At 45.6% G+C, this 72,089-nt stretch overlaps 1 protein-coding gene across 1 annotated transcript; it reads left to right on the forward strand.

Annotated features, from left to right (window-relative positions):
- The first annotated feature begins 17,726 nt into the window (after positions 1 to 17,726).
- LMNB1 (lamin B1) lies at positions 17,727 to 46,541 on the forward strand. The gene is made up of 11 exons (XM_082243514.1): positions 17,727 to 18,484; positions 33,211 to 33,367; positions 33,474 to 33,599; positions 34,670 to 34,840; positions 35,256 to 35,381; positions 35,472 to 35,692; positions 35,840 to 36,065; positions 36,161 to 36,265; positions 41,675 to 41,794; positions 41,900 to 42,019; positions 46,019 to 46,541. Exons 1-11 carry the CDS (start codon positions 18,126 to 18,128, stop codon positions 46,049 to 46,051), a joined length of 1,764 nt encoding a protein of 587 aa, XP_082099640.1. The 5' UTR covers positions 17,727 to 18,125; the 3' UTR covers positions 46,052 to 46,541.
- Positions 46,542 to 72,089: the final 25,548 nt, after the last annotated feature.

Below are 72,089 nucleotides of genomic sequence, written 5' to 3' on the forward strand. Positions count from 1 at the left end.
GTAGCCTCATGTGAGGCTTTTCCTTTGGCCTGGTTTCACCCCAGGCATTTACAGGCTTCTATTCTTCGAGGGGCAAGTTGACTCAGCCTTTGGTCAGGTGATTTCCCTTTAGCTGAGGCTCAGGGGTCTGGCTCTCGTGCAAGGAAGTGTTCTCTTCCTTTTTTAAGGAATCCCCATGGAAAGACATCTCAGATAGGGGATCATTGTAGGGAAGAGACCTAGGCACCCTTGATATCAAGGGGCTTGGTTGTCTTTGGCATCTTGTTTTCCAAGGTAACATCCAGAAGTTCTGGGCTGTTTTATATAATCTAATCTAGACCCATGCTGATTGGTTGCTGGGAGCAGAGCGGAAGTATTCTCACACTGGTGAAGTTGGAAGCAGGAGTTCCGGTGTTCCCTAGAGCAGGTCCTGTGCTGGGAGGAGTTTGCAGTGTTTACTTGTCAGATCTGCATTTCATTAGTGATCATATCTTATTGCCAAAGACAGGACAATAGTGAAAGGGGAGGCAAAGAATATTCTGATGAACTAGCTCTTCATTGGCTGTGAAAATGGTGAATGTAATGAAAGGAGTCCTGGTGGAGTGGTGATCCGTTTAATGATCTTTGGACTCATGTGAGTGTGAGTACTTTAGATATACACAGCTATTATCCGGATCCAGCTACACACAGGAATCCTGCTTTTATTGACCTCTCTATAACTTGAGGGTCAATATTGTCTGGTAAGAGTCCACCATATACTCACGTGGGGTGGTGTTGCTAACTCTTCATCCTTTTCACTGGTGGCTGGAGAAGCTCTTTTACTACTGGACTTTTATTATCCCTGTGTTGTTATCTGCACAACTGCATTGGAGTTGTCTTTGATCTTTCAAGAATGTATTGATTGTTATAAAACTAGCTATTGGCGCTACCTTTGCTTTTGTATGTAATACCATAAAGGTGGCACACTTCAATTTGCAGGTAGATCCAGAGTTTTGCAGTAGCAAAAGGTTAGATTGGTATCCTTGGCAAAACGACAAGCACCACCCTTGTCCGGCATGAGCATTCCAGGTATACATCTTGGCAGGCAGACTGCAAATGACAGCAGTGCCTAAACCTGTGAGACTGATTTCTACCCCTGGAGCTATTCCTGGAGGTGTGTTCCAAGTAGGCAACTTCAAAAGTTGACTACCGGCCCCCTGAGGTCAAACTAAAGACTAGGCAGTTTTGGCTCAGGTGCAGGGGTCCTTTGGTAGGATGCTCCGGTGACTTTCAGTACTTTCTTCCCTCGTTTATCTCATATGTTTGGAATGGAAAGCAGTCCGGTGTTCCAGGCTAATCCAGGCAGATGTAGTATGCCAACCTAAAAGGGGTGCCAGACAGTTGCTCTAAGAGATCTACTGTATCAGGATCATCTGTTCCTAAGGAATGTGTTTTGCCATCCAGCTTCAACTTGCCTTTGACAGCTTGATAATTTGAAGCTCAAATTTTGAGATCGGGCATCATGGAGTCTAGGAATCCATTAATGCAAAGCAGGGAGGTCTACTTCTTCATGTTTAATCTATTGCTTGACATGTGGTGATTTTTTATCTTGATGTAAGCCTTTAGGACTTTCTCCTGTAAAGTTTCTTTGCTGGACAAGTCCTCTCCTGCAGCTGGGCCTAGGTCAGCATTCGGCTCTTAATATTGCTGCCCATGTTACTTTGTGGGATATTTAAGTAGTTCACTCGTAGCCTTCACTTGGAGAGGTGACTGTTCAAGACTGGTGACCTTGTCTGGTATGGAACTTTTCACAGGTTTAACATAAGACAAGGTTGTTTGAACCCAGTTCTCCATCTTTCTCCAGTTAGTTTCTATTTGTCTCCTCAAACAGGACATCCTTAATAAATTCTTTGATCTGCATCCAGTTCATCCAAAGGAAGTTTCCGTCTCATGGTTGGATCTGGTCATGTTGGAAAGTTTATCTCTCAGCCTTTACTTTCCTCTTGTATTTCAAGATGGATCCTGTACTGATGCTCACTTTTCTAGCTCCATCATGTCAAGTTACCCAGCAGACCATCAACCAACTCCATTGTCTAGGGTTCAGGTTCCATCCTGTCCTGACAAGATGCACTCTACTAAATCTATGAGTGCATCCTGAGCTTTTGGCTGCTGGCTACAGTTTCTCAGATTGGCAAGGCTACCACCTAGGCTTCTATCCTCACTTTCCTGTACTCTACCAGGGGCTTGGGGGGATTATAGCCAGATTAACGCCCTTGCTGTGGGAGCATTTGGGTGTTGTCCCTTGTCCTTTTTCCATCTACGCTGTAATTTTTGGGGCAGACCATGGGGGCATGTCCTCTTGAGGGGGTGCTCTCCGGGGGACTGTCCTGAGGACTTGCATGTTGATGCAGATGAGGAGGGCATCACCGATGGTGCTTAATTGTTTTTCTACCAGGCAGACATTCGTCATTATCCGAAGCTTCTGGTATAAAAAATATTAAGGAAGCTCTTCAAACTGCAGGAAGTTCACAGCCTTGCTTTTGTCATGGCATCAAGAGCCTGTGGGCATTTCTTTGGCCATCCCATAGTGAGATTGCTTTGTCCAACTTGGGTGAAGTTCTTTCAATACATCCAGATCAATGATGGCGCACTTGCAAATAGTCATTAGCTAGCCAAAGTAGCTATACCTAGCTCCATAGAAACCAAGAATGGTAGAAGGCTCCAGCGCACAATCACCTTGCGGTTCCTAAAGTTAATTCTGAAGTCCTGCTATATGGCGGCTATATGTATGTTCCTCCAGCAGCATCTGAACATCATGGGCACATTATACAGAGATGTCAGCCAACGTGACAGGCAGGGGAGCCAATCTGGTTCCATTTTGGCATATTTATTCAACACTACTGACGGGCTAATTAGTCCTCACTACACCTGTCTTTGGCAGGAAGCCAGTAGCTTACTCACTTTCTTATGATGGAATTTGCTGAAGCTTCCCACCATGATAGCTAGTTATGGATTATTCACATGTATGCTGCCATGGAGGCACCAGGAAAACAGAAAATCGTATCATACTTAGCGTAATTTTCTTTTCCTGGTGTCCATCCATGGCAGTATACTGAGCTCACCCAGTTCGTTCCCAGCAATGTACAGGGAATGGGCTGTTGTGTGGGTGTTAACTTTTTATAGCTATGCACTGGTCCTGTGGGTGGAAGTATGCGGGGCTACTATAACACGTATAATGCTATGGATAGACACCAGGAAAAGAAAATTAAGGTATAATACAATTTTCTGTTTTTATTCATTTTGGATAGAACAAGGGAGGGTTATAACAACATCTTTCAGACTTTTTTTTGCCATTTGTTTTTTTAATGCCGAGATCTTCCTTCACTTGCTGTCCCATATCCAAACAGGAAGTGAGGCAAAATCCTTGCAAATTTAAGGAAGTCCTTGAAGGGAATTCAGGAAGTTGTAGAAAGAGATGCCTGCAAACAGGCAACACTTACAACATGAAAGGAGATCTTTCAAGTAAACTTATATTGGATTGTGAATAATAAATATTGCTTGTACTGGTATTACAATGCTGATGTTATAAAATTAAAGTGTATGCTGTGATCATAGATTCCCTTTAATCACTGACTTGGAATGTATGCAGATCAAGAATCTCGGAAATCTTTATCTGCATACTTTTACAAGGTTATTGACTCAGTACATTAATCAGCATGACAGCTAAGCAACCAGCATTTTTAGAAATAAGAGAGGTCGGCAATGGCAACCTGCATGTTTTTCATGATGTTTGCTAAGCTCACCAGCAATATGTTTTCAATAGTACAAGGATTATAAATGTATAAAACAAGAGCAACAAGTCTTTTTAATAACAAAAGAGTCATGAGGCTGATGGGAAAAAAAAGCACAAACAATCCTATACAATAATTTAGATATGCGGGACACCAAGTTATAAAGTTTGACTTGAAAATTTGTTTATGCTACTCCTATTTCAGGATGAAAGAATGATTAGGAGGAACATATAATTTTACTGCACTTTTGGGATTCTTTTCAAATTGGACAATTTAAACACTACAAGACTCCAGCATTCATTCTTGAAAGACCAGTTTACGTCTTTTACATTTTTGTAAAGTTAGGTTTAGACTGGTTGTCTAACCATCAGTCAAGTAGCTGACTCTTTTTAGGTCAGCTAACATAATATTCTTTGCTGATGAAAGCAGTTAACGCATGCAATGCCAAATGTTCACTACTGCAAAGAGGACCGGCATCAGTAAAGGAAGGATTTCTTCAGGAATCATTAGCCTGCTGAACATGGGATACACTTCAGTACAGTTAAGTTATACACCTAGTGCTTTTTCCCCAAAAATATTTTTTCACTAAACTTCTGCTTTACCAATGACAGTGGTGCACTAATGAGAAGGTGAATAAGAAAGGTGCACTAATGAGAAGGCGTACAGGATTCTTGGCATGACAGTTGGGAGCGAAGGGAAGGCCTCACTGTAAGAATCAGGCTCAGAATATATACCTGTAGAAAGCATCAAAACCCTGACAGCTAGCTTGGATGATGGTGAAAAGGTCCTTGCTAAAATCAGGCGTACCTATTGTTGCTGGAGTGCTAGAAACATATAATTATGCTCAGATGCAGCAGGGCTCAAGTACTAGCGCTACTCTACATTTTGGTGATCTGGCACACACTAGTAGCATAGTAAGACCTGGCCTTTTAGACACCAGTACTGCAGTATTTCATGGCGAAGTGGCGACCACCAGCATTGCAGTACAAGCTGGTGAGGTGGCTAGTATTAGTAATGTAATGCAACCGCAGCCACCAAGAATATGAGCACAGGCTGTAGAGCCCATAGTGTCCTTCCAGAGGGGCTGTAAACCCTAATTGGCTGACCCAGATTGAGCAGCACCAGTTATTCTCTTGTTTTTTGCATTTGTGACTATAACATCTGTCGTCCTCATGGTAATCCTGATCGGCTCCACACAATTCAACCCTCATAAATGACCTGTCCAAGATATGTTTAGATGTGTATACACCCCAACAAAGCATCTGCATAGACGAGTCCCTTGTACATTTTACTAGCAGGCTTGCAATCCAGCAAAATCTCCGCAGCAAGCGTGCCAGATATTGGGGGACAAAATGTATAAGCTCTGTGAGAGGGGCTTTAGAGTTTATGAGGGAAAAGACAGTCATGTGGAGCCCCCAGGATGCCTAGACTACATGTAAAGCAGTGGTAAGATAGTGTGGGACTTGTTGTCACCCTTGTTTCATATGGGGTACCATTTGTACAGGGACAACTTTTATGCAAGGTGCCACTTTTTAGACATGTGTTCCTTAAAAAACTGGCTGCTGTGGCGCCAGGCGTCGCCCAATGGCTCATTAACACCCCACACAGAAAGGGGGAGAAAGTCTGCCTGTGGAATAAAGAACTACTAGCAGTAAAATGGAACAAGTGTGATGTATTCATCCTGTGGGAGGCATAGACTTCAACGATCAAATGATGAAGCCATATTTAGCTTCCTGCAGAGCTAGACACTGGTACAAAAATTGTCTATATACAGTATATTTCAATTGGCTCTTTACACATTTTTTGTTATTTACAAAGCTATTTGAAGAAATAGATCCTTCCCAAAATTTTTATAAGTGATCGTCTCAGTCCTATTGTTTCCAGAAGGCGCAAATCCCAAATCCAGATGAAGTTAGCCAGCTGAATGAGAGGCATTTTCCAGATGTCCTCCAACCTACTCAAAGGTCACCCCAGAACAGAGTTGTATAAAGTACTCGAAACCCATACTTGAGTAAAAGTACAAGTGCTCGATCAAAAAGTGACTTGAGTAGAAGTGGAAGTGCTCAATCAAAAAGTGACTTGAGTAGAAGTACTAAAGTATTCAACATTTTTTGTACTTCAGGAATGCAAGTAGTTTTTTTTTAAATTTTGCTACTCAAGTACTGAAAGTAAAAGTACCAGTAGTTTTGAAAAAAAAATTGCTACTCAAGTACTGAAAGTAAAAGTACAAGTACTGTGTTATGTAGTTATTAAAGAAAGAAGTCAAAAGTTTGAACATCATATTGTTTTTTATTATTTAAAATGCAGCTCTTATTTATACATACAGTAGCATTTATTTTTGTATGCGCTGATAATACACATGTTTTGAGCTTCATGAAACCTGCCATCTACTGTTCTGGCAGTGGTGATTTTTATAATAGTAACGAGTAACTATGCAGCACAAAAAAAAATATCGGAGTAGAAGTATTGAAATCATCGAAAAAATGTAGTGAAGTAAAAGTGGAAGTAGGAGAAAAAAATTCTACTCTAGGAAAGTACAGATACCACCTTTCGGTACTTAAGTACAGTAGTGAAGTAGTTCTACTTAGTTACTATACATCTCTGCCCCAGAAATGATGCTGTGTAAAGACATGACATCCATTTTTTTTGTCCCTCCTGTCCTGACCAACCTGGCCTCTGCATCACGGACTGATTTAATTGCTATTACACTGTAGTAAGCTATTAGTCTGGGGTACAACCTGGCACATTATAGTGGTCCACAAAATTCTACACAAGATGTTATGTAGTCAGGAATCTGTCAATCGCATTTTGAGACCCTAAAATCAAAGCCTGGAAAGGTTATTGTTCTGAAAAGTTAAGTTACAGATAAAAAATTAAAAATAGTTGTTTTATCGAGTTAATGGTAGATTGTAACTATAGGTTATTGTTAACTATTGTTGAACAGGAACACCAGTCAGGTGCAGCACTGATCTGTGTATTCTGACAGCAGCAGGATGCTGATCTCAGAACACATACGTCAGTGCCTGTAGCGCTGTAGGGGAATATTTCTCCATCCGCACTTAAAAAAAAAAATTGTGGCAGTAACTCCTATGCTCAGCATATAATTTTTAAAAAAAAAATTCTGGCACAGAAAATGTTTTCATCCACATACTGAATGAAAAAAAAGAACATTACATACTGTATATGCCCAACATTAGAAGCATGGGGTGGATGTGTTGCTGAAGCTTCTAATGCTGGGCATTCACTTTTTCTGGCAGAAATTTCTTCATCCACGTTGATTGATGTGAATGAAGAAATCTGTTCTTTTTTCATTCAACCCACAGGCTGAACAACAAAAAAAAACCATTACATGTTCTGACCATAGACGTAATGTTTTTAGAGGCCCCTAAAATGCCAGGACAGTTCAAACACCCCCAAATGACCCCTTTTTTGGAAAAGTAGACACCCCAAGGTGTTTGCTGAGAGGCATATTGAGTCTTTGGAAGATCTTATATTTTGCCACAAGTGTTTGTAAAATATCATAGGCGTGCACAGGGGGTGTGCCAGGTTGCCTGGGCACACCCTAATCACTGCATGCTGTGCCGATTCCCCCTATTGCCTGGGCCTCCCTCATGTTGCTCTCCCAAAATGGAGAGTAAGGTAAGGGGCTCGTAAATATAGAATTTATCAGCCTCTTCTTTTTCTAAATAAACGCAGTAAACACACTCACTCACTGTGTAAAATCATAACTGAAGCATGGTAAACTGTGTTAGAGCGGTGTTCCAGCTTGAGAAAAAATAAATAAAAGTCAGCAGCTACAAATACTGTAGCTGCTGATTGTTAATATATAGACAATGTCAGCACCCCAGCTGATTTTCGGATCGCTGCCGCCACCATTCATTGTAAGGGAAAAAGGCAGTGAAGCCTTTGGGCTTCATAGCAGGTCTCCTACTGTGCATGAGCGAAGCATGCTGTGCTTTCTTATTGGCCTGGCGGCAGGTGAAGGAGTAGGGGGGGTGGGCGAAATGCCGAGGGACGGCGCCACAGCACCATCTTCCAGAAATGGGGAAGAGTACCTGTCAAAAACAGGTACCTGTTCCACCCTCCCCCTGAAAAGTGCCAAATGTGGCATCAGAGGGGAAGGGGGGAGGAATTAGATCAGTTTTGGGTGGAACTCCACTTTAACTATGCTTCATTTTTTGAGTGAACAGGAAGCCACTCAACACAGAGCACTTCCCATTCATTCACTGTCCCATGCAGCTGGGGCTGCAGAGAAAGGCATGTGTGTTTGAGCTTTGGGGTGCACACCCTAATGCAATAGACTGCGCACACCTATGGAAAATATATATATATATATATATATATATATATATATATTTTTTTTTACACAAAGTTGTTATTTTACTGAGATATTTCTCACACACATTATGGATATACGTAACATTACACCCCCAAACACATTCTGCTATGGGGATACCACATGTGTGAGGCTTTTGCCAGCCTGGCCACATACAGGGGCCAAAATCCAATCAGCACCTTCAGGGGTTCAAAGAGCATAACTTGCGCATTTAATTTCCTGACTAACACAGTCAGTCAGAGCCCTAAATTTCCAGGATAGTCCAAACAGCCCCCAAATTACCTATTTTTGGAAAGTAGACACTTCGAGGTATTTGCTAAGAGGCATTATGAGTATTTTGCAGAACTAATTTTTTGCCAAAAGTTTTTGGAAAATGAAGAAAGAAAGTGAAAATGTATTTTTTATTTTCTTTTTTTCCCTAACCTTGTGACAAAAAAATGAGATCTGCAAAACACGTGGAAGCACTCCCATTAAATTCTTTAGCTGACCCATAGAAGCTAATGTATTTTTTTTTTTTTTTTTTACAGGTGACACAGTACTCAGGTGGGGACAGGCCCATGGAGCTGTGGGGACAGGCCCATGGGATTCTTCACCTCAATCTCAATAGTTCATCTCATTATTTGCTGTATAGCAGTGTGCAGAGGGCTCATCCAGAAATTGTAGTCTTCACCTTAGCTGTCCCCACTCTTCAGGAATCGTATAACACTACTGCTTAAAGAGGTTGTAAACCCGTTTAAAATTTTTTTTTTTTTTTTTTTACATCCTGCAAGAGAAACACATAATGAGCTAGTATGCATCGCATACTAGCTCATTATGAAATACTTACCTTAGAACGAGCCCCCGCCGTGCCGCTCACTCACCTGTATGACGAGCGACATGTTCAGTCGCCCGTCTTCCGGGATCGCGGCATCCGGCCATCTGATTGGCCGGAGCCGCGGTGACGTCACTCCCGCGCACGCGCGCGGGAGCCGACGGTCACGGCACGGGGCTCTGAAGGAACGGCACGATCAGCCGTTCCTTCAGAGCGCATGCGCCAGTGACGTCACTGGCTGCATTAAAGGTAAATATCTCCTAAACGGTACATGTTTAGGAGATATTTACAGTACCTATAGGTAAGCCTTATCATAGGCTTACCTATAGGTACAACTTCCCGAGGAGGGTTTACTTCCTCTTTAAGAGTGTATGAGGGCTAAGGTCCCTATCTCATATGCATAGTGTACATATTTGAGCTAATTTGGAAGCAGTCAATTAACATATCAACAGATCTTTGGAGTGGGAATTAAGCAGGAGTACCTGGAGAAAACACGCAAACACCATGCAGATAGTGTCCTGGCTGGATTCATACCACTAAGCCATTGCATTGTCCATTGTTTTTGTTAGCATTTAGAATGAACATAGAATGCAATTGATCACTGATTATCAACAGCAGATTATTTTGTTTTACCTTTTATTTTAATTTTAAAAAGTTTTACTGCCGGTTCACACTAGCGCGATATGGGAACCAGCTTGATTCCAGTGCGAGTTTGCGCATCGCATAGGACTCGCATGCAGTTCACACTGCCCTATGCAAACTGCTGTGGGTGTAAATAGAACGTTAATGACAACCCAAGATCAGTTCGCATATCGCAGTGCAAACTGTCAAATGCTGCAGGAATCGGATCGCATGGGTGTGAACACCTATGCGATCTGATTCCAGTGCTGACCAAAAAAAGGGTTCTGCACCATTTTGGTCCAAATGCGATGCAAATTCATCCATACAATCTGTATGGTTGAATTTGCATCGCACAGACATCGCATGTGATATGCACAGCATTGGGGTGCGAACCACATGCGATGTTTGTCATTGCACTAGTGTGAACCGGGACTTAGGCCCCTTTCACACTTACGGCCCGTTCAGTTCATCAGTTCAGTCACGTCAAAATGTATCAGTTTTTCGTCCGTTTTTTCATCCATTTTTCATCCATTTTTTTTACATCCATTACCAATGCAAAAGCGGATGAAAAACGGACCGTTTGTCCATTTACATCAGTTTTTCATCCGATCCTATGAAAAATAGGGCATTCATCCGTTCAAAAAAACGGACATTGACGGAAGCAGATGAAAACGGATGTTAACGGATGATCATCCGTTGTCATCCATTTTTACATAGAGATACATTGATGTCCATTTTTCATCCGTCAACAGATGGATAAAAAAATGGACAAATGGACCTATGTGTGAAAGGGGCCTAAGTCTCCATTCACACTAATACGACTTGTCAGACGACTTGTCAACCTGGCAAGTCGCGGTCTGTTGTGTGGTACGGGAATCGTTCTAATCTGAGTGACACAAGTCGCTCTGACTTAGAAAAAGGTTCCTGTACTACTTCGGGGCGACCTGGAGCGTCTTGCATAGACATTAATTCTGTGAAGTCCGTGCAAGTCGCGCCGAAGTCACGGTGCACGCGACCTCACAGGTCACCCCCGAAGTCGTGCCGCTTCAATGTGAACTGGCACTAAAGGTAATAAGTAAATATTTAAGCAAAAAATTGGGGGAGCAAACCCTGAACATGTATATCTAAAGCCAGTGCAGCTATGGACCAAGCAACATGTATATTAAAAAAGAATAGCGCACACATGCAAAAGAAATGACTTTCAAATATGGAGACAATCCATAAATAAAAATGGGGATTTAGTCCCACCATATGGCCATATCGTGCTCAAGCCCACCACTGCGTCAAAGTAAATATTTGTTTAAACGTGTTTATTTGCTTAGTTCTGATAGTGTAGACAAAACCTAGATTTCATGTATCACCATAGGAATCCTCAGGTAAAATCAAATTTATAACTTATTTTAATAGATTAGATTGTTACCACATTAGATATATTACAGTATTTCAGCTTTGATGTGAACACCACATGTGACTCTTGGCAGAATTACAACTTTTGATAAACTCAAATACTGCACCTGTGTCGCTAAGCTCAGCTGAAAATGAAACCCGTAAGTGAAAATGAAACATAAACTACTGCTAAAGTAGAGGTGAAAACTGTGCCACAGATTACAATCAATCTATCCTTAAAAAAAAAAAAAACTAAACCTAAAAAAATAAAGTCAGAAAACGGAAAGCTGCTGTCCTAATTTTGATGTGTCATCAAATTCTAATGGTGTGAGAAAATGAACAGCGCTACTCTATATACACCTATTTGTAATGCATTAACACAAAAATGCTAAATATACTAAGAAATACAATATAGTGCTAGTGCAATAAATTGTGCAATCCAATATGTTCACATACATTTTCAATAAATACATGCATCTGGAAAACTATGTGCAAAAGAAAAATGTATATATATTTCATACAAGAAAAAAAAGTCCCCAAAGACCAATAATAGTGTGTTAGAAGTGATTTAGATCTTTCAAAGCAACAGTGGTGGAGCCAGAGGGTTAGCTGGGGTGGCAATCGCCACCCCAGACAAAGTCCTTGCCACCCCTGCTGCCACCCCGATCCTAGGCGGATGCATGGCAGCGGAGGAATCACAGGGGATCGCTGTACGGGAGCTGCGGAGGGAGGCGGATGGAGAGCTGGTAGGCAGAGGGAGGGAGGAGGAGCGGAGTAATCACAGGGGAGCGCCGCCGATCCATCCCACACCAAGACAGGACTGGACAAGCATCCTGTATCTTACTTTCACTTTGTGTCCTACCTCTGGGTGATGTCATGAGAGAACCAGGGAGGGACTAAGGAGAACCTCAAATACCCATTGGCTGGGGAGGCAGCAGGAGTCGTGCAGCCTAAATCTTGCAGGCTGCACCGCCTCCTGCTACTTACACAGCCAATGGGTGCATCAGAAGCGCTGTCTGTCAATCACATGCCTTAAATCTTCGTCCCGATTCCCGCGGTCTTCCTGTCTTGGTGTGGGTCTTGTGGGATGGATCAGCTCTGAAAGGAGTTCCTGGGCAGCCTGCAGTGACTGAGGTGAGGGACAGATTTGCCCAAGTAGTAGAAGCGCCTGTTCCTGTACAGTCTATGCTCCTTAACAAAAATGTTTCCCCCTTTAATAAGTCATTGTAATGCCACCCATATTCTTGCCCTTTTACCAGGGTGAAAGTAACCTAACACCTGTGCAGCATTAGTGTCCGCTTACTGTCAGTCACCCTGTTTAAAAGGGCAGGAATATGGGTGGCATTACAATGATTTAGTAAAGGGGGCAAAATTATTTATAATAATTCTCCTAAATCCTGCTTTTTTTATTTTTAGCAGAGTGGCAGATTTTTTATGGGGCTAATAAGCCACAACAGCAAGCCAAGTGTTTGGCTTATGGTTGTGGCATGGCCCCATTGACCTGGATAGCCAAATTTCACATAGGCTTAACATAAACCATCAATGCTGTGGCACATTTAGAGGGGTTCCAGTTGTGATCTAGACTTCGAGTTGTCTGTTTTTACCATCCCCTGACCGCTCAGAAAAAAGTCTTAAATGGGCAAAATTATCTGAAAAAACTGACCCTTTAACTACTTCAGCTCCCCCTTAATGACCAGACCATTTTCTGCGATACGGCACTGCATTGCTTTAACTGACAATTGCGAGGTTGTGTGACGCTGTACCCAAATACAACTGATGTATTTTTTCCCCACCATTAGAGATTTCTTTTATTGGTATTTGATCCCCTCTGCAGTTATTATATTTTTCGCTATAAACATAAAATTAGCGACAAATCCTTTTTACTTTCTGCTATAAAACATTCCCAATGAAAAAAATTTAATTTTTTCGTAAATTTAGGCTAATATGTATTCTGCCACATATTTTTTGTAAAAAATCCTAAGTGTATTTTGATTGGTTTGCAAAAAAGTTATTACGTCTACAAACTATGGAACTTTTTATTTTTTTAATTGTTTTTTACTAGTAATGGCAGCGATCAGCGATTATTAGAGGGACTGCGACATTGCAGTCGCAATTTGCATCTCACAGACATCGCATGTGATATGCACAGCATTGGGGTGCGAACCACATGCGATGTTTGTCATTGCACTAGTGTGAACCGGGACTTAGGCCCCTTTCACACATACGGTCCATTCAGTTCATCAGTTCAGTCACGTCAAAATGTATCAGTTTTTCGTCCGTTTTTTCATCCATTTTTCATCCATTTTTTTTACATCCATTACCAATGCAAAAGCGGATGAAAAACGGACCGTTTGTCCATTTACATCAGTTTTTCATCCGATCCTATGAAAAATAGGGCATTCATCCGTTCAAAAAAACGGACATTGACGGAAGCAGATGAAAACGGATGTTAACGGATGATCATCCGTTGTCATCCATTTTTACATAGAGATACATTGATGTCCATTTTTCATCCGTCAACAGATGGATAAAAAAATGGACAAATGGACCTATGTGTGAAAGGGGCCTAAGTCTCCATTCACACTAATACGACTTGTCAGACGACTTGTCAACCTGGCAAGTCGCAGTCCGTTGTGTGGTACGGGAATCGTTCTAATCTGAGTGACACAAGTCGCTCCGACTTAGAAAAAGGTTCCTGTACTACTTCAGGGCGACCTGGAGCGTCTTGCATAGACATTAATTCTGTGAAGTCCGTGCAAGTCGCGCCGAAGTCACGGTGCACGCGACCTCACAGGTCACCCCCGAAGTCGTGCCGCTTCAATGTGAACCGGCACTTAAATCTTTGCAAATTTATTAAGAATAAAAAACGAAACAAAAAAAAATCACATGTACACAAGTATTCACAGCCTTTGCTTGACACTCAAAATTAAGCTCAGATGCATCCTGTTTCCATTGATGATCCTTGAGATGTTTCTAAAAATTGATTGGAGTCCACCAGTGGTAAATTCAGTTGATTGGACATGATTTGGAAAGGCACACATCTGTCTATATAAGGTCCACAGTTAACAGTGTATGTCAGAGCACAAACCAAGCCATAAAGTACAAGGAATTATCTGTAGATCTCCAAGACAGGATTGTATCAAGGCACAGATCTGGGAGAGGGTACAGAAAAATTTCTGCAGCATTGAAGGTCTCAGTGAGAATAGTGAGCTCCATCATCTGTAAATGGAAGAAGTTTGGAACCACGAGGACTCTTCCTAGAGCGGGCCGCCCAGGCAAACTGAGCGATCGGGGGAGAAGGACCTAAGTCATGGAGGTGACCAAGAACCCGATGGTCACTCTGACAGAGCTCCAGCATTTCTCTGTGGATAGAGGAGAACCTATCAGAAGAACAACAATCTCTGCAGTACTCCACCAATCAGGCCTGTATGGTAGAGTGACCAGACGGAAGCCACTCCTCAGTTAAAGGCACAAAAAAGCCCACCTGGAGTTTGCCAAAAGGCACCTGAAGGACTCTCAGACCATGAGAAACAAAATTCTCTGGTCTGATAAAACAAAGATTGAACTCTTTGGCCTGAATGACAAGTGTCATGTCTGGAGGAAACCAGGCACCACTCATCACCTGTCCAGTACCATCCCTACAGTGAAGCATGGTGGTGGCAGCATCATGCTGTGGGGATATGGAAACTGGGAGACTAGTCAGGATTGAGAGAAAGATGAATGCAGCAATATACAAAGACATCCTTGATAAAAACCTGCTCCAAAGCACTTCGGACCTCAGACTGGGGCGAAGAGTCATCTTCCAACAGGACAAGGATCCTAAGCATACAGCCAAGATAACAAAGGAGCGGCTATGGGACAACTCTGTGAATGTCCTTGAGTGGCCCAGCCAGAGCCCAGACTTGAACCCGATTGAGAGATCTGAAAATGGCTGTGCACCGACACTCCCAAACTAACCTGATGGAGCTTGAGAGGTCCTGCAAAGAAGAATGGGAGGAACTGCCCACAAAATAAGTGTGCCAAGCTTGTAGCATCATACTCAAAAAGGCTTGAGGCTGTAATTGGTGTCAAAGATGCTTTAACAAAATATTGAGCAAAGGCTGTGAATACTTACGTACATGGGATTTTTTGGGGGTTTTTATTTTGATTAAATTTGCAAAGATTTCAAACTTCTTTCACATTGTCATTATGGGGCATTGTTTGTAGAATTTTAACCAGTTCTGACCACCTGCCGCCTTTTTACTGCGGCAGGGTGGCTCATACAGGCAAAATGACGTAGACCTATGTCGCTCGTCTGAGAGAAACTAGGGGGTGAGTGCGCACCAGCGGCGGCGCGCTCCCGTCCCCGATCGTCAGCAGGGAAGCCGATGCGGGTGTCAGGCGGCTCCGATTGCTGCCTGACACCCGCGATCGCTTTCCGCTGAGAGAGAAGGACGGTCGGCTGTTATAAACACAGCCGACCGTCCTTCTCCCTGGGATGATCGCAGAGCTCATGTGATCCTGCTATATAGGATCACATGTCTCTATGTTCATCTCAGAAGCCACGCCCCCCACAGATAGAATCACTCCCCTAGAGTCACATTTAACCCCTTGATCACCCACACTGTTAACCCCTTCCCTGCCAGTGTCATTATTACAGTAACAGTGCATATTTTTAGCACTGATTACTGCAGTAATGTCATTGGTCCCCCCAAAAGTGTCAACAATGTCAGTTAGGGGTCCGATCTGTCCGCCGCAATGTGGCAGTCCTGCAAAAAAACGTAGATCGCCGCCATTACTAGTAAAAAGAAACAATAATAGCTAATAGACGTGATAACTTTTGCGCAAACCAAACAAAATACGCTTATTGCGATTTTTTTTTTACCAAAAATATGGAGCAGAAAATAAATTGGCCTAAAATGTTAAAAAATTATGATTATTACATTTTTTTTTGGGAATGTTATATAGCAGAAAGTGAAAAATATTGTTTTTTCCAGAATTGTCGCTTTTTTTTTGTTTATAACGCAAAAAAAAAATAAAAATTGCACAAATCCCACCAAAAGCAAGCTCTATTTGTGTACAGCGTCGCACGACCGCACAATTGTCCGTTAACCACTTGCCGACCAGTCACTGGGACCGTACTGCGGCAAAGTGGCTCGATTCCATCCAGCGACGTAGACCTACGTCGCTGGACTCCTCCCCTTGTAGGCGGCGCTCGAGCGCCGCCAGAGGCACGCTCCCGCTGTTTTCAGTCACAGCGGGAGTTGGGCCAGGGGAGGAGTGGCGGCGATTGCCGCTGCTCTTCCCCGATCGTTGGGGAATCGAGTTTGGAGATCCGCCCGCCTGTGTAAACAGAGCGGGCGGATCTCCTAAGTGACAAACAGTGACAGATTGCAGGGTTCAGCATAGCTGAACCTGCGATCTGTCCCTGTGTCACTCAGTCACCTCCCCCCCCCCACACACGTTAGTAAGCACCAGGCATACATTAACCCCTCCCTCTCCAATAAAATTAACCCCTTCCCTGCCAGTGTCATTTTTACAGTAACAGTGCATATGTATAGCACTGATTACTGTAGAAATGTCACTGGTACCCCCAAAAGTGTCAAAAATGTCAGTCAAGGGTCCGATCTGTCCGCCGCGATGTCGCAGTCCCGCAAAAAAAAAAAAAAAAACCCACCAAAAATGACAAAAATCTTTCCCTTAGTTAGTAAACACAATAACTTTTGCGCAAACCAATCAAAATACGCTTATTGTGATTTTTTTGACAAACATATGTAGCAGAAAACAAATTGGCCAAAAATTTAAAAAAATGTTGATTTTTACATTTGGGGGGGGGGGGGGGATTTCATATAAAAAAAATGTGAAAATATTGTTATTTTTTCAAAATGAAAGCTCTTTTTTTGTTTATAGCGCAAAAAGTAAAAATCGCACAGGTGATCAAATACCACCAAAAGAAAGCTCTGTTTGTGGGGAAAAAGGACGTAAATTTAGTTTGGGTACAGCGTCGCAAGACCGCGCAATTGTCAAAGTCGCACAGCGCCGAATCACAAAAAGTGGCCTGGACGTAAGACAGCAAAATCCTCCGGTGGTAAAGTGGTTAAAGTAACGCAGTGCCGAATGACAAAATAGGGCCTGGTCAGGAAGGGGGCAAATCCATTTTCATAACAGAATGTGTAAAAAGTGAAGTGCTGTGAACACTTTCTGGATGCAGTGTGTGTTGTTTGTCGCCGTTGCACAGGTGTGCACAATTATAAATGGAATGGGTTGGGACAAATGTAGATGGGGAGGGGGGTGTCCGTATTTAGTCTTGTCTAGATCAGCATAAAACTAAAATACCCCACTGACCAGACGGATACATTGTATACTTCTTCACCAGTACAGAGTCCTCTGACTGCTATTTGTACATTCCTCCACTGCTTATAGTTTGGACACCCCTGGGCCTTACACCATATCATAACTAATGTGTGTGAATTGACTTGTCTTATTATTTTACATCAAATTCAATATTTTACCGCCTTTTATTATTGCACGTGATATTTATAAACACGACAGTAATAATTGTTAGTGAATTGATGCTATGTGTGACTTCCTGTAGACGGTTATGTAGAGCACAATGCTTAGCACACACACAGGGCACAGTGCAGGCTTGTGCACGACATTTTGTTTAGGATTGATGTGAACGCATCTTTCAATGTCCTCACACACATCAGCGCAGCCAATGGGAGCCCCGGGCATGCGAGGTCACACCCCCTCCATTGTATTTGCGCGCCTCCTCCCCCGCCTCGTTAAGCTTTCAATTTGAATCTTCTAGCAGGAAGCCGCTGATTGGCCGCAGTGCACCACGTGCTCTTTCTGGCGCCATATTGAGGCCAAGCCTCTGCCTGATCCTGGCGGGGAGATCATTTGCTGGTGTATTTTTTGGGCACGCTGGAATTCATTTTATTTTACAGTTTGAATTAAAGCCACGAAGAGGCTTCCGTGGCCGATCTCCGCTGGGACGGATCTGATTGGCCAGCTCGCCCTCACACGGGATTTCGCCTTTTTAGCCAGCTGTGGAGTTTTTTTTTTCTCTCTTTGTAGCCCGCGGTGGACGACCCCTGGGTCACGTGACGCGAGGAGCACCCTGCCCCCCTCCTCTCTCCCCAGCACCTCAAGTTCATTGTAGCCAACCAGCCGGCTGGTCACGTGACGGGCGCCCCGGTCACCTCGCTGAACCCGAGCTCCGCGTCTTCTCCCTAGCCTCATGGCGACCGCAACTCCCAGCAACCCCCGGCAGTCCAGCCGCCGCAGCAGCATGAGCACCCCGCTCAGCCCGACCCGCATCTCCCGGCTGCAGGAGAAAGAGGATCTGCGGGAGCTGAATGACCGCCTGGCCGTCTACATAGACAAGGTGCGGAGCCTGGAGAGTGAGAACAGCGTGCTACAACTACAGGTCACCGAGCGGGAGGAGGTCCGCAGCCGGGAAATCTCCGGCATCAAAGAGCTCTATGAGACCGAGCTGGCCGATGCCCGCAGGACCCTGGATGACACGGCCCGGGAGAGGGCAAAGCTACAGATAGAACTGGGCAAGATACGGGGCGACTACGAGCAGCTCCAGAGCAGGTGAGTGCCAGGGGGGCTCCATTCATTCACACCAGCGACCAGGCGATTCAAAAAGGGAAGAGTCCGGCCTGATCCAATCAGAGGTGATAGTGACTGTCACATGGCTACATTACCGAGCCCTATCACAGTGCCAGTCACCCGCCTCACTGGGGGAGATGTATGCAGCGCCTCGCTATTGTCTGCCAACCCGATATATTACCCCCCATATCACTGGGCAGCCCTCATCTAAAAGATCTATTACCCCCCCCTCTCCCATATCACTGGGCAGCCCTCATCTAAATGCTCTATTACCCCCCCCTCCCATATCACTGGGCAGCCCTCATCTAAATGATCTATTAGGGCTGATCAGCAATACTGGGGGTTAATCTAAATGCTCTATTACCCCCCCTCTCCCATATCACTGGGCAGCCCTAATCTAAATGCTCTATTAACCCCCAGTATTGCTGGTCAGCCCTAATCTAAATGCTCTTACCCCCCCCCCTATTACTGGTCAGTCATTAAATGCTGTATTACCCCCCCCCATATCACTGGGCAGCCCTCATCTAAATGCTCTATTACCCCCCCTCCCATATCACTGGGCAGCCCTCATCTAAATGCTCTATTACCCCCCCCCCCTCTCCCATATCACTGGGCAGCCCTAATCTAAATGCTCTTTTAACCCCCAGTATTGCTGGTCAGCCCTAATCTAAATGCTCTATTGCACCCCCTCCAAATATCACGGTTGGTCTTCATCTAAATGCTGTTGCACACCCCCATGACTGGTCAATCCTCAGCTAAATGCTCTCATCACCCCCCCCCCCATATAATTGGTCATTCCTCTAAACACTGTACCCTCCCCTCATCACCAGTCAGTCCTGAACGCCAATCCTTGTGATCCATCTCCAGCCAGGGAATCGGGTTCATCTAGCCCCCCCCCCCCTCTCCTTGTGTTTAAAACCTTCTATGTGAGTGTAATCAGTGGGGCTGGTCTAGTAAAGGAGCTTGTTTGTCACCACGGTTCATCTGATCTATATACACTGCAACCTTCTCAAAAGGGGACAGTTATTGTATCTGAGGCCTGCCATAGAGAAGGTGAAAACAAAGCATTCTGTCGATGGTAAAAAAAAAAAAAAAAAAAAAGCAATATCTCTTACAAAAAAAAAAACAACCCTATCACTTTCCTAAACCAAATGCAGCACGTTAGATCGGGCACTTTTGACTCTTGGCACACTGATGTGAAAATGGAACGACCAAGAACTTTCGTTCAGTGTTTGACTCGTTTATGGCTTGCCCAAATCTGTTATCAATTTGACACCCCCCCCCAGGTTGACAGTGCTACTGTCCCAAGGTGCCCCCTGTGTTCCTTCATCCAGAGTGGGTATGCTGAAAGGCAGGCCATAGTTGTGATTTTTCTTTCTTTGCTTGATTCCCCCATTAAAATAGTTAATGGGGGAATCCCTTCCGTGGAGCTATTGTGTTCTACTGGTGGGGGAAGGGGCATGAGAGCCATCCCTGCCGGAAGAACAGTGGTTATTGCTAGTGGCTGGCCCCTGGCAGTAATCACAGGCTAGAAATCTGACTTGGGTGTAATAAGCCTGCCCATACAGGGATCAAATCTCAGCCAGTCTGTGCTGAAGCGGCCAATAGTCAAACCATGTACTGTATGACTGCTTAATACAGGAGGTGTCACTGGACGGATGCAGCTGCCGTGTCTGATTGGTATTATGTTTTTTATTTTATTACCACTTAGTTCATGTGCATGGAGGTATTGTGGAAGTGTACAGAATACAGCGCAAAGTAAAACATACTTCAGTCACCTCCAATTAGAATCAGATATTCTAACCTAAACTGTGTTTAGTTTTCATCTGGCATTCCAATCAGGTCTATTGTAAAATGCCATACATGGGTTAATCTTTTGCAGCTGATTGGTGGGGGTTCCCATTCAGGTAGTGGGAGGGGGGGGGGGCACTGAGAACCCAGAGACACTAAATCACTTTATATTGTGAATGGAGGAAACATTTGATGTAGTGGTTGGCTGTTTTGGTGTGCAGAGGGTTAATGGGTAGTTCTATATGTAGCCTGCTAATAGAAAAGGGCTGAAGCCCCATCCTGTCAGTGAGCAGGGTGTTGTGTATTTCCCCTCCCCCTGCTCATTCAATGCTCTCCAGAGCTGTAACATTGCAGTCATATTGCTCACACCCATCACACTTCCTCCCAGGCTGACAAATGCAAGCACTGCTTTTTTCTGGCGCTAAATTGCCTTTTCACTGTAAATTCCTTTAACCTGCCTGTTCTAGCATAGTCCATCTTCAGCTAGATGCTATCTCTTGTATTTTAGGATTGTTTGAATTGGATGACTTTCACCAGTACAAATGTTGTAGCCAACTCCCTGTATCTGTATGAAGTTGGACACATGACGTGGATTGCTGTAGATTGCCTGTAAGGGGGGGAGGGGTGGAGTTACTCTAAACTTGTCTCCATATAGAACATGGAAACCTGAGCTTGCAGAGCGGCTCATTCTTAAAAACAAATAAAACGTTCACAATTGAAGCGGTTAAACACAGGGATATTCATGTGTTCGGTTTTATCCTGACTTGCCAATATGAAATGCAACCTGGAATCTGCTGTTTATTTTACGTTTACACCTTAAGTTTTAGATCAGAATCATTTTTCAAGGATTCCAGAGACCCTAAACTTTAGGTTTCCTACAGGGCAGAAGCTTAGTGCATTAAAAGCAGGAGTACACTTTTGTGCCAGGTGTGCCATCCATTCAAAGTGCACATGTGTCTGGACATCCCTGGTAGCTACAAATGTGAATCTCTTAACATTGCACAAAGGGTCTTACCTGTATCGGATACAAGTGAAAAAGAGGTAAAGTAGACCCAAATGTTTGTTTGTCAACAGTAACCTCCTATACATGCCCTTTATTTTATTTCTGCCATACACCTCAAATACCTGGTGATCCTGCCAGTAGCCTTGGCTTCCTGGATCAGTCGTGAGTCGTGACAACGGAAACTGGTTACTTTGTGGTTTTGTGTTGTCACGCCCTCTAGCAAGCTCCCTGCAGAAGTGTACAGTACAGCGTAGCTATGAATGGCATCCTGTACACTATAGGGCTGCAACTAACGATTAATTTGTCTGTCGACTAATCTATTTATTTTTACGATTAGTCGACTAATCTAACCATTATTTTTATTATTTTTTTGCTTAATTGAGTTTTTTTGATTAGCTAATTCTGTAATTAATACAGACCCCTCAGTAAGCCCTTCCACCTAGTACAGACCACTTGGTAAGATCCCTCAGTAAGCCCTTCCACCTAGTACAGACCACTTAGTAAGCCCCCCTCCCAGTGCAGACCCCTCAGTAAGCCCTCCCACCTAGTACAGTATGTACTAGGTGGGAGGGCTTACTGAGGGGTCTGTACTGGGAGGGGGGCGTACTAGGTGGGAGGGCTTACTGAGGGGTCTGCACTGGTAGGGGGGGCTTACTAAGTGTTCTGTACTGTACAGACCACTTAGTAAGCCCCCCTCCCCCCTCCCAGTACACTAGTACAGACCACTCAGTAAGCCCTCCAACCTAGTACAAACCCCTTACTAAGCCCTCCCACCTAGTACAGACCCCTCAGTAAGCCCTCCCACCTAGTACAGACCACTTAGTAAGCCCTCCCACCTAGTACAGACCACTTAGTAAGCCCTCCCACCTAGTACAGACCACTTAGTAAGCCCCCCTCCCAGTGCAGACCCCTCAGTACGCCCTCCCACCTACTAGTCTGTACTAGGTGGGATGGCTTACTGAGGGGTCTGCACTGGGAGGGGGGCTTACTAAGGGGTTTGTACTAGGTTGGAGGGTTTACTGAGTGGTCTGCACTGGGAGGGGGGGCTAAGTGGTCTGTACAGTACAGACCCCTCAGTAAGCCCTCCCACCTAGTACAGACCACTTAGTAAGCCCCCCCCTCTTAAGTGGTATGTACTAGGTGGGAGGGCTTACTGAGTGGTCTGTACTGGAAGGGGGGCTTACTAAGTGGTCTGTATTGTACAGACCACTTAGTAAGCCCCCCTCCCAGTACACTAGTACAGACCACTTAGCCCCCCCCTCCCAGTGCAGACCACTCAGTAAGCCCTCCCACCTAGTACAGACTGTACTAGGTGGGAGGGCGTACTGAGGGGTCTGCACTGGGAGGGGGGGGGCTTACTGAGGGGTCTGCACTGGGAGGGGGCTTACTAAGTGGTCTGTACTGTACAGACCACTTGGTAAGACCCCCCAGTAAGCCCTCCCACCTAGTACAGGCCATTACAAGCCGCCACAGTACAGTACAAGCCGGTGTAGCGCCGCACATGTGACATCTCTTAAGTAGCTGGGTGATCGGGGAGGATGGCATTGCGGCAGAAGCTGTGGCGGAGTACAGGGGTGCTGGAGACGGTCAGCGCTCACCTCTTGTCTCCGGCATCGGTGTGGACGGAGCCCGGCGGGGGAATTTCAAGCGGCGCGGCGGCCGGCCAGAGGGCTTGTGACGTCACGCGTAGACGCTTTTTTGTAGTCGACGCGTCGCGACAGCCCTAGTACACTATTGGTTAGCCTGGAATTACATAGGCAGCCTTACCCCTGGCCCCCTAGCTACAGTGGCACCTGAATGGAGAATCCTTGTCAATACAGCCTTTAGCACAGCAACTTACTGTAATTATCCTGTGGAACTCGGGAGAAGTTAACCCAGCAGTTATGTGACCTCAAAGTTTTTAAAGCTCATTTTAGGTGCTTGCAATGCTTTTTAAAAATGTAAAATACTGAAGATCAGTAGCAGTGTTTGCACACTGGGCTGAAAAAAAAAACGCTAGTTCCCTTGGCAGAATAAGCTCTTCACCTTCTCTCCTCCAATGGCCATGTATCCCATGCCTAACTTGCATAGGGGAGTCATAACCAGCCATAGTCAGCCTTTCCCCCCTCCATTGGCTGGAGCTTCCTGGCCCTTTGACCCTTCCTAAAGCCCCGTACACACGCACAGATTGTTGGCCGACCGATCGGCCGACTTTTGCCCAGTGTTTGTTGGTTGAAATGTGCCCTAGACTTGCACTGGACTTTTGTTGGCCAACAAAAACCAACTTCTGAAGTGACGTCATGTGATTGACTTTCTGTGTTTTTATTCGTCTCTGAGCATGCCCAGTCTTGCGTTTTTTTTTTTTTTTTGTTTTTTTTTTTGTTTGTCTGCCGCAATCTGTACTGACTGAGGAACAATCGGCCATTCTGTTGTTGGCCAACAAATTTTAGAGCCTACACACCAGATTTTTTTCGGCAGAAAATTTGCAGTTGGTTGTCGGAAGCATCATACTAACAAGCCTACAATCGGACGTTGGCCGACAAATTACGGCCAACAATCTGTGCGTGTGTATGGGGCTTTAGTTGGGAAACTAGCTGGGGACTGCGGCTTCTCCGATTGGCTGGCTGAGAAGATTATGTGGGTGGCGCACAGAGGAGCTGACAGATGATAAAATAAACTCCTAAAGCAATTAAAGAGGTTGTAAACCGAGAAAAAAAAATTTTCTCTTCTTTACATCCTGAAAGAGAAACACATAATGAGCTAGTATGCATCGCATAGTAGCTCATTATGAAATACTTACCTTAGAACGAGCCCCCGCCGTGCCGTCCGCTTACCTGTATGACGGGCGACATGTATAGTCGCCCGTCTTCCGGGATCGCGGCATCCGGCCATCTGATTGGCCGGAGCCGCGGTGACGTCAGTCCCGCGCACGCGCGCGGGAGCCGACGGTCACGGCACGGGGCTCTGAAGGAACGGCACGATCTGCCGTTCCTTCAGAGCGCATGCGCCAGTGACGTCACTGGCTGCATTAAAGGTAAATATCTCCTAAACGGTGCATGTTTAGGAGATATTTACAGTACCTATAGGTAAGCCTTAATATAGGCTTACCTATAGGTACAACTTCCTGAGGAGGGTTTACTTCCTCTTTAAGTAATTAAACACCATACTGCATAAAATAAATTACTACAACAAAAATGCATGTGAGTTAATGTGTATTTGGACATACATTTTCATGCACACTGCATTGCCTCATACTAGTTAATCTTTGTCATCTCTTGAAAAGTAATCTTACTGGAAGGGTTAAAATCTCATCTGTCTTTACATTCAATTACCTTCCATTTACATGCACTCACGTGCTTTGGCTTAAAGAGGTTGTAAACCATCTTATAACTTGAGTACTGTAAATATCTCCTACACTTGCATCGTTTAGGAGACATTTACTTTTAATGCAGCAGATGACCTCAGTGCATGCGCTCTGAAGGATTGGCCACCCGTGCCGTTCACCCTGTGCCATGAACGGCGGCTCCTGCACGCATGTGCCGGACTGATGTCATTGTGCCTCCGGCCAATCAGATGGCCGGTGGACGCGAACCAGGAAGTGAGATGGCTGAACATGTTGGCTGTGTCCCTACTGAGCGGGCGGCACTGCAGGGGCTTCGTTCGAAGGTAAGTATTTCATAATGAGCTAGTGTGCAATGCATTGAGAAATGCTTAGCAAAGTAGAGTCAAAGTAGACGCAGGAGTGCAGTTTGTTCTGCATCTGACAGATTCAGCCAACAGTAGGCTAAAGCCTGCTGTCAGCTCAGCCGATCAAGGCCCTAGAGAGATCCCGACTTTAATGTTGGGATCCACCCAGATGCCTGAGCCGAAGCTGGCTTAGCTTCTCAGCCCTTTTCAGCAATCCCCCTTTAGAGATCAATGGCTGGTCGTCTGTGTAGCCAAAAACAAAGCCGTAACAGTCAACTGGCTCCTAACCTTTTTAGCAGGCTCCTAGATTCAAAGCAATTTTGTCAAGCCCTGCTTTAAACCTTGAGCTAAAATATGCCTGTAATCGTCCTAATGTGAATGGACACATACGATAACACTGAGCTGCTTCTACAGGCAAAACGCAACTGCTGTAAAGGCAGCAGCTTTCTCATTTATTTTTATTTATTTGCCAGTTTGCATAGACCCTTAGGCTGAGTTAACACTGACATTAAAGCAAGCGTTTGGGAGGCGTTAACTCCCCTCATATGCACAAGATGCATTGGACCGCCAGTTGTGCTGTTCACTGTCAAAACATTAAGGTTTAGCATTGCTTCTGGTCAAAATTGAAGCCCTGTGTTGTCAGGAGGCCTTTCAATGCCTCCCATTAAAGTCTATGGCAAGGAACTGGGAATTGTAGTTCCTGAACTGGAGGGCCATAGTTTGAAAACCCATGGTCTATGGCGGTGATGGTGAACCTTGGCACCCCAGATGTTTTGGCACTACATTTCCCATGATGCTCATGCACTCTGCAGTGTAGTTGAGAATCATGGAAAATGTAGTTCCGAAACATCTGGGGTGCCAAGGTTCACCATCACTGGTCTATGGTAACACTTTACAAACGCTCTGGCAGGTGGTTGTGGCACATTAAAAATAGTTGTTTCAGTTTAACACTCAAACGCGTGGAACTCTTGTAAAACATCCCATACTAAAGCTCATTGACGCCTGTCTGATGCCCAAACTAACACTATAGGAGCGTTTGAGCGCTGTAAATTTAGTCAAGTGTGAACAAGCCCTTAATGTGGGTGGCTTAGGGGCCATCTCAAATGTGCTTTGAATTTGAGCCAGTTTACCTAACCAAGCTTATGGGTAAAACATGTAACATGTTCCCAAAGGTGAACTTATCCTTTAACACTTTGGCAGCCAGAGCACAACATTGTATATATTTTCTGAAAGCAGACACCCTAGACTAGAGACTAAAATAGTGGTAGTTCCAATTTTGTAGGTCACATGTTACTGCAAGTGTCTACCAAATTTCAGTAACTAAAAACATTAAAACGTTTTTGTTTGTTGTTGCAACAAAGGCAATAAATTACCCTATATTTTGGTAAAATATAAAGGCCATGGTTGCACCGAGTAAATACCCAACATGTCAAACCTTAAGTTTTGAGTTTGTCTGTGAAATGGTGACCAAACTTCAGTAGCCTATATTTTCCATAGGCCGTGCTTTAAGAGCCCCCTATCGGTCATAGGTTTAACATTATGGAGGTCTGGTGCTAGAATTATTGCTCTCATTCTGGCGTGTGGTGTGAGATTTTCAGGCGTAGGCGCCCTGCTGTGTGCGTTTTACGTTTGTACGTGCGTGTATGTGGGGGTGATTTTATGTCCTTGGGTTTACAAAGTCCCGTATGTGATGTGTATGGGGCTTCTTAGGCAGGCCACAGATGATGCAGATTTCTTTCCTGCAACCCATTTGGAAAAAATTTGCACAGTGCTGTCAGGTGAAGCTCTCCTCCTGTCTACTCCTGGTTTGGGGGGATGGGTAAACTGTCTGTCCATGCCGGCAGAAGACAGTGATTATTGCTAGCTATAATCACAACTGAATCTGGCAGGCTGGTTATACCCAAGTTGATTGATCAATTTGGTACATTCAGCCTGCTCACACGCTTCGAAGACCGAATCTCAGCCAGTATATCGCTGGCTTAAGTGGAAACTGTTCTTCCTTTCAAATGTACAGTAGTTTGGTGTCTTGGCTTACTCAGCTGGTTATGTCAGTTTAGGCCGGGATTGGGTGACTTTACTGCACCCTGGTCAGTATTTGCTGTGGCAGCTGCTGCTGGAATGTTGCCCAGTTTGTAATGTGATCTTTCACAGCTGAATCTCATTTTACTTGGCGTGTAAAATGCTGTGCTTGAATGCATCCTCCAGCTAATGTGCCACTGGGTTTGCTTGCTTATATAATTACCAATAACAACTGGGTACTTTAAACTGGATTTTCAAAGTGCTTGTAAATTGCCAAAAATCACAGTATTTTTTTTATTTAACTAAGCATGCCCAGTGTTGCAGGTAACTACACTGAACAAAATTTATAAATGCAACACTTTTTTTTTTTTTTTTTTTTTTTTATTTTGACCCCATTTTTCATGAGCTGAACTCAAAGATCTAAGACTTTTCTATGTACACAAAAGGCCTATTTCTCTCAAATATTCACAAATCTGTTAGTGAGGACTTCTTCTTCTTTGCTGAGATATTCCATCCACCTCTCAGGTGTGGCATATCAAGATGCTGATTAAACAGCATGATTATTGCACAGGCGTGCCTTAGCCTGGCCACAATAAAAGGCCACTCTAAAATGTGCAGTGTTACTGTATTGGGGGGGGGTCCAAAAACCAGTCAGTATGTGGTGTGACCACCATTTGCCTCACTCAGTGCAACACATCTCCTTCACAAAGAGTTGATCAGGTTGTTGATTGTGCCCCGTGGAATGTTGGTCCACTCCTCTTCAATGGCTGTGCGAAGTTGCTGGATATTGGCAGGACCTGGAACACTCTGTCGTATACGCCGATCCAGAGCATCCCAAACATGCTCAATGGCTAATATATCCGGTGAGTATGCTGGCCGTGCAAGAACTGGGATGTTTTTCAGCTTCCAGGAACTGCGTGCAGATCCTTGCAACATGGGGCCATGCATGATCATGCTGTAACATGGGGTGATAGTTGCGGATGAATGGCACAACAATGGGCCTCAGGATCTCGTCATGGTAGCTCTGCATTCACATTGCCCTAAATAAAATGCACCTGTTTGTTGTCCATAAATATACGCCTGCCCATACCATAACCCCGCCGCCACATGGGCCACTCGATCCACAACCTTGACAAAAGCAAACTGCTCACCCACACGTTGCTGTCTGCCATCTGCCCTGTACAGTGAAAACTGGGATTCATCTGTGAAGAGAACACAAAGTGCCAGATGCCATCAAATGTGAGCATTTGCCCACTCAAGTAGGTTACAATGACTAATTGCGGTCAGGTCGAGACCCCGATAAGGATGAGCTTCCCTGAGAGTTTGTGCAAAAATCTTTGGTTATGCAAACCGTTTGTTGCAGCAGCTGTCCAGGTGGCTGGTCTCAGATCTTGGAGGTCCTGGGCTGGTATGGTTACACGTGGTCTGCAGTTGAGGCCGGTTGGATGTACTGCCAAATTCTATGAAATGCCTTTTGTAGAGGGCTTATGGTAGATAAACTAACATTCAATTCAAGGGCAACAGCTCTGGTGGACATTCCTGCAGTTAGCATGCCAATTGCACACTCCCTCAAAACTTGCGACATCTGTGGTGTGTGATAAACTGCACATTTTATTGTGGGCAGCCTAAGGCACACCTGTGCAATAATCATGCTGTCTAATCAGAATCTTGATATGCCACTCCTGTGAGGTGGATGGATTATCTCGGCAAAGTGCTCACTAATGCTGGCCATACACTATACAAAAAATCGACCGAAATTCAGTCTTTTGGACAGGTCTTCTGTTTTCTGGCCAGTTAATGGGCACAAATTGGTTGTGATGTTTTTGAGCCGAAAAAAACGAAGGACAAGTTTTGGAATTTTCTGCCGCGATAAATTGAAAGATGGTTTCTTGTCCAAATTGTTTGCACTAGGTATATGTGAAAAAAATAACCAAAAACGGATTGATGTGCATTGAACGATTATCGGTCATTACATGATGGCATGATCTATTTTGCTCTTACGGTGGAGTTCGTCTTTTTCAAAGAGTTTGAATGATTTTTCCTATGGTGTATGGCCAGCATAACAGATTTGTAAACAATATTTGAGAACTAGGACTTTATTGTGTATATAAAAAGTCTTAGATTTCTGAGTTCAGCTCATGAAAAATGGGAGGCAAAAACGTTTTGCTTTTTAAAATGTTGTTCAGTGTTTAGGCTAAATGCATTTTGGCTCTAATTCAGTGTGCTGGGTTTGAATTTCTGCCGAATCCAATATTTCAGCTGGACATGGTTTGGTTGGGTGTCCACTCGCTAGAACTGATTACTGGAAGTATATTCTTGTTGTGGAGCTGTAGATCAGGGTTTTTGACAGACAACTGGTAGGTGACTCCAGCCACATTTTGAAAATGCAGGAATATAGTCAACTGATTTAGGCATGTGCTTTTGCCAAGTGTAGTTCCAGGTAGGCGGTTTATCATATGTAGTGCCAACGGTTTGCGCAGCACCTACAAAATTAAGGCACAGTACAGTTACAATACACTTGGTACAGAAGGAATCGGAATGCTGGCTTTGAAGTTGGCTCCTAGCTCTGGGTAATTCTCCAGGCCTATCCAACATGGGACACCTCTCCTGCTCTTCCTATCAGAGGGGCCAGGAGCATCAGAGCAGTTAAGTATTGTATGTCCCCCCCCCCCCCCTTCTTTCCTACTTCATGCTCCTATGTAGACTTTGAGCATGGTAGACTGCCCTGTGTAAAATTAAGTAATTTCTTATGCAGGGCATTCTTTTGTGTGAAAATGCCGGTGCTTGAATGTTGCCAAGCTATATTGCATGCTCCTCCCATACCTGTACCAAGTATCTTGTTTTTCCCTAGTCTATCTTGGGGACATCACATGACTCCACCCCCGGAGACAGGAAACCCAATAGGAAAAAATATGCATCTCTCCTGGCTGCTGAATGGAGTGGTAGGAGAGTGATTGGACAGTGTTTTCTGCTGAGGGAAGGATTACAGCAAACCAGTCTTGTATGTGTGAACAGTTGGCGTGCCATAATCCTTTCCTTCCTGCAATCTGAAGATTTACATTAATTGGCACAATGCCCTCATGCTGAGAAATACAATTTCTATTTTGATGACTAGGTGTGTAGCACTATGTGCTCCTAGCTGTGATATCTCATGTTGCAAGCAACATTAACAATCGGGAACCAATCAACAAAGTGACATGATCACTATGCCATAGGTGTCCTGCTAAACAGCTGTGACAGCTACTGGTGGGGTTTGTTTTCCAGAGCACTGTGAAGGGGGGGGGGGGGGGGCAGTGTCTGTAAAATTTGAAAGTGCTTGTCTGTCTACCACTGCTTTTAATACTTTAGGCAGGCTATACACTGTTCAATTCTCATCCGGTTCCTGCTGAACCATTAATGGGCATGCTGAATGCATCACTGTCCTCTCCCAACAGGAGGGACCTGATAAGCCTTTGAAGGATGCTATGCATCAAGGGTTAAAGGTCATTGGAGTGCTCATTCTGACACATGGCTGTGCCCTAGCCAGTACTGAAGAACTGCTCTGATCTGTCCTATTTTCTGGGGCTCCATTTGTCATAGTTTGAGCTAAAGGCATGGATGGGTTTGAAGAGGCTTCTGGTGCCTCCATGATGTGTGGTGGGGGGAGTTAGGAGGGTGGGGTGATTGGGATGCAGCTTCTCATGCAGGTGGATCCTCTAGAGCTGAGAGCCTGTGACCAGCTAAGCACTTCTGATCTATCTGGCCCTGCCCTTTCCTCCTGGGTAACTGGTGCTAGGGAGGACTCAGTAGAGGGCCAGAGGTAGAGTGGGCAGGTACCCAAATTCTGTGCACCAATGAGCTAATCTCCTGCTTTGCAGTTATTTAAAAAAAAAAAAAAAAAATTAGTAAATTGCAGAGCTGGGCCAGGATGGGGAGGTACAAAGAAAATTGTTAGCCCACTCCAGCTGAGCTATATACACTAAAATATCCTAGTAAAATGGTGATCTAGACCAGTGGTCCTCAACTCCGGTCCTCGGGGCCCACTAACAGGCCAGATTTTAGGTATTACCTTGGGGAGATGAAGACTAGAATGCTGCAATCACTGAGCAGCAAATGATATCACCTGTGATGTAATTTAGTTATCTTGCAAACCTGGCCTGTTGGCCCCGAGGACCGGAGTTGAGGACCACTGATCTAGACCACAATGCCCAGAAGTGACAGTGTCCCCCAAGTGTCTCAGAGTTTACCCAGGAAGTGCTGGGAGCCACCAGCGCCTCTGGCCACGGACACACCAGCAGCTACCTGACAGTGGATGACGACCATTCATAATTTTTGCTGAATTGTTAACCTTGTGAATGGTTTTGTGGTGTTTTTTTTTTTCCTTCCTTCCTGCGTCTGCATATCAGGTCCTGCGGGAAGCTGTAAGATTTGAATGTAGATTCCAAAAAAAAAAAACAAATCTGCGCTGTATTTCCACCAAAGCTTTTTTTGCCCCTAAAAGTAATTTATTGCGGGCTGTTAATGGACAGGCAGGCTCCTGATTGGGAAACCAATCAGTTTCCAATCGTGCGATCACCTCTGACACAATTCTGGCTTCATTAATAAAAATAGAAGACTTGCTGATGCACACTGCCACCTTTAGGCCGCAGTTTTAAACTGTGGTGCCATAATAGGTATTTGTATAACTGTCAGTTGCATTTTTAACAATTAAATCGTCAGCCTATAACTAAAACAGGGCAATGTAATCTATAAATATGTATTCTATATCATGTACCAAATCAAAGCCGTATGTTCTCAGTGATCACAATTCCTGTTGTTCTCAGCCTCTGTTCTCAGCTGGGGAGAAGCAACAGTACACTGAGCTTCCCAGTGAATGGCTGGGCAAGTGAGGCATGTCAGGATAAGTCTCATTTTCAGCAGGTGTTCTGCCAAACGACACGCCAAAATCTCCAACCACCCTTGTGTATAACTGATCTGATGGAGGTGTTCGCATAAGAATTTTTTTTTTTTTTTTTTTTTTTGTGAACTTCATAAGCAAATCCTGCCCTTGGCTCATTTGTGTGTAAATTTAAGGGGGCTATTCCTCCACTCTTGTCACATCTACAGCATGTTGGCTCACCAGCATTTTAAGAGTTTGGGGGGGGGGGGGGGGTAGACATACAATAGCTTGTATGTAATGTACTTTTGGCCCCTGCATGTGCTGCGTTTGCTTACTTTTGGCCACTGCACTGTAAGCATTCCTCACGTATGTGTGATGCCCTGTTTGTACATTTCATACTCTTGACCTCTGTTTTTGAATGCTGGGATTGGACATGCTCCTGACCACTGCACTACGGCCAAAACAACTAATCGATTATTGGATCATGAAAATAGTTGCCAATACATAGACTGCATTAATTTAACTATCAAGAAATACAGTGAAGCACACCTATAGCTCAGTACGCCATTCATGCATGTCAGTAAGTACCTGGGAACTTGTTAATGTGTGCGGAGCAATGCCTCCTGGGACATATGGTTCTAAAGGCAGGGTGTGTCCTTTTTTCTTCCTTGCTATAAGGGCACTATATACTATACTTTGCAGCTTGCTATTGGGGCACTCTGTAGGCAGGTAGAGCTGTGGTGGTTGTTTTGCTATGATTATCTGATCGGGTGTACGAGGCATAAGGGGTTCTTTAGACATGGAGAGAATGAAACTCCAAAGCACAGGGAATTTCCATTGGTATTTCCCTTTAATACAGGGTTTTTCAACCAGGTTTCCTCCAAAGGTTACTAGGGGTTCCTTGAGCAACAAACCATTTTGCCTTCCGGATAAGTTCTCACTGATACCATTTTGTCTTTAATTCTTCCCAATGACCATCACACCCATCTATCATATGTAGATGTAGTCATTTTTAGCAGGGGTTCCCTGAGCCCCAAACATTCGAAGGTTCCTGTGATGAAAAGTTTGGGAGGCTGCTTTAATTGGTCACTAAAACAAAATGTACTGTGTAAAGGTTTAGACATGGCTAGTGTAGGAACACTCTCTGTGCTGGCTTTTGGAGACACTTGAAAGCTTTGATTTTGTCTCAAATAGCCTTAACTTGGGTTTTTTTTTTTTTTGCTTCTCTTTACATTACTTGCCTAGTTTTAAAATATTAGGTAACTTTTTTTTTTTTTTTTTTTTTTGTTTGCTGCTTTGTACTTGATTGCGCAAATTGATGTACATGACTAGCATCCCAATTTGAGGCTTAAAATTGTAATCCTTTTCCAGTTTCTCCAAGAAAGAATCGGACTACAACGCCCTTCAAGCAAAGTTCCGTGATAATGAGGCCCGCCTTCACAATGCTGATGCTGCCCTGGTCACAGCACAAAGTGAGAAGAAGGCTCTGGAGATAGAAGTGGAAAGTCTTAGAGCAGAGATTGAACAGGTAAGTGCACTTGCTGTTGTAGCTGTTCTTGATGGCTTTTTTTTTTTTTTACTGCACCTTAGCAGGTAGAAGACCGAGGTTTTTAATCAAATTACTTTCTTCCCAGTTTGAATCCGTTCTGGCAAACTTGAAGGCACAGCTAGGAGATGAGACACTGCAGAAAGTAGATTTTGAAAACCGCTGCCAATCTCTGATGGAGGAGCTTGAGTTCCGTAAAAACATTTATGAGGAGGTGAGTACTGTGTGTGTGTGTGTGTAATAGACCCCCCCCCCACATAAAAAGAAATAGAAAAGCTATTTATGACATCCAATGTACTTTGATGTTCAGTGGAGCTGAAAGATTTATCATACAAAAAACATTGCGGGAGGATTGGGTTCTTATGGTATCCTGGAGTTTAGCTTTTTGGTGTCTGTGTCTAAATTCGCACCGCACCCGCAGCAAAGACGCACAGGACCCTTTTTTGCAGCTGCATCAGGATCGGATCGCACAGCGGTTCACACATGTGCGATCCGATCATGTGCAAACTGCAAGATCGCACTGCGATATGCGATCAGTCGTGATTACATTGACACCCCCAGCGTATCGCATATGGCAGTGTGAACTGCCAGGGGTGCGTTTGCGATGCGGGAACAGGCTGCGAATTCGCAGCCTTCCCGCATCGCATAAGTGTGAACCGGGGCTGACACACAATTTATAGGAACTTAACACCTTTTTTTATTTGTAAACGACTTCCATGCTTTGGGTGAGGAAAAAACTGAATATATATTTCAGCTACCATAAAACTAGTGTGTGGGGGATGTGTCTTGTATTACTTAGTACTTAGGGATGGACAGCATCACATCTATGAATAATTGGCTCTGAAGCCAAGGGAGCTTAAAAAAAAAAAAAAAGGGGGGGGGGGGGGAAGCTAGCAACAGGACCCAGTCCCCTGACCATCCTCTCTTCATATCACTGAGCTCTATGCTGTAATACAGAACTGGTTAATCTGCAGCTTGCATTTGTTTTAACTGTAAAATGCAGATTGCAGTTTATAGTGGTAGTCAGCCTTCTTTAATTATAAAATCATGCTTTAATTATTAGTACCAACACTGGTCAAACTGGTTTTAAATGAGGGGGGGGTGGGTGTTTTTTTGTTTGTTTTTTTTTCCTCCTCCTAAGACTGTATTGGCGCCTCATGTCTTGCTTTTTCTAAAGAATGGGCCTATTAATGCGTCTAGAGTACTGCAGTAAGGGCTTTAACTTCTGCTCTAACAGGTGCTTGTGAAGCAAAGTTTTCACCTTCTGTTGGCCTATCTTCACAGGAAATCAAGGAGACACGAAAACGGCATGAAACGCGCTTGGTTGAAGTGGATTCTGGTCGGGTTATTGACTATGAGCACAGACTTGCCCAAGCTCTTGCTGAAATGCGAGCACAGCATGAAGAACAAGTCAACCTTTATAAAGAGGAGCTTGAGCAGACCTATCAAGCCAAGGTATGACTTTTCACACTTTACATTTGCTTATGTGAATACTGCTTTGGCTTGCTTTCCATAGCCCACATACAAGCATTACAGAAGCCGTTCCATATCAAGAACATTGACTGTAAACTGGTAGCTATAGGTTGTTTTACTTTGCGGATTAACATTTTAGTTATCTTTCTTCTTTAAAATGTACTCAAATTGACAAATCTCATGCTTTCATATTGGGAAACTGTATGGTGACACTTTCTTTTGACACAATTTGACTTTGTGTTTTTTTTTCCTGTTTAATTCTTTACCACGCCATCTGCTGCTTATGACGGCAGTAATCTTATTTCCTTAGGAAATACTCTCTTCCGGTTTCGTAGTGGCGGTGTGTGAGATGTCCGTATTTGGTGTACTTCCTCAATGCATGGGTTTTCTCTTTCAGCTGGAGAATGCTAGACTGTCTTCTGAGATGAATAGCTCTGCAGTCAACAGCACACGTGAGGAGCTCATGGAGAGTCGTTTACGTATTGATAGTCTCACAGGCCAGCTGGCAGACTTGCAGAAAGAGGTAGGGGACACACACTTTATACTACTAAAACAATACCTTGTGTTTAACTCCAAGATATGTAATGTAATTTAACATTGATCCTAATTGCAGTCTAGAGCATGGTATGATCGTATGCAAGAGCTGGAAGAGCTGCTGGCTAAAGAGAGGGATTCTTGTCGTCGGATGCTAGCAGAGAGGGAGCGAGAGATGGCTGAAATAAGAGATCAAATGCAGCGCCAGCTTTTTGAATATGAACAACTTCTAGATGTGAAGTTGGCTTTGGATATGGAGATCAGTGCCTATAGGAAGCTGCTGGAGGGTGAAGAGGAAAGGTGAGCCACTTGCTCCTCAAATTAACAATGACTGCTTGTGACAGATGCCATCGAACTAGGCTTTGTTAATTTGATCATGGTTTTTCTTTAGCTGTTATCTATCTTGCATTCATAATTTTTTATTTTTTTTCCTCTGGTAAACCTTAGACTAAGACTTTCTCCAAGTCCATCCTCTCGCGTGACTGTTTCCCGAGCATCTTCGAGCCGTGCTGTGCGAACTACTAGAGGAAAAAGGAAGAGGGTTGATGTGGAGGAATCTGAAGCCAGCAGCAGCGTCAGTATTGCGCACACTGCCTCTGCAACTGGGAATGTGTCCATTGAAGAGTTGGATGTGGATGGAAAATTTATCAAGCTGAAAAATAATGCAGATGAAGTATGTTGCTTACGATAATTTTTTTTTTTTTTGCTGCTTTGAAGATTTTTTTTTATAGAAAATATACAAATATATAAATGTGTTCTTTTTTGTAGGACCAACCATTGGGAGGCTGGGAAATTACTAGAATAATTAGAGACACATCTGTGAATTACAAGTTTACCTCAAGATATGTGCTTAAAGCAGGCCAGACTGTTACAGTAAGTGTCTAGCCTTCTGGCTAACTTTCAGGTATTTAAAACTTGCCAGGCTATTGGCAAGCACTTTCTATACAGAATTATTTGTTTGTAAAGTCTTGTGGGGTTTTTATTTTTTTATTATAACCAGTTATGCTTGTGTGACCTGTGAAGTGGTCTTGCACAGAGCAGCCTGGATCTTCCTTCTCGGGTTCCTTTTTCCTGTCGAGTGCCCCTACAGCAAGCCGCTTGCTCTCTCTCCTGATTGGCCAACTGACTAACAGCCGTAGGAGCCAGTGGCGCCCCTGCTGTGTCTCAGCCAATCAAGGAGGAGACTCGGACAGCCGAGGGACTTGTGGACAGTGATGGGGCCCAGATAAATATTAGGGTGTGCTGGGCAGGCTGCTGCGCACAGAAGGCTTTATCTTAATGCATAGAATGCTTTAAAGCGGAGTTCCGGCCTCAATTGATAAAATCGATTTTTGGGCCATCTGCTTGCTAAGGGATCTGAAAAAGAAATGGATTTTTTTTTTTTTTTTTTTTTTTTTCCCCCCACTTTATTATAGAAGAAAATATACTCGCTTTCCTTCCACTTCCTCCCTCTGCGGCCCGCGCCGTCACTTGCCGTTTGCGATGATTCCTGGGAGCTGAACGTCATCGCTCCCAGGAATCAATGTGCCTGCACCGGCCCCTCTCGTCGCTTCCGGTGCAGGCTCGGTATTCACTACTAAACAGCTTCTGGACATGCCCAGAAGCTGTGCAGGGATGCCGCGCCTGCACCGGAAGTGACGAGCGGGGACGGTGCAGTGCATTGTGGGACTCCGATGTCACGAAGAGGGGACGCTGCGGCTTCAGCTGCCCACACCTGGGATGGCAGCGCTGGAGAAGAAATTAAGGTAAGTTTCTTCTTTCAGGTAAGTGCGACCCGGGACAGTTCAGAGGCTATCCATTATGGAATGTACTAGCCCTGACTGTCCCGGGGTATTTAGCTCAAATTGAACCCCAAGGCTGGAACTCCGCTTTTAAGATTAAAAAAAAAAAAAAAAAACCTGCCTTAACTACTCCTTTTTAGTAGGGCTGAGAGAAACTGATTTGTAAAATGCCACCTATCTGGCAGTGACAGCTTGCATTTTTACAAATGGTACAGATATCATTTGTGTATACAAAGTACATCCACGATAGAGTATGAAAAACAATGCTAACAAAATTAAAATGCTGCAGCGAAGTTACATGGGCCCTTCCTGCATCTATTTACTTGGGGGATAACTCTGCTTCTCTCTCATTTGGAAATGTCTTGATACTTAGTATGAGTTTTGATACTAATGGAGTAAGGGGTGGGGTTTTTTTTTTTAAACAATGTAAATTTACCTAGTTTGTGCAGTGGTTTTTGCACAGAGCAGCCCTAAATCTCTGGTCCCATGCCAGCACCTCCTGGCTTCCCCTAGACCCACCCCCCCCCCTAAAATCCATCCTCACTTGCTGTGATTGATGGCTCCTGCTGCCTTTGAGCACGTGAGGGGAAAGAGCAGCGACGCTCCTCTCGTACACAGCGTCGGATCGAGGGTTCATGTAAGTTGGGGGGGGGGGGGGGGGGGGAGAATGAGCTGCACCTAGGTTTCTTTTTGCCTAAAAGCACCTTTTGAACATGTCTACCGATATTTAAAATGAAACACGCTTCAGCTCTTGTTCCCCGGATTGAACCACTAGCCCCTCATGTCACTGTGGGGGGGGGGGGGTGCTCCGACCACACAGCCACTTTAATTAAGTTTCCAGCGAAAGATCGTCTGGCTGCTTGTAGTTCAAAATGAACTGCAAGGGGCTGATGAGCGTTCTCTAGTTCATTCACAAGTACTGCAGCTTTCAAACAGTCTGTATAAAGGAAATGCCAGTAGGCTGTAGGACTTGCCTGCAAAAGCCTTACATTGCACCAGTGATCCCAGGTGCAATGCTTTCCAGGTTCCTGCAGAGGTTATATCTCTAATATATCCATCAAAAAATTAAAGGAACATTCGATCAGTGCATAGTATCCAAGTGCTTTACCTAACCAGATCAATATCCCAGGAATTTAAGTAGCAGAGCAGGTTGTTAATCAGTTTCAGCTGCTTTTGGTGTAAATTTAATTGACAGGTGCACTAGATGGGCAACAATGAGACCACCTCCAAAACAGGAATAGTTTTACAGGTGAAGGCCGCTGAGGGCACCCTTAAAGTATTTTCAGTCTTGAGGCACCCCCTGCCCAAGGTTTGATTCACGTTACTGTGTATCGCAGAATGCATGCAGGATCATGCTCGTTCCTGACAGACAAATGCTCTGCTCTTTAGGGCACCCCACACTTTGGCAAACTTTAGGTGCGGCACAAGTTTAAAAAAAAAAAAAAGTCGGACTTTTTTTCCCTGCATTTATGGTGGTAGTGAATTCCTACATGCAGCACGTATCCACACAGGGCTTGTTCACATGTCAGGTTGGAGGGGTGGTGAAACCACAGGGTTGAGCTGTCTTTACTACCCTCTTAAGCTGCTGAGGCAGCATCTGGGGATGTACACATGTGGTGGCTGCAGCTGGAGGTATACCCAGGGTGAATGGGGCTGCACTGCAACCACCCTGTAACTGTGCATGGTTGCGCGGTGTGGTGGTGCTGCATGTCCAGGCTTAAAACAGGTGGTGAGAAGCAACATATTGCCTCTTTACCGCCTGCCAAATGCCTCTGAAAAGTGATCTAAGCAAGGATGGATTTTCAAAGGAGCAGCAGCCCTTGTTGCCAGAAACAAGCCCTAAAACAGTACAGGAATGGGGGGTCAGGATTTAAAGTAAATATGTGTATATATACGCGCACACACAAATGCATACCCATTAACACGGACACATGCATTCACACAGACGCATACAAACGCATGTATACATGCACACATAGGCACATGTACAAATGCATACATATAGACACATGTACAAACACACTTGTACATACATCCACACATACAGACGCACATGTGTATACACACACACACACACACACACACACACACACACACACACACACACACCGTTCTAGTACAATACCTTTCCTCTCCTCACACAGCTGGGTACTGCACTGTAGGGGGAAGCAGATCACAGCACACCCCCCCCCCCCCCCCCTCCCCTTTCACTTTCCTGAGGCTGACGGAGCTCCCTCGCAGTGCTGGTGTACAGTTTGGCAGGGGTCGGGAGATGGGGTTTATCTGACAGCCCTTCTCTACCATGATCCCGCGGCACACCTGAGGACCTCTGGAGGCACCCTAGTGTGCCGGGGGAAAACCGGTTGAGAGGCTGCTCTAGGAGAGCTGGACAGTGTGGTAGAAGCTCCTTGACCGGTATCTGCTCCTTTGTGCATGGAGGAACAGAATGAGCACTGCCGGAGTCCTACAAAAAGGACCTCCAGCAGGCCACTGGTGTGGCTGTCTAACCAAACAAATCAGAAACTGACCTCACGAGCTTGGTCTGAGGGCCCAACGTCCTAGTTGACTGTGGAGCTCAATTGGCATTTGGCATTCAACACCAGTATTGGCAGGTCTGCCACTGGTGCCCTGTGCTTTTTTCAGTTGAGAACAGGTTCACCCTGAGCACGTGATGGATATATAGGGTCTGGAAGCTGTGAAACATTATGCTGCCTATCACATCGTTAGGCATGACTAGTTTGGTAGTGGGTCATTGATGGTCCGGAAAGGCATATCCATGGAGGGGCGCACAGACCTCTACAAGCTAGATAATGGCACCCTGTCTGCCTTTATCGGGATGAAATCCTTGGACCCATTGTCAGACCCTACGCCAGGGCAGTAGGTCTTGGGTTCAGGAGCTCAGTTGTGCCCTGGTTCAGATCTTGGGGGAAATACCCCACGACACCATCCGTCTCATTAGGAGCATGCCTCGACGTTGTCATGCATACAGTAAATACAAAATTACACACACAAAGTGGAGAAATGTGTAAGAATACCCTGTTCTTCTGGAAAGGTGAATTTAGCCTATACAATACATACTTCTGACAAGATTAGAACCACTTAAAAATTTAACTTAATGGAGTGACCTCTGTTGGGGTTTTTTTTTTCTTTTTTGAACCTGTAGAAAGCAGCAGTTCATTAACTGGCACCTCTGATACAGGGAACAAAGAGGTCCTGGCTAGAGTCTGGTGTAGTGTAACATTAAGCAATTGGGTGATAGCTTTCCACAATATGGGTATTTTGTAGCAGTCTTTTACTTTCCTGGCATTCCATGGCCTCCAATGTGAAAGGTAGGCAGAAAATTAGTTGCATAATCTTATGGCTCTTGAAAGCCTGAGGGGAGCGCCTTGTGTTTCAGGCTCTAGTCTCCCATGTTTTACCCTCTTGATGGGGAGTAGCAGCACAATTTTGTTTTGGGCTGTAGTTCTAAGTATTTATGTATTTGTGTGTGTGTGCTAATTTGATTTTCTATTAATAAAAATTCTCAGTCTGTAGACTAACTTTCAAACTTGAAGCCTAATTTTACCAGTAATGTGATGTTCTTTAGTAGGGATGCACCGATCTAATATTCGGATCAGATATCGGCGCCGATATGGCCGTTATAGCTGGATCCGTAACATTGACCGATCCACTGGCCGATCCGGTTTTTGTCTTAGTAACGGCTCAGTCATCCCTTGGTGCAGTAGTAGTATGGGATGGGAGCCGCTACTTCCTGTATAGTCCCGGCTCACAGGCAGAGTGATATCAGATGCTCTACGCCTGTAAATGGAGGAGCCGTACACATGAAGCACCGGCTTTGCTTTGTACTGCAGCCGCATGCTTTGTGTGTAGATCTGGATCGGTCCCGGTATCGGCGATTTCACGTCGCCAGATATCGGTATCGGGATGAATAAAAGTCGGATCGTGCATCCCTATTCTTTAGCAAGGAATATGCATTCCACATTACTAGTTATGCTACCAAAATAAATGTGTGTGCTGTAAATTGCCTCCAGCATTGCCATTTTGCTGAAGCCCAGAGCTCCTAACACCAGTAAATCATGAAGCAAACCAAGCCCATTGACTAAACTATTACATTCCTGGAATGCTGGGATTGGTAACTTGTCAATTTGCTTGTGTCCTGGTATCTGCACACAGGATTTTTTTTTTTTTTTTCTGAATGCATTAAGATTAAAATAAAGAAAAAACCTTCTGCCTTTTTAAGAACCACTTTAATACTGAAAAATGGCATGGTAATGAATGGCACAAACAGCCTGGTACTTGGGTAATCCAGTATTGTCTGATTTTTGAAAAGCTCTTTATGAAAATTGGCATAAGTTTGACAGTTTGCACTCACCAATGGGAAGATACATTGACAGTTCTCATCTGTAATCCTCTTTGACTATTGTAAGCCAATGCGTGTGTTGGATCTGTTACCATTCATAAAATAAAACCAACATTTTATTATCACTACTTTTGAATATAGATTTGGGCTGCTAATGCTGGTGTTCCTGCAAGTCCCCCAACTGACCTCATCTGGAAGAACCAGAACTCTTGGGGCACTGGTGAAGATGTGAAGGTGGTGTTGAGAAATTCTCAGGGAGAGGTATGCGTCATGGTCAGAATGCATGTGATCTATCTAGACTGTGTGGAAGAGTTGGCTGTTCTAGAATGTATTAGCAATTTACTACTACTATATTTGTTTTCTTAGGAAGTTGCTCAGAGATCCACTGTGTTTACAACCACTGTACCTGAGGAAGAGGTAGACGAAGAGGAGCCAGAAGAAGCACAGGAAGTTATTATTGTGGAGGAGACAAGACAACGTCGGCAGGTAGGTGCAACTGCATTAGTTGCTTGGCATATGTAGACCATATACTGTAGGTCACCTCTTCAAAGATGCTTGGCAAAATACAGGTCAGTGAGACTTGTCAGTTCTGCCCAAAATAGCTTAGCAATCAGGTGGGCTAAGCCACATCCTGGCTTATTTCTATGTTACGTAATCAGTGAGTTCTTCCTACTTTACCCTACCCTCTCTGCCTTTTTTGAGTTTTTAAAGATATATATATATATATTCCCAAACAGGTGCGTTTCAAGTTGGAATATAACCAAATAGTTTATTTCAGTAATTCAATTCAAAAAGTGACTTGGATTCATTACACCCCAATTTTTATTTCTATCATCTTTTCTTATTATGGCTTACAGAAAACCCAAAATTCAGTATCTTAGAATATTGTGACAGTTCAGTATTGTAGACTCATGGTGTTGCGCTAATCAATTCAACACCTGTAAATATTTCCTGAACCTTTTAAATCCAAGGTCTCAAAATGGCCCAGCTGTTGAACTAAAAGTCCCATCACGCTTCGTGCATGTAACTGTCAGCCTTGTGAATGCCTCCATAGGAATTGTAGTACTGCTGGAGGGCCACCAGTTTGAGACCCCTGCTTTAAATGGTTTGTCATGGGGAAGACTGACAATTTTCCAGAACATAAAAGTAATGTACTCCGCGCTAAGGAAAAGATGTTAAGTAGGCTGCAGCCTCCCTTAACTATAGCCAAAAAACTATGTAAGTGTTGGCAAAAAAGAGGGAAATGGTGCTGTCTGATAGACTGATCCAATCAAAGATAGGCTAAGGGAGATAGATGGTGGTAATATATTGCGGACATCCAACAATACGGGGAAATGGTAGTAAATACTGTAAGTGACAATGTGCAATAAATACAATGATGGGTAAAATGACTAGGTAATCAATTAGCAGTATAGCAATAGAATATAGAAGTACAGTATAAAATATTGTATATGTTGAAACAATAGTGCAAATAATAAATGGAAAAATAAATGACACTAAAGTGCTGGAATCCGTGGTGATGGGAAAATGTGCCGGAAGTGATGTGACGACGCCGTACGCGTTTGGTCATCCAACGTCTTCAGCAGCGTGAAGGTGTTGGCTGACGAAACGCGCACAGCGCCGTCGCATCATTTCCGGTTCCCGCATTCGCGTGGAACGCAGTGCGTTCCAATGACCTGTACACTGCTCGTTTTTTACTTCCTTACTGTGAGTACCCATTTTACCTGTGATTTGGAATAAAGGTTATTTTTGCAGTATCACACTGTGCCCTCTCCTTACTCCACATGGCCCTTCTACAAAAATCCTTGTCCCACTGATACTGGCTGATATTTGTGGAATACCGGAGGTAATACCCCATCCAAATGTGGACTCCACTGGACCCCTGGATATCCTTTAAAGGAACCCCTTGGTCACCCCGGAGACCTACAGGGACCTCCCGGTACATCCTTACTCCAGGAACACTTGAGGGAACCAGGATCCACCTGAGGGACCACTATTGCCATTATTTATACCCACTCTACACTCTATATACCCCTGTGTCGGGTGGGTATCTGAGTATGCTACTTTAGGGGCCACCAAGCACCTCACCATATTACCCACCACGGGGTCACCACTGGTATTGCCGCATGAAGATTTGTCACCTATATACTATACACAATATATATGGACGGTTTCGGTCAGCTGACACTTAGTCACTTTATCTGATTATAATTATGTGCACTTGTCACTTTATTGAATACCTTTTTTTCAGTTGATATTTTTTTTCACCTGATTCAACATTTTCATGTGTACAGTGTCACTTTAGTATATTACTATTATTCCTTAGCGTCAGACTGCACCTTATTATTTTTGATATCTGTGTGCACTTGGTCACTATCCTTTCCCATCACCACGGATTTATTTGAGCACTTTATAGTGTGTTTCCATTTATTTGCACTATTTTACTATATACAATATTTTATACTGTGCTTATATATTCTACTGCTAATGATTGGTTACTTGTAATTTTACCGATCATATTTATTGCACATTTCACCATTTCCCCGTATTATTGGATGTCCGCAACATACTTTATTAGCACCATCTATCCCATCTTTGATTGGATCTTTATTGATTTGATTGGATCATTCTATCAGTTTTCCAGAACAGTCATTGACACCCTCCACAAAGGGTGGGGGGAGAGTCTCAAAAAATCATTGCTGAAGAAGCTGGCTGTTCAGAGTGCTGTATCCAAGCATATTAATGGAAAGTTGAGTACAGGGAAAGTGTGGTAGGAAGTGCACAAGCAACAGTAACACAGCCTTGAGTGGATTGCAGAGGTCATTCAACAATTTGGGGGAGATTTACAAGGGGTGGACTACGGCTGGTGTCACTGCTTTAAGAGGCACCACACGCAGACATATCCAGGACATGGGCTACAACTGTCGCATTCCTTGTGTCAAGCCACTCCTGAACCAGAGATGTCAGAAGCGTCTTACCTGGGCTAAGGAGAAAAAGGACTGGACTGTTCAGTGTTCAAAAAGAGGACTTTGGATAAGTACATTTTGCATTTATATTTAAATCGGGGTCCCAGAGTCTGAAGGAGGGGTGGCAAGGCACAGAATCTAAGTTGCATGATGTCCAGTCAGTGGTGATTTGGGGCGCCATGTCGTCTACTGGTGTTGGTCCACTGTTTTTTTTTTTTTTTTTTTTTTTATGTCCATGCAGCCCTCTACCAGGAAATTCTAGAGCACTTCATGCTTCCCTCTGCTGACCAGATTGATGGGGATGCTGATTTTATTTTCCAGCAGGACTTTGCACCTGTCCACACTGCCACCAAAAGTACCAATACCTGCTTTTAATGGTATCATTGTGCTTGATTGGACAGCAAACTGCCTGACCTAAATCCCATAGAGAATCTGTGGTGTATTGTCAAGAGGAAGATGAGACACCGAACCCAACATTGCAGACGAGCTGGAGGCTGCTATCAAAGCAACCTGGGCTTTCATAACACCTCAGCAGTGCCACAGGCTGATTCCTAACCCCCCCCTCCATGGCACGCTGCATACTCCGACCACTGTACACGGACATACTTTTCAGTATATCACTGTAATCTTGAGTTTCACTTTTCCAATTGAATTACTGAAATAAACTTTTGATCTATTTTTTTTTTTGATGCACCTGTAGGGGTTTAACACTCCAGCTTTTAACTTGGTTGAATGATAGAATGTGTAAATGTATGGCTATTTAACCCCTTCATGACTAAAGGCCCGTACCGATCGTCGGCCGACGAACGATCTGCCGATTGTACGCTTGTTAGTATGATGCCTCCGACAGCCATCAGCGCACATTCTGCCGACAATCTGTCATGCAAGCATTAAAATTTTTGTATGCCGACACCAGAACAGTCGATTGTTCGCCAGTCAGTACAGAATTCGGCCGACAGACCGCAGATTTGCAAGACTGGGCATGCTCAGAAAAGAAAAAAAACAGGGAAAGTTAACCATTACATGACATCACTTCTGCAGTCGGCTGTAGTCGGCGGACAAAATTCTTGTGCGGTCTTTGCACTTTTCAACACACCGTCATCCCGGGGAGAAAAGACGGCCGATCGTTCGCCGACGATCGGTACGGGCCTTTAGGGTAAAACATCTTGATGCCGAAGCACAACTTTGTAACTTTGATGGGGGTTAGCAAAACCCAACATCACAAAGGGAGATGTGGAAATATGCAGCCCCATGGACAAAGCCCAGTCTAGTGGAGCCACATTTGTGAGGCATCAAGGGGTTAAACACTGAAAAGCAATTTCCAACAACTTTAGATCTGCCTTTTTTTAAAATAAATAAAAAAACTACCTAACTTTGTTCTGTTGCTTTTTCTTCCACTTTGCCTCAAAATGACTGTTTTGATCATTATCTGTCAATCGGTGTAGTAATTTATAGCAGTGACGGATACCGTGGTGGAGTTTTTTCTTTATGTCCTAACTAAAATTTCTTTCTTTTCCAGGCTTCACAAAACAGAGGCTGTGCTGTAATGTAAAAAGTTGGTCTGATTCCAGTCCACAGATCTGAGCCTTTTTGGAGCATCCCCTTCTGGCAGTGTACACATTTTAAAGTAGAAATTGCTCAACCTGATGGCCTTATTTTTGTATTTTAAACTCTTGGGCACACAATGTCCTGTTCGAATATTTGGCTAAAATGTGAAGCGACTAGTTTGTACACTGTAAGGTCCTGAGTCGTTCAGGGAACATTGATTAACTGTGAAGGCCACACGTTTTTCATCTGACAGTCCTAAGCAATTAAAAGGTGCTGTACATTTGGAGGCAAATGTTTGTACTTCCACTTTTTGTACTGAATCTTTATTTTCGATTATGAAATTGAGATTTTAAACCCATTTTATCCTTTTGGCTTTCTTGCAAGGCGTTATTTGTATCATGCAAAAATCCAGCTGTTTTTATTAAACTTTTTTAGTTTAGTGTGGTGGGTGGGTAATGTAGCTATTTTAAATATGAAACCATTACTTACCTTTTTTTTTTAATAAAAAATGTTTCTACTGTTTGTATTTTGAGAGAAGTTTATTTTTTTTTGGTTCCTTTCCACACAAATTTCATAAGTGTTCAATGTGTATGACTGGTGTGACACACTGCTCAGGGTTTGCAGCTTACTAAACCAAAGTAAGTTGAATCTTATCTGGTGTAATCACTTGTGATTCAATCTTAGACAAGCAGTCTTCAAAATTCCTAATGTTTTGAATTTGCATACTTCAACTGTATGGTATGTCCAGGGTGAAATTATTGGTATGCTGTAGTGCTCCATCTGCCTTTCCCTAGAAAATGACTGCATAGATGGAACCATTTTACGAACTGCACTAGGTGTTGAGAGAATGCAATTACTTCTGCCCTTGGGTAGCTCCCTAATGGCGCTCTTTCAAGCATGTAAACTTATTGAAATCTGCAGACCTGCCCACACATGCAGAATAGATTAAACACACGGGGATACAGACAATGGGGAAATTTGAGATGCACCAGGTCCTGCCGCCGCTCCTTGGGTCTTTACAAAAGTGTTGGTGCTGATTCTAGCGTTGCTACTTCAGTGGGGGATTGTGGTACTAGGCTATTCTCTTGTGAGCGGAGTCCTCTACTGCCTTGGATGACATGGTTGATCACAAATCACTATACAGACCCTGAAGGAGTTCAGTTGGCTTATAAATCACCAGAAGTCTGCTCAGATTCCATCCAGGAAATTGAATTTTCTCTGCCGTTCATTGACGGGATGTAGTTTCATATCATCTTGACCATTGATTATGCTGCTCCCTACAGGAGTAGGACACTAGGCAGGAAATTTCACCACCCCTTTGGGGCAGTACCTGCAGGCATAACCCTACTCTGCTACAGCCCTCAGTTTGTTTCTCCCTAGTTTTGGAGTAGGGAATTTTTTTTAAGTAGAGTTCCTGGAGAACTACAAGCAACAGCCGACTGGGCTTCAGATTCTAGATCCTTAGGGTCTCATGGCTGGCGAGCGTGAGCATGGTATAGTCCAGCACTAGTCCTCGCCACGACAGAGCCCCGTTTGGACAAGGACAAGCCCACGAGTGGACAGTTTTGCTGAGTCGCAGCGTAAACCCCTGGCTGGCAGCGCCCTCACCCCGGGTGGGTAGTCTATCAGGTGAGCGCTGCTCTGAACATAGTATGGTGTGTGCCCCCCCATTCTCTGGCGCTGGATGTGGCTCCATCCATGGAATATTCCTCGGTTCTCCTGGCCTCTCGGGTATACCAGGCCCCCCTCCCATAGCAGGTTCCCACCTCTGGGGGGTGGATATATTGCCCTGCAGCATTTTCTGCCAGGGGGACATTTGCCTGGTGGGGTCTCCTAGGGTACCCTTAGCTGCCTTGTCTGCTGTGTCGGATCATTCCTTCTGCTGCACGAAAATGTTCTTGAAAGCCTCCTGATCGGTTTGGTAATGTTTTTGGGGTCCCCTGCAGGTATTCCTCTCGCACTGCTGGCAGGCTGGGACTTGCTATACTGCTAGTGTAGCGGTGCGATCACGCTTTTGCGACTTTTTTTGCTGTATATATGGGATGTGTTGCTGGATGTGGTCAGTGTCTACTGTGGGGATTGCTAGTAGACGCATGGTAATTTTAAAGAGATGGTCCAAAAAAAGGCTCTTGATGGCCTTCCCTTTAGTGGGGAGCGGTTGCTTGGGTCCTCCCTTGATGAGTTGTTCAAAAGCGGGGGGAGGAGAAGGAAGAGTACTCTTCTCCCTCAATCGTCTAAGGGCAAGGCACCACGTGCTAGACGGGGGGGGGGGTGGGGGGTGGGAAGGCTTTTACTACTCATAGGCAGCTTTTCTTTTTACTGCCTCTGCGTCGCAGGAAAAAGCCATTCAGGTTTTCTGGGGGGTTCCAAGAAGACCTGGTCAGGTAGACCGAAGACAGGCCAATGTGGATCTGCAGACAAATCCTTGTCTGCATTAAGGGCGCCCTCATCTGATTTCTGGGGTGGGGGGACGTCTTTGCCGCTTTCCAGAACCATGGATTTCCTTGTTTCAGGACAAATGGGTTCACAAACTGATCCGATCAGGGTACAAGTTCAAATTCTGGTCTTGACCATCGGACAGGTTCTTCCCGTCCAATCTGCACCTATCTCCAGACTGTTTTTTTTTTTAAGGCGTGGGTGTCCAATCTTTTGGCTTCTCTGGGCTGCATTGAGTGTAGAGAAATTTTTCTTGGGCCGCATATAAAATAAAATATACTATATTTGATGTACAGAAGTAGTAAACTGAATTCCCCCCCCCCCCCCCCCCCACCCAACCAAGGCACTCATTTAACACAACTAGAGGATGATCAAATTAAATAGAATCAGTATACAGAGGTTTACTTCTGAGATTAAACGAACACTCTAACCACCCTGACCATTTTCAGTGATTTGAATTGGTCATGGTGGTAGGAATCGAACATTGGACATGCTGGGATATTTAGTTATGTGCAAGGGGATAGTTGCATCCCTAGCACATATGACTTGGGCAGCCAGAAAATGTAATGTCCTCCATTTATACATGTATGAACAAGGACCTGACCTAATATGACAAAACACCACTAGTTATTAAACATATTGCAACAATTTACACACGCTAATGCACATACCTTTTTCTACTTATTTTTCAGACTGCTGGTCATGAGGTTGGGTACTGCTTGAGGAAGCAGCAGCTGCGGTAGAGAGCAGAGCCGCTGCTTCCTGTATGGCTCCTGTCACAGGCTGAGTGAATTTCATATCACTCCACCTGTGACAGAGCTGGAACTATACAGGACGCAGTGCCTCATTTACTGCAGACATCCTAAGTCTCCCGCAGCAGCCGGGAGATTGCACGGCACTTGCGGGTGTCTGAGCTGCCGGTGGTGGGTTTGTGTTTCTATAGTAGAGGAGCATTATCAATTTGCAGCGTTACCCTTTGGTCTCGCCTCCGCACCCAGCGTCTCTGCCAAGGTACTGGCCCCGATGTTGGCATTGTTGCATCAAGGGGGGTTTTCAGTACTAGGGTACCTGGGCGATCTCCTATTGCGGGCGGACTCTCATTCAGCTCTGTTGGGAGACTTGACAATTACCGTCCGAACCCTGCAACAGTTCGGTTGGAACATCAATTTAAAAAAAATCTGCCCCGATAACTTCAATGAGACTCTTTAGCCAGCGATGTTGCACGAGCTGAGACAACATTGCAATTGGTTGGCTGGCAGGAGCCAATCAGGAGAGGCGGCAGGGCCAGGTTGCAGCTCCGTGTCTGAATGGATACACGGAGCTGTGACTCGGCTCGAGTGCCCCCATAGCAAGCTGCTTGCTGTGGGGACACTAGTGGGAGCGAGGGCTGGAGCACAGAGGGACCCCGAGAAGAGGAGGATCTGGGCCACTCCATGCAAAACCAACTGCATCTAGCAGGTAAGTATAACATGTTTGTAAAGTTTTTTTTTTCTCTTACGTCCTCCGACAGTCGCCGCCTCTTCATATTCGTCACAATGGGGTTATGACCTTTGCTTTGCTCCGTAGGAGTAGCTAGGCAACAGAATATGTCAATATTAAGGCTTTTAACATATCCCACCCCCAGGGGGTGGTCCCCTCAGTCAATACTCCTACTTCCTGTATCCATACCTCAGTTTCAATGTCTAGCTTGTCAGGAGTAGCTGGATGTCTCTATGCTGGGGCATTTTGTCTCAGCCTTTTCTCTTTTTTGATTTTATTTGAGTTTTTTTTCTCTCTCTTTACTTGGCTGTTACTTTTTTCAGCATTAGTTAGTTCTTCTGATGAAGAGGATCATGCGGGCTGGGTCTCGGGCTGACCCCCCTGGTCGCAGGTTGTGGGTCAGTGGCTTCCCAGCCTGCCATCGAGCGTTCAGTCAGGTATTTTTCCTGGCACAATGAACGACCCATCCCTGTTCGCTGCAGGGATGCTATGGTGAGGTGGCTACCTCACTGGACGCCTTGCGGTATCGCTCCGCAGTTCTCCTGCGTCCTGGCTGCGACTCTCCCTGTCCCATGTGCAGTGGCTTGATCACTTGTGCGGGTTCCCCACGCCATTTAGGAGGTAAGTGTATCTGTGTGGGGACCTGTCTGTTTGGGGGGTGTCAGTCTGGGACTGTGTAACCCTGCCCCTGTTCACACTGTTGGACTCCCTATCTGTCTTAGCTGCACTCTGTGGCATGCAAGGAGGGGGGCTATACTGCACTGTCTGTGTCAGAATGTGTGCTGTCTTTTACTGTGTGACAGGCTGTGTGCTGCGGGGCATGATGTGGATCATGTTGTGCATACTTGCGGCGACCGCTGCTGCGGTCTGCCATTGTTTTTACTGTACTGCATGTGTACTGGTGTTTCACTGTGAGCGGGAGCGGCATTTTTGGCGCCAAGCGCCACCATTTTGGCGGCGATCGCTCCGGCCTCATGCTGGCACTGCAGGCGGCCATTTTCTTGTAGCCCTCCATAGGCTTTCATAGAGTGCCCTGTATTGCATCACTTCCTCTTCTCCTGGGCACACCGATCGAGGCAGCAGCAGCGGTGGTCTCTGCAGGTTTTATCCTCTCTGTCCTGAATCCTTGCCTGAGTTTGTGCCTTTCCCTGTGGGGGTCGGCTTGTGCTGGTGTGTGAGTGCGGTGGGCTGCGCTGACCGCGCTTTTAAAGGGGCAGTTACCCTTATTCTCCTGCAAAATTTTTTGGGGGCATGGATTCTCGGGAAAGCAAATTTCCTCTCACTTTGGTGGGAGGCCAATGGGCTGCTGCTCCCCCCCCCCCCAGGGGGTGATTTGGCTGCTGTTGTGGCTAACCTTGCTGCTCAGGTGCAAATGCTGGTGGCTGCTCAATCCACTAAACGGCCCAGAGTTTCAATTTCCTCTGATGGTGAGGGGGCTGCTATGGCTGGGGTCTCCTTATCGGGGTCCCGTTCCTCCCTGGATCTTGTGGGATCAGAAGTGGAGGCTGAGGTGGATGGGGTTGATAATTCTCCCCCTGGCTCGTCTGAAGAGCTTGCACTCATGGATGAATTGGTTGCTTCTATCAAACAAACACTGCGTTTGCAGGATGAGCCATGTCCTCCTGCTGTTTTAGCCTCCTATGGGACGCAGCGGAGACGCAGATCTTCACAGGTTTTTCCTTGCACTGATGATTTTCAGCGCGCTGTTAGTGAACAGTGGCACAATCTGCGGAAGCCTTTTGTTGTGCCAAGTAGGTTCAAGCTGCGTTATCCTTTCACGCCCGCTACTGATGAACGTTGGTGTGTGCCACCTCCGGTGGATCACGCAGTAGCAGTTTTGAATAAGTCTACTGCGATTCCTGCTGAGGATACGCCGGTGTTCCGGGATGCCACGGACAGGAGGCTGGAGTCTCTTATGCCCCGTACACACGTGCAGATTATCTGCAGACTTTTGTCTGTAGACTTACCTTTTCTATGTAGTGCAAGGGCCTTCCGGATTGCATACAAATTGAAAGTGTTTAGGTTTGACCTCATATTATATGGTTTTGGTAAGTCTGCAGACAAAAGTCTGCAGATAATCTGCACGTGTGTATGGGGCATTACCCATCATACTTATTTGGTTACCGGTTCTATGCTCAAAGCTATTTTTGCTTCACTTATGGCAGCTCAGGCTGTCGCAAATTGGACGCAGGTGCTTGGGCGCGTCCTGGTGGCTGACTCTGCCCCTCCAGAGACGTTGGCTATGGTGGATCAAATCCATCAGGGTGTCATGTATTTGTGTGATGCGGACTTGGATATAGTACCATTGGCTGCACGTGTGCACAGTGTGGCGGTGTTGTCACGCCGCCTGATTTGGCTGAAATGTTGGTCTGTGGACCAGTCTTCGCGCAAGACCTTGGCTAATCTACCCTATAACGGATCTCGCCTTTTTGGCGATTCCTTGGATACACTGATTAAAGGGATCACGGGTGGTAAGAGCACGCTCTTGCCCCAATCCCACAAGGCTAAGGCGGCTCCTGGTAAGAAGACCGCTTCTTTTCGGCCCTCTCAGGGTTCCTTTCGTGCCTTTCGGTCGCACTATAAGGGTAAGCCGTTCAAAGGCCAAGGCTCCCAGAAGAAGCCGTGGACAGGTAAGCAGAAGTCCGGCCAGTCCGGATCCGCTGCTCACAACAGTGCGGCCTGAAGGGGCGCCCTCACCCGGTTCTGGGGTGGGGGGACGCTTGCTCGGTTTTCTTCAACCCTGGCTGGCCCGTGTTCGGGACAGGTGGGCTCAGGAAATCGTTCGATCTGGCTACAAGATTGAGTTTCTCTCTCGGCCGGAGAGCAGATTTTTTCCCTCAAATCTTCAACTGTCTCCGGAGCGTTTGCGGGATCTGCACCTGGCGGTGCGGGACCTGCGGGCTCGGAGTAGTGGTTCCGGTACCTCATCGGGACAGATTTCGGGGGTTCTATTCCAATCTGTTCACCGTGCCCAGGAAGGAGGGCGAGGTGCGTCCGATTCTGGACTTGAAGGCTCTGAACCGCTTTGTGCGGGTTCGCAAGTTCCGCATGGAATCCCTGCGATCGGTGGTGGCTGCCCTGATTCCGGGGGAGTTCATGGCCTCCATCGACTTGAAGGATGCGTATCTTCACATCCCCATTTTCGAGGGTCACCAGAGGTACCTTCGATTCGCCATTGCGGAGGATCATTACCAATTCGTGGCGCTGCCTTTTGGGCTCGCTTCGGCTCCACGGGTGTTCACAAAGGTGCTTGCACCGGTTCTGGCTTTGTTGAGAGCCCAGGGCATCTCTGTCCTGGGGTATCTGGACGACATTCTGGTTCGGTCTGCGACCAACCAGGGTCTGGTGTCAGACCTGTCTGTCACGATGCAGACTCTGCAGGAGTTTGGTTGGACGATAAACTTTCCAAAATCGACGCTGTGCCCGTCGGTTCGTCTTCCCTACCTGGGGATGATTCTGGACTCGGTCCAGGCGAAGGTCTTCCTGCCGGGAGACAAACTCAGGTCTCTTCAGGAAGAAGTCAGGTCCCTCAGGGACGTTCCGTGCTCGTCCATCCGGACGTGCATGCGCTGTTTGGGATTAATGGTCTCAGCTTTCGAGGCGATTCCCTTCGCCCAGTTTCACACGTGGGGTCTCCAAGCGGAGGTCCTGTCCAGGTAGGACGGGCGACCACAATCTCTGGAACTCCAGATTTCATTGAGTCATCGCACCAGAAGGGATCTTCTGTGGTGGCTCCAGTCCCCGACGGTGTCGAGGGGGGCAAGTCTTTTCGTCCTCTCTCATGGACGGTGGTCACCACGGATGCCAGCCTGTCGGGCTGGGGTGGTGTTCTGGGCGTTCTGTCCGCCCAGGGAACTTAGTCGGTGGAGGAATCCTCCCTTCCGATCAACATTCTGGAACTACGAGCTGTAAATCTCTGCCTTCGACGTTGTACGGACAGGCTGCAGGGCCGTTCGGGTGCAGACGGACAATGCCACAGCGGTGGCCTACATCAACCATCAAGGGGGCACCAGGAGTGCCCGGGCGGCTCGGGAGGTGGCCGACATTCTGTCTTGGGCCGAGACACATGTCCCGCCGATAACAGCAGTTCACATTCCGGGGGTGGAGAACTGGCAGGCGGATTATCTGAGTCGCCAGACCCTGGACCAGGGGGAATGGTCACTTCACCCGGATGTCTTCCAGATGTTGTGCGCGAAGTGGGGTCTTCCAGATGTGGACCTGTTCGCGTCTCGTCTGAACAACAAGGTGAAAAGGTTTGTGGCACGGACACGCAATCCTCGGGCAGACGCGTCAGACGCGTTGGTTGCTCCGTGGCGTCAGTACCGACTGCTGTACGCGTTCCCACTGATTCAACTGCTGTCCAGGTTCCTTCGCAGGTTGAACTCGGAACCGCACACAGTGATTCTTGTGGCACCGGACTGGCCTCACCGGTCCTGGTACGCAGACCTCGTGAATCTGGTGGTCGACGCCCTGTGGCGTCTGCCTCTTCGAGAAGATCTCCTGTCTCAAGGACCGATATTCCATCCTGCTTTACAGTCGCTGGCTTTGACGGCCTGGCTGTTGAAACTGAGGTCCTGAAGGATATGGGTCTCTCCCCTGAGGTCATTCACACTTTGATCAACGCGAGGAAGTCTTCCTCGGGGAAGGTCTATTACCGTACTTGGAAGGCCTATTTTGCCTGGTGTGAGTCCAGGGGGCATTCCCCTCGCACGTACTCGGTGTCTAGGGTGTTGTCCTTCCTTCAAACGGGTGTTGACCAGTGTTTGTTCAAGGGTCAGGTGTCTGCGTTGGCCGTTCTTTTTCAACGTCCTGTGGCATCTAACTCCTTGGTTAGCACTTTTGTCCAAGGGGTGCGACATCTGGTCCCTCCTAGGAGGGAACCCCTGCCTCCTTGGGACTTGAATCTTGTTCTGTCCGTGTTACAACATGCTCCCTTTGAACAGATCAGAAAGATCTCGTTGTCCAAGAAGGTTGCCTTTTTGGTGGCGATCACTTCGGCTCGCCGGGTGTCGGAGCTGGCAGCTTTGTCCTGCAGGTCTCCGTATCTGGTCGTTCACTTGGATAAGGTGGTCTTGCGACCTAACCCTTCTTTTCTTCCGAAGAGGATTTCGGATTTTCACCTCAATGAGGATATTGTCCTACCTTCGCTCTGCGCGAAGCCCAAGCATCCGAAGGAGGTGGATTTGCACTCCCTTGATGTTGTTCGGGCGATCAGGGTTTACCTGAAATCGACTGAATCTTTTCACAAGTCGGATTCCTTATTTGTCCTTCCAGAGGGTCCTCGGAAGGGCATGGCGGCGTCGGCTTCTACCATTGCCAAATGGATCAGACAGACCATTGAACAGGCATATGCTTTGAAGGGAAAAGTTCCTCCTATGCCTGTGAAGGCGCACTCTACCAGATCTCTGAGTACGTCTTGGGCCTGTCATCATCGAGCTTCTGTGGCCCAGGTGTGTAAGGCGGCGACTTGGTCGTCCGTTCACACCTTCACGAAGTTCTACAAGGTGGATGTTCAGGCATCGGCTGATGCTTCCTTTGGCCGCAAGGTTCTTAGTGTGGCAGTTCCTTAGGGTCCCTTGTTTTGGGCCCTTGGCTGTTTGGGATATAATTTTTTCCCTAGGTTATTTTGTTTTTTTCCTGGGTTGTTGCTCCTGTTGAGCACCTTTTTTCATGCTGCCCAGCTGGTTTCCTTACCTTGGTAAGGTTCCTTTCTCTGATGTGGAGACGGCGTTGCCTTTAGGGGCGACTGCGTTTCCCACCCCTCATGTTTGCACTGCTTTGGGACGTCCCCATTGTGACGAATATGAAGAGGCGGCGACTGTCGGAGGACATAAGAGAAAACGGAATTTTTGTAAAATCTTACCTGTAAAATTCCTTTCTCTGAGTCCTCCGACAGTCGCCGCCCCTGCCCCTCTTTTGGGGTTTGGTTGTATACTCTACTGCTATTCCACTGAAACTGAGATATGGATACAGGAAGTAGGAGGGTATTGACTGAGGGGACCACCCCCTGGGGGTGGGATATGTTAAAAGCCTTAATATTGACATATTCTGTTGCCTAGCTACTCCTACGGAGCAAAGCAAAGGTCATAACCCCATTGTGACGAATATGAAGAGGCGGCGACTGTCGGAGGACTCAGAGAAAGGAATTTTACAGGTAAGATTTTACAAAAATTCCGTGTTTTTTTTTTTTATCGTTCATCAACAGATGCAGCTCCATCTAGTCAGACTATAGGGTTATGCTCCTCCTATCAGGAATAGGCACTAGGCTGTGTGGGCTGTCCCTGTGAGGATAACCTCACACACCCTGCTATCATCAGTTTGTTTCTGCCTAGTTTAACCACTTGCTGACCGCCGCAAGTACATTTACTGCGGGAGTCAGCCCCGTGCAGGCAAAGAGATGACGTACTACGTCGCTCGTGCCCGCCGCTCTGGGGCATGCTCCCGCTGATGACCTGATTGGGTTCAGAACCGATCAGTCATCGGGTCCAGGCCAATGATTTTTGGCCTGGATCTGTTGATTGGTCCTGCCCAATCAGATTCTATTCTGAGCCTGTGTAATGTAAACACAGGCTCAGAAAAGATCCACTTTCCCCTCCCATTATCCCTTTTTGGATTCATTGGGGGGAGAGAACACCTCTAACTGTGAGTACTGCACCAAGCACACATACGCTCAATTAACCCCCGATTGCCCCCAGTTAACCCCTACACCCCCTGTCACCACTGTATACAGTATATAGCATTTTCCTATATACCATATAAGTGTGATTTGTGATGAGAGATCCTGACATCCCCAACTGATCATCCCATCGATCTCCCTGCCATTTACCCTGCCCCAGTGCCCACCCAGTAACCTCAAAATAGCCCTCAACACTGTGGGTTCTGCTGGAAGCTGGCCATGGCCAGCAGGACCCACAGTAGGCCATGGCAAGCTCCCAGCGGGACCATCCGATTAGTGACCAGCAAGACCATGGCCAGCAGGACCCACAGGTCTGTGACCAGCAACATCCACAGGTCAGTGGCCAGCAGGACCCACAGACCATGGCTAGTGGCCAGCTGGACCCAAAGGTCAGTGACCAGAAGGACCCACAGGTCATGGCCAGCGACCAGCAGGACCCACTGACTATGGGTCCAGCTGGGAGCTGGCTGTGGACTTTTGGGTCCTGCTTGCCACTGACTTGTGGGTCCTGCTGGCCATGCCCTGTTTCTTCCAGAAGCTATGGCCTGTGGGACCTGCTGGCCACTCCAAATGTCCCTAGTTTTGTCCCCCTTTGCAGGGCTGATCCTGGGCAGGTGCACTGCAAGCTGGGGCAGAGGGGACACCCAGGGCCAAAACCTACCATGGGTCCCGCTGGCGCATTGGGCTGTTTGGGAGGGGTGAGCACCGCCGGATTACACAGCGGGGCTTACCCGGAGGCCGCTGTCATACGACGTCCCGCCTCCTATGATAGACAGCACACTGTAATCCGGTGGCTCTCCTCTAATCCCCATGCACTGAACAGGCTGCATTTATGGACACTGGTGATTCTGAGCTTATGGGCACTGGTGAGACAGCACTGATGAGGCTGAGCTGATGGGCACTGACCAGGCTGCATTGATGGACACTGGTGGGGCTGCATTTATGGACACTGGGAGGCTAACCGCCAGCAGTCTGCAAAATAAGTAGAAAAGGTGTGCATTAGCGTGTGTAAATTGTTGCAATATGTTTTTTTAGTTGTGTTTTGTCATAATATGTCATGTCCTTGTTCATACAGGTATGAATAAGGACATGACATTTTCTGGCTGCCTAAGTCACATGTGCTAGGGGTGCAACTATCCCCCAGCACATAACTGTAAATATCCCAGCACGTGCAGTGTTTCTGACTCCTCCCACCATGATCACTTCATTGGGGGGGGGGGGGGGGGTGGCGTTTTATTACTTCTATACCTTAACTATAGTATATTTTTTTTTTTTTTTGTGGCCCGAGAAAATTTCTCTACACTCAGTGTGGCCCAGAGAAGCCAAAAGGTTGGAAACCCATGGTCTACTCTGGGAATGTTTCCGGCAGAGCATTTGTGAGGTCAGGCACTGATGTGCACGAGAAGGTCTGGCTCGCAATCTCCGCTCTAATTTATCCCAAATGTGTTTTCTCTATCGCTCATTGACAGACGTAGTCTTCTTGATTCTCAAGAGCTGGGTTATGTTGTCTCCGCAGGAGTAGGACTAGGCAGAAAGACAAAACGTTCTGGCTCCACCTTAGGGGCAGTCCCTGAGGGTATATCCTCCCTCTCTGCTACAGGGAATCAGTTTTTTTCTGTCTAGTCAGGAGTAAGGACCTAAGTTCCTTGCTGGGATCTTTTGGTCCTGGCAAGACTTTTTTTCTTTAAGAAAAAGACATTTTTTTAGGTAGTTTTTCTCCAGTGTTTTTTCCTGTGAGATCTTCAAGCAAAATGCCGGACTGGGCGACACTTGTGGTCACCCCAGCCGGCCTACGAGCGCGCGCAGACCATGGCATTGCGCTTGGTCGGCCGCGACACATTCAAGTAAGTATGCGGGGCCGGGCGACGGGCTGGATGTTGAGATCCAGTGGTCACCCCGGTTTCTGCCTACGAGCGCGTGCAGACCAGAGCTCCGCGCTGGGTCGGCCGCGACGGAGTCCCAGTGGAGGGACTGACCTTGCGAGTTAAAAGTCTCGCTTGGACGCCAAGAACCAGAGAGTCGAGGCGTCCGAAGTGGTCCACAAACCCCCACCCCGGTGGAGTGGGTATTGTGAAGAGAGGGTGCCTGTCGGTTCGGTATGGTGAGTAAACGTTCCCTTTTTTTCTCGTTATGAGGCAGTATGTATTATGGGCCCCTCCATATATGGTCAGTATATATCTGATACTTACAAGTCCCCCTTGTAATACAGCATGTGTTTGTGGGAAGTGGACTTGGTTTAAGAGCTAACACTCTACCCAGCAGACTGTAACATTACAGCAGACATAGGAGGTATTATCCTACCTTATTTGTAGTGTATCTCCTGTAGATCCATATATCGCCTCTTAGCAGAGATGCAGGTGGATGTGCTGGGAAAAGGATTTCGGCGGTCCGCCGCCATTTTGCTGTAGACCTAGTGCATGTATGTCCTCGGGTCACGCCGGCCACCATGTTTTTGGAGTCTTATGTCTCCTCTATGGGGGCGGCCATGTTTTGTGAGCCCAGCTACCTCGTGGAGAGCTGGGAACGCCGGAAGGCGTACACAGGGGGCGGAGCCACGTCCTTCTACCCGGGAAAAAAAGCAAACAGCTCCTTCCAGTCTGTGTAAGACAGACGCTGACTGCAGTTGGTTGGAAGCTGCACTGCATCGGTTGGTGAGCCTTGGGGGTCCCTCTCTCTCTCTGTGGGATCGAGAAGCAGGTACTCTGAGGGGCGCTATTGCGCTAGGGGGAGACACACAAAAAAAAAAAAAAAAAGTTTTTTTGTTTTGCTGGCAAAGTGTCCTGAATTAACATGGACCCTGCCACTCATGTATCTCCTCCGGATCCCCTCGAGGGGTCTGCGGGATCCTCCAGCACCCCATTGACAATTGAATCATTGTCAGCTATTATGGAAACTTTTGTGTCCCGGGTGGAAGTGGCTTGTCAGGGACAGGGCGCGAGAAAGCGACCCCCGCCTAACCCCATATTATCTGAAACCTCGGATTCAGACTCTGAGCCCATTTCTGCAGTTGCAGGTACTTCATCTGGGATTGGTGTCTCGGGTCCTGTCTCTTCAGACAGTGAGGAGGATGTTTCGGCATCCGCCATAGCCCGAGAGGAAGCGTTGGTAAACGCACTCATTGTATCTGTTCAAGAGACCTTAAGGTTACAGGGTATTCCATCAGAAATAGCTGAAACTGAAATCCCTTTTGGGACTAAAAAACGCATCAAAGTGGCGAAGGTTTTTCCATTGCCCAAATGTTTTGGCAATCCAATCGAAGAAGAATGGCGTCTGCCAAAATGCACGTTTACTATTTCTAAACGCATTGACAGGCGTTATCCGTTTGAGGAAACCCTCATTAAGAAATGGACAGAACCACCTGTGGTGGATTCACCAATTGCTAGATTGAATAAAGCCACGGTTATTCCTTTAGAAGACGCTCCGTCTTTTAAAGATCCAGTGGATCGCAAGATAGAAGCTATGTCTCGCACCATGTTTTCCTTGATTGGATCAGCTTTCAGACCTATAATAGCTATTGGTCTGGTTTCGCAGGCTGTAACTGAATGGACCAAGTGGTTACGCCGGGACTTAGAAGAGGTCCCTCAGGCGGTATCAGATTTGTTGGAACAAATGATACAAGGGTTACAGTTTGTGTGTGATGCGGCGTTAGACGCCACTCCATTATTGGCGCGAGCATCAGTCTCAGCAGTGGTTCTCAGGCGTACACTGTGGCTAAAAGGTTGGTTAGCCGACCAAGGTTCCAAAAAAGCATTGGCTAATATCCCCTTTTCAGGAGAGCGTCTATTTGGAGCCAACTTAGATGAGATCATTAAGGATCTCACGGGTGGAAAGAGCACCTTTTTACCGCAAAATTTTAAAGGTAGAGGAACTCGTCAAAGACGAGGGCCTTCTTTTTCTGCTCACAAGAGGTTTTTTCGTCCCGCAGGTGAAAAAACTAAGTCCTCAAAAGCTCCTGCAGGAGGCGTCAGGGGTCGTTGGTCGGGCAAGCCAAAGCCCGCCCCCTCCAGACCTGAAGATAAACCGTCCAAAGCCTGAAGGTGCGCCCCCACCCATAACTGGGGTGGGGGGACGTCTTCGCCGGTTCCCGGATCCATGGCTTTCCAGAATCCCGGACAAATGGGTTTGCGAAGTCATAAGATCAGGGTACAAGATCGAGTTTCGATCTCTCCCACCGGCGCGATTCTTCCCTTCCAATATCCGACTATCCCTGGATCGTTTAGAAGATCTGCGGAGAGCAGTCACAGATTTACTACAACAAGGAGTGGTAGTCCACGTTCCTTGGACAGAACGGTTTCAAGGGTTTTATTCAAACCTATTTACAATACCCAGGAAAGAGGGCAAAGTGCGTCCAATTCTGGACTTAAGAGCACTCAATTCTTTTGTCAACATAAGAAGATTCAGAATGGAGTCCATTCGCACAGTAGCAGCCTTCCTGCATCCAGGGGATGTCCTAGCGTCCATAGACATCAAGGACGCCTATCTTCACATTCCCATTTTCGCAGGACATCAGCGGTTTCTACGCTTTTCCGTAGAAGAGAACCACTATCAGTTTGTGGCGTTACCTTTCGGTCTCGCCACGGCTCCGCGGGTCTTCACAAAGGTGTTGGCCCCAATGTTGGCACTTCTGCGCCAAAGAGGCATATCGATCCTTGGTTACCTAGACGATCTTCTGCTTCATGCAGAGTCTCCTCAGACCTTGCTACAAAACATAGAAATTACTATGATTTCTTTACAGGAATTCGGGTGGCTGGTGAACCAGCAAAAGTCATTTCTGGTTCCCACCCAGAGGCTCGAATATCTGGGTCTAATTTTAGACACAGTCAGGACAAGAGTTTTTCTTCCAGTAGGGAAACTCCGAAAGATTCAATCAGCAGTCCAGTTGTTACTGTCCAACAGCTGGTCTTCCCTTCGGACTTGCATGAGGGTTCTGGGGTTGATGGTGGCTTCGTTCGAAGCAGTCCCATTTGCCCAGTCCCATACCCGAATTCTTCAGCAAGAGATTCTTCTCAGATGGAATCGGAATCCGGAATCCCTGGACAATCAGATCCGATTGAGCAAACAGACCAGAGAGTCTCTGGTCTGGTGGCTTCGGTCTCCGATGCTCAGCCAGGGAAAGTCATTTCTGCCAATATATTGGACGATAGTGACCACGGATGCCAGTCTATCCGGATGGGGAGGAATTCTCGGTCAATTATCTGTCCAGGGACTTTGGTCCCTGGAAGAATCCAGGTTACCAATAAATGTATTGGAACTGAGAGCGATCAGACTTTGTCTGATTCACTGGACCGAGCAGCTCCAGGGCAGCCCGGTTCGGATCCAGTCGGACAATGCCACGGCCGTGGCTTATGTCAATCACCAGGGGGGCACCAAGAGTGTCCGAGCGGCCAAAGAAGTGGCTTGCATTCTTCGCTGGGCGGAACGATTTGTTCCAGCAATCTCTGCGGTGTTCATTCCGGGGGTGGAGAATTGGCAGGCAGATTATCTCAGCCGTCAGACTCTGGATCAGGGGGAATGGTCCCTCCATCCAGACGTTTTCCACCAGTTGTGCCTACGGTGGGGCACCCCGGATGTGGATCTGTTGGCATCACGATTCAACAGGAAAGTTCAGAGATTTGTGGCTCGCTCCCGCGATCCTCTAGCAGAAACCGCAGACGCACTGATCGCCTCGTGGGGGCAATACCAGCTAATGTATGCCTTCCCTCCTCTCGCGTTACTGCCAAGACTTCTTCACAGAATAGAGGAGGAAGGAATTCCAGTAATTCTGGTAGCTCCGGACTGGCCTCGTCGAGCTTGGTACGCCGACGTGGTCAGACTGGTGGCGGACGTCCCGTGGAGACTTCCTCTCAGGGAGGACCTACTGTCTCAGGGACCGATCTTCCATCCTGCTTTACGATCGCTGGCTTTAACGGCCTGGCTATTGAGACCCAGGTGCTGAAGGACAAGGGATTGTCAGCTTCAGTTATTCCTACTCTAGTTGAAGCAAGGAAAGCGACTTCCAGAAAGATTTATCATCGCACATGGAAGTCCTACATTGCATGGTGTGAACCTTTGGGGTTCCGTCCTCGGTCTTATTCGATTAGTCGAATATTAGCTTTTCTGCAACAAGGGGTTGAGCAGAAACTGGCCTTGAGTACTATCAAGGGTCAGGTCTCAGCATTAGCTATCTTCTTTCAGAAGCCTTTAGCTACTCATTCCTTGGTGCGGAATTTCATCCAGGGGGTGCGACATCTGGCTCCGCCAGTGCACGCGCCGTTACCCCCCTGGGATCTTAATTTAGTGTTGTCGGTTCTTCAGAAACCTCCCTTTGAAGATATTAGGGAGATTCCTCTACCCACGTTGTCCCAGAAGGTGGCCTTCTTGGTGGCTATTACTTCTGCACGCAGGGTGTCAGAACTGGCCGCATTATCTTGTCGTTCACCATATCTGGTGGTTCATAGAGATAAGGTGGTTCTTCGTCCGAATCCATCCTTCCTACCAAAAGTGGTTTCAGAATTTCATCTGAATGAAGAAATTGTATTACCTTCCCTGTGTCCTAAGCCCAGTCATCCTCGGGAGTTTGCTTTACACTCCTTGGATGTGGTCCGGGCAATCAGGGTATACTTGAAAACGACAGACTCGTTTCGCAAGACGGATTCACTTTTTGTGATCCCAGATGGACCCAAAAAGGGGTTGCCTGCATCTGCCGCGACCATTTCCAGATGGATCAGACAGACGGTAGTACAGGCTTATTCTATTAAGGGTCGGGAGCCCCCGTTCCCTGTTAAGGCGCACTCCACTCGGGCACTTAGTGCGTCATGGGCCTTTCGCCATCAGGCGTCAGTGGTCCAGGTGTGCAAGGCGGCTACCTGGTCGTCGGTGCATACCTTTACTAAACATTATAAAGTTGATGTAATGGCATCGTCTGATGCCTCGTTTGGCCGCAAGGTTTTGCAGGCCGCAATTTGAGGAGACCAGTGGTCTACCTCGAGGGTTTTTTCCGTTGGAAAATTTTTCTTTAGTCTCATTCTTTGTTTATAATGAGCCTTTAAAACTTCTAGTTTGGCACCGGTTGGGCCTTCTAGATTGGATTTGATTTTGTCAATCCCACCCCTCATTTGTGGCACTGCTTCTGGATGTCCCAGCTCTTGAGAATCAAGAAGACTACGTCTGTCAATGAGCGATAGAGAAAAATGGATTTTTGTAAGATCTTACCGTAAAATCCTTTTCTCTTAAGCTCATTGACAGACGTAGTACCCGCCCCTCTATCATTGAGTTGGGTTGGGTTAAATTCTCTGTACTGCTTTAAAACAGAACTGATTCCCTGTAGCAGAGAGAGGGAGGATATACCCTCAGGGACTGCCCCTAAGGTGGAGCCAGAACGTTTTGTCTTTCTGCCTAGTCCTACTCCTGCGGAGACAACATAACCCAGCTCTTGAGAATCAAGAAGACTACGTCTGTCAATGAGCTTAAGAGAAAAGGATTTTACGGTAAGATCTTACAAAAATCCATTTTTATCGGGTTGAGGTCAGGACTCTGCAGGCCAGTGAAGTTCCTCCACCCCAAACTCGCTCATCCATGTCTTTTTGAACCTTGCTTTGTGCACTGGTCCTCCTAATCATTTGGTGGAGGGGGGATTATGGTGTGGGGTTGTTTTTCAGGGGTTGGGCTTGGCCCCTTAGTTCCAGTGAAGGGAACTCTTAAAGAGTCAGCATACCAAGACATTTTGAACTATTTCATGCTCCCAACTTTGTGGGAACAGTCTGGGGATGGCCCCTTCCTGTTCCAACATAAGTACGCACCAGTACACTAAGCGAGTTCCATAAAGACATGGATGAGCAAATTTGGGGTGGAGGAACTTGTCTTGCCTGCAGAGTCCTGACCTCAACCCGATAGAACACCTTTGGGATGAATTTGAGCGGAGACTGCAAGCCAGGCCTTCTCGTCCACATTAGTGCCTAACCTTACAAATACACTTCTGGAAGAATTGTCAAACATTCCCATAGACCCACTCCTAAACCTTGTGGACCTGTAGTACAGTGGACATAGGCAGAGATCACTAAAGATCACTCCGGTGTCTACTGACAGCTGAGCATGGTAAACCGAGTGTGTCAGTTTATGAATGGATAAGGAGTCTTTATACAGCCTCTTTATTTGTCCATGTAAAGTACTGCAGAGAAAGGGACTTTCTTCAGTCCCTTTCTCTGTCCCAAAAAAATAGATATGGAGGTCTGTTGAGACCTCTGATAGCTCACCAAAGACCCCCCACCCAAAAAATAAAAATATAAAAAAAATATAATTGTAAAAAAAGTAATAAATAAATAAGCTGAGCAGGTGGATGAAAGGTCGGTGTCTGATCCGCCGATGCAGAGCGGACACTGACACAGTCCGCTGTTCTCCATGGGGCCTGTCCATTTCCAACCGATACAATAGAATCCGATCTGCTAGATGGATGGGGAATGGGATCCTCATCCGTCTGTTTAGCAAACCAAATCAGAACGGATGCAGGTGGGTGTAAACGGACACATGTCTATTTATATTAGCCTCTCCATAGAGAACAATGGGTGGTCTGATTGGGCCTGCCTGAAAAACTAACACAAGCAGACTGATTGGGTCTGCCCGTTCAAGGGGCCTAAGGCCTTGTTCACATTGGGCATACACAGAGTACCTTTACAGTGATGCACAGGTGTTCCATGCATCTCTGTGCAGGCAGTCCCATTGATGTAATTTGGGATGTAGTAACTGCACAAATAGAGCCGTTGCTCCCAATTTGACATCCACGTAGGTGAGCGTTCATGTCCCTGAGCTCACACTGTCTGCGTTCGGGGTCCTGCACCCACAAGGATCTCAAATTGGGAACAGCAGCTATGCCTGTGCAGCCGTTGCATCCCAATTGACATAAATGGGACTGGCTGTATGAGGATGCACAGAACCCCTGTGCATCCCTATGCGGGTAAACATGGCCCTCCATGGGCGTACATTTTAGTATGCCACATGTGAACAATGCTTTAGTAGTAATTTAGCAGGAATTTTGTAAGTTATGTTGTGTTTATGTGCACTATTAATGATTTTAGTAAATTATTAGTCAAAATAGTGATATGTTGAACATTTGCGCAATTGTTGCGGGGCCCAAAAATCAGTAGCACTTTTTTTATTCTACAGGACATGTGCTTTCAGAAAATGTATGGTTTTGAGGGGTCTTTTCAGATTCTGAAAGCTGTGAAAAATGGTAACCTCTGGATTTTTAGAGTAAATTGTTTTTGTTTACAGTTTTGCATTTAGTTTTTACCATTTCACAAAAAGGTACAATTCAAAATGTACAAATTGTGATTTATTAACTCAATACAGTTTTAACTTTTTTTATTTTTAGTAGGAATTTTGTACATTTTGCCATGTATGAATCTACAATTCATGATTTTAGTGTATTTTTTGCGAAAATTTTGTTTTGATAAAGCTGTAAGTGAAAATCGAAAACCTTCAGATTTTTAGAGAAAATTGGATATTTATATTTTTGCGTATGTTCGATTTTCACCATTTTGCAAAAAAGCACAATTTAAAATTTACAAATATTTGTTATTTATTAACTCAATACAGGTTAGGATTTTATTTTTATAAGGAATTTTGTAAAAGTTTCTGTGTTTTTATCTGCTAATAATGATTTTATTTATTTTCAGCAAAAATATTACTTTGATAAATATTTGCGCAAATATTGCGGTGCCTTAAAAATCAGTAGCATCTTTTTTCTTTTTATTCTACTGACCGTGCTTTCAGAAAATATATGGTTTGGGGGGTCTTTTACAAACTGAAAGCTGTAAGTAAAAAAGAAAAACCTCCAGATTTTTAGAGAAATTCTTGCGCACGTCTGATTTTCACTATTTCTCAAAAAAAGCGCAATTTAAAATATATTGGGTCTGGCGTGGCTAGATACCCTATATTGGGTTAAATGTTTTTCCTAAAACGTCTGGTTTGTTATGTTATTCATCCACAATTCTCTAATTTTCGATAAGTTCCTTCCTTATTAAAGGGTACAGGCCAATGGCAAATGTATAATGCAAATTATAGGGTTGAGATAACACTGACAGGGATGCTTACAATGATCAACTTTATTTATTTATGTAAAACCTTTATCCAAAAGGAACACAACCCGAAAGGAACAAAACTGATGCTGTAACTGTCTTAAAATTGTTAGCTGGAGTTTAGTTTCAATATGTCAATGTATCTAAATCTGCTAGTGCATCATTAGTCTATAAAAGGCCTAGAAAACTAGCTAGCTGGCAGCGCTGTATGCATCTCCGGAAGTCAGGGTGAAGGCGGGGGGCTTTTTGTCCTCTCCCTTCCTGATCCGCAATGGCACGCGCCATGGATGCCCCCTCTCGCCGCTTATCTTCGCACTGACTCTGGAACCCCTATTGGCCAAGGTCAGTGACATTGGGGGTGTCACCGTGAGCCCCACTGAACATAAACTTTCGGCATATACGGATGATGTGTTATTCTATGTGACTAGACCCCAGACGTCCCTGCCTGTTCTCATGTCAGAGCTTTGGGCTTTCCATCTGCTTTCGAACTTCAAGATTCATTTTGACAAGTCGGAAATTTTACCCCTCAATGTCCTGCAGGAGATGGGGGCCTCGTTGCGGTCCTCTATACCATTCACATGGTGCCATTCCAAACTCGAGTACTTAGGGGTTTTCTTACCTGACTGCACTACGGGCGTGTATACCCTTAATTATGTACCCTTACTGACAGTGATCCGTAGGGACCTCACTGACTGGACTAAGTTGACGTTTACATGGATTGGCTGGGTGAATATACTCAGAATAATACTCTGGGCAGGATATTCATTTTATTTACAAATGTTGTCTGTCCATTTGCCTAGGTCCTTCTTATTGAGCCTCAACAGTTTATTTATTTGCTTTGTGTGGAGTGGTAAACATCCTCACCTGGCCTTTCGGCGTGGAGTGGTAAACATCCTCACCTGGCCTTTCGGCTTATGCAACGTTCTAAGCGTACGGGTGGCTTGGGGATTCCGGTTGTCTGGAAATATGAGGCAGTGGCCTTACAGAGGATACTCGATTGGCACCACCACATGTGGGGCAAGCTCTGGGTCCACATGGAGAAATTCATGGCGGACAGGAATTTGTCTCATGCCCCATGGCTTTCTGGGGCGCACAGAGGTCTTTCCGCCACAGTACATACTTTGCAGGTTTGGGACGAAGTCAACGAGCGACTTCAGTTGTCCACTGCGGTTTCTCCGCTGGCGCCACTAGGGGGGTTCCCGTGGTTCCTTCCTGGGGAGGACGTGTCCTTTTTTGGGACATGGGCGTCAGGCGGAGAGATCCGTTGTGGCCGGTTTGTCCAGGAGGGGGTCATTGTGCCACTGACAGGACTCCGTGATTGTTATGGGAGGTTCCCCATGGACTTTTGGAGGTATCACCAACTTACTCCCTTTTTATGTCCTATCTTGGGAGTGGTACATTCCCCGCCATTGATGACCCCCTACGAGAAGCTTTGCATTTCTAAAGACCCGATTCCTCACTCTATTGCTCTGTTATACCAGCTTCTCCTTTCTGGGGTTCCCATGCCAAAGCCTCTGTTCATACGGGAGTGGGAGAGAGACCTACATTGCACTTTCACAGAGCAACAGGTAGACCACCTGTTTCAACTGACTCATTCCAGCACGGTGGATACCAGGATGCAAGAGAATGGGTATAAGGTGTTAACTTGCTGGTATAGAGTGCCCTCGCCGCTCGCACAGATCTACCCGGGCCAGTCGGACCGCTGTTGAAGGGGCTGTGGGGGTCAGGGCACCTACCTTCACGTGTGGCTGGATATCCGGGCACAGGTCTTGGCGATCCTGGATGTTCCCGGATGATCCTGCTTCATGTGCTGTCCATTCCTCTTACCCAATATAAGAAAAGCGTTTTACCGCATCTCCTGAACGCAGCCCGTCGCCTTGTCCCAATTTACTGGAAGCAGGCGGCAGTCCCAGATCGCGGGGCCTGGGTCTAGATGGTCAATGGTATTATGGACACGGAGGAGCGGGTGGCCAGATGCTGGAACTGCTATGACAAATTCTATGCAAAATGTGCGACTTGGATGCATTACTCTGCTTCCAGACCTACGTAACAGTTCCCTTCTGCCCCTTGTACACATATTCATGATAGTGGAGTGATAACTCACTCGCGACACCCCTGCAGACACCATACCAGTTTCTTTTTGACATTACCTCTCAAGTATTGTACCTCTCACATTTTTGTTCTTTCTTCCCCTACCCACTTCTCCCTCTCCTTCCTTCCCCTCGACAAGAGTTCCAGTCCCCCTCCCCTTGTTCCTTCCTTTGCTGTCTCAATTGCCAAGAGGGTTATGATAGATGGGTTGAGCGTTACATCTTATGGATGTGACCCATATTCTGTCTATGGCAGATATCCCGAAACATGTTTTTCAATGCTCTTACCTGGAAGTACTACTCTATGACTTTATGCTTCTTGGCAATGTTTCTCTGTTTAACACTTGTTATTACGAGGTATTTTTTTTTTTTATCCTGTGCATTCTACTACTGTTCTTATTTTTGTGTGTTAGAAAAATTATTTTGAAATAAAGATTATATAAAAAAAAGGCCTAGAAAAAAGAAAACGAATGCAGCCACCATATCTGATGATTGGTAAGCTGCAATATTATAGATTTTTTGTTTTGGGTTTAATACCATTTTACCAACTCTGTACTTTGGGGTGTCTGGCTTCCAAAAAGGGGTTATATGGGGACTTACCTTGTAGTCCATGCCTTTTAAAAATGGAATAGGCGCTAAGGTATTCAGATGCACAATTCATGCCTTTTGAAAGTCTGAAGGCTTTCATTGGATTTTGGACCCCCTATGCAGCTATTCAGCCTCACATATGGTATTCCCATACTTAGGTGGAGTAGCAGAATGCATTTTGGGGTGTAGTTCTAAGAATGCCAATTCTTCATTTGAAAAATAAATAAAATGACAACTTGATAAAATTAAAAATTAAATTTTTTTCAAATTTATAATTTCCTAAAATTTCTGGCAAACAATGAAAGCGTAACTCTACTTTTGTTGAGAAAAAACACATTCCCCTCTGGGTGATCTCTGTACATTGCAAGGATTTTAAAAAGCTTTGTTGCAGATTCCTACCTTTTGGTTTTTCTGAAGAAATCATTGTTTGTTCCTCTGTGCTGAGTGGGTCAAATGGGAGTGGTTTCATAATTATCTATCAGCTGTGGCAGCTGCAGGGCTCTGAGGAAAGCTGCGGGGCCTGCATCCCTTTAGATGTGCTACTATTGGAAGTATCTCGCCACAAATTACATTTTTATTGCAGGGGATGCTAGAAATCTGACTTGTATTTTAGGCAGACTTCTGGGAAAATTGGTGAGCCAATCACACAATCAGGAAATTATGTTTCTGGGGTGTGGTCAGTATACATTCTGTGTACCAAACAGCTCAAGGTAGCCATATCGCATTGCGATTTCAGAAAATTATAATAGCTGCAGATTGAAAAGGAAAGGTAATTTTTAATAACATTCAATTACCATATGATTTGTGTCGCAATTGTATATGCTATATTCTTTTTTTTTTTTGTTATTTTTTTCCCCACCAAAGTGGAGTTACCCTTTAAATCTTTGGCAGACTTGCCATTTCAAAAAGGGGTCATTTTAGGAGTATAAGCAACTCTCCTACTATTACCATTTTACCCTGCATACTGTACTTATTTTGACATATGAACTTTTGATATGTTCAGCCGAGTTTACCCCAACTGAAACCCAGACATGATCGGCTCATCCCTACTCATCAGATTGTAATGTTAGTGTGGTATGTGCAACATGCAATTTTTGTACGACAGCAAAAATTCACATATCCAACATGTTTTTTTTGCGAAAATTGGCCAAATTTCGTATCATTAATGGGGGAGTTGTATGATTTCACCTAACAAAACACAGAACAGTAGGGGGTGTGTCCAGTAGAGGTGTGGTTAAAAGGGCACAAAAAAATAGTGTTTGGAAGTAGGATTTTTGGATCACATTGATGGTACACTCGCATGATGTACACGAGTGCCGCTTGCGTTTATCGCACGATAAATTGTTTGAAATTTGCATTGTGTATGGCCTGCTTTAGACTTTCATTTAGAGACACTCTAATCTACCTTAGCAGTAGCATGAATTCTTCGAAAAGAATTCTGGTATAAATATTTAGGGCCCATTAACACTGTCCATACACTAAACGCTTTGTTATAGCGTGTGGGCAGCTGTCAGTTTTGGCTGGAGTGAGGGGCCAGTTTCAGCACATCACTCAATTTCGTTTTTTTCTTTTGTTGACTTGATTTGAAGTGTACAAAGTGACAAAGCCAGTGTTGCCTGCCTGTTAGTTGCTGTAAATGCAACCATTCTTGACTTAGTCCAAAATTACAAACAAGTTTTCGATGGTGTTAGAACATTTTATTCATAAAAAGACTCTAGAAAGCTAGCACACATCAACAGGTGTCAGTGATTTGACATAGGCTGCTGTTTGGCAGGAGACTGCAGCTGCATGGCTGGAAGGAATCTGAGCGCTGTCTGCAGCACCTGTTTCTTCACAAGTGGATTCACTGACATCTGTGTCTATGGTACAAAGAAAAGTTTGTTTCCCGAATCAAGAGCAAAAATACACTTTGACTTTGTTAAGAACATAAGCTTAAAGCATGTGTTTAGAGTTATATGTATGAGTATGCCCGGTGGGATGAAGATATGGAGATACGCATTGCCGTATCTTGTATAATTTACTCATCCCAAAACGAATAAACCCATTATGTACGCATTTATCACTTACTTGTCCTTTCCATACTGAGCCAATGCTAGTGTCTGTCTGTATCTGTGAACTTTTTCTTCTGATTTGTTTGATAACAAGTTACGGAATCTGCAGCAGAAGCAGCACTCTGAACCAATAAAGGCTCCATTGCTGTGCAATTTGCTGTCAGTCAACACTGTGTAGTTAACAAATGAAAAATATTCATATATTAAAAGCATATAAATCTTATAAAATATATAAAAACAAGTCCTAAAATTTCCATAAAATGTTCATAAAAAAGATCCCGGATGGTGCAAAGTGGTGTCTCTAGATCAGGGATCTCCAAACTATGGCCCTCCTGTTATTCAGGAACTACAATTCCCATCACGCATAGTCATGTCTGTAAATATCAGAGTTTTATATTGGCTCATGTGTAGAGTTCTACAATGCCTGGGACATGTAGTTCCGCAACAGCTGGAGGGTGGTAGTTTGGAGATCCCTGCTCTAGATTGAACATGCAGGTGTCATATAATGTGCAGCACCTCCACCGTACACACAGATGGCCACTCACCTTAGGACCATAACCCCCTAAACCAGTGGTCCTCAACCCTGGCCTACAGGGCCCACTAACAGGCCAGATTTTCAAGATAACTGAAATACATCCCAGGTGATATCATTTGCTGCTCAGTGATTGAA

The sequence above is a fragment of the Pelophylax lessonae genome (genome assembly GCF_965119305.1).
Source record: "Pelophylax lessonae genome assembly, chromosome: 1".
NCBI lineage: Eukaryota > Metazoa > Chordata > Amphibia > Anura > Ranidae > Pelophylax > Pelophylax lessonae.

Bases quoted from the DNA above. Each gene is read 5' to 3' on its own strand.
- LMNB1 (XM_082243514.1), top strand. From the start codon at position 18,126: ATGGCGACCGCAACTCCCAGCAACCCCCGGCAGTCCAGCCGCCGCAGC. The intron at 33,368-33,473 runs GTAAGTGCACTT...CTTTCTTCCCAG, and splicing joins TTAGAGCAGAGATTGAACAG to TTTGAATCCGTTCTGGCAAA. The intron at 42,020-46,018 runs GTAGGTGCAACT...TTTCTTTTCCAG, and splicing joins AGACAAGACAACGTCGGCAG to GCTTCACAAAACAGAGGCTG.